The following is a 72,089-nucleotide window of genomic DNA, read 5'->3' as shown; positions in this document are numbered from 1 at the left end:
ACTCTCTCTCTTCGGAGCCAGGCGAAAGTGTAAACAAGACATCACCGTCTCCAAACTAGACGCTGTCTTGCTCTCTCTCCCTCGCACATATTGATCAAAATAAATCGACACGGTGGTAAAAGGTCGGAAGACCAAAGTTTCATGTGTGAATACAGTAACACACCATTGCGATACATCCATCCATATGAAGACGTTGTTCTGCAGGTTCGTCGTCTTCATTTTCATCTCGCTCCTGCTCCGACTCTGGCTCGAACATGTAAGGCTGGCTGGACAAGTCTTCCGTTGTTGACATTTTGTTAATAACGTGTGAATAAAAAGTTTCTGTGCCACTAGATAATCGTATCTCTGCTATCAAACTACAAAAATGGCCGAACGGGGTGGAGTTGAACCTCTGCAACCTGGAGAGGGGGCGGGGTATGAAGTGTCTCAGTTGTATTTAAAGAGACCGCACCAAAACGAGTTGCTCTAAGACGCACATCAGAAAAGGGGTAGAAAAGGGGCCTGTGGAGCTATAATAATGAGGAATTCAGACCCAAGCATTGCAGTTCCGTTTTATATAGACTACAAATGTATGATTTATGTGTAAAAAGGAACAATTTAAAAGCATGATATGTCTCCTTTAAGACGCAGTGCAGCTGCACAGCGAGCACATCATAGCTGGTTGAAGCGTGCTGATTGGCTGTGCTGCGGCAACTGCACGAACCTATGGCGAATCAGCAAAGGCACGCGATCCAATCAGAGCGCTTGCCGCCTTGCTAGCCTCAAGCGCACCAGAATGGTCGTGGCTGAAGGGTATAAATTCAGAGAAAATTCGCCATAGGACAGATTTAATCTCCTTCAGCTCAGAGACTCACCTCGTCGCTGACCTTCTCCGGAAAGAAAGCCTTTTTGTCGTCGAATCAGCCCCTTCAGCGGAACTGCTTCAGCGCCTGGCACATTCCTCGCCTCCAGCTGATCGCCGTTTCCCTGTGGCATCCGACGAGCATATCCTTTTCACGCTTCTTTTCAAAGAGAGCAGAGTGCGTTTTTGCAAATGCCGCTTCCCGTCTGTGAGACCTGCGGGATTCCCCTGCACGTGTCTGACAGACAAACTCAGTGTGCTGTCTGCCTCGGCCCTGAGCACGCCGAGGCAGCGCTCACTAAAGGCGGCTGTCGTTCCTGCGACAGAATGCCTGTCTCAGCACTCCGATCCAGGCTCGCTCTTGCTATGTCAGAGAACGAGCCCGCCCACCTTCAGTCTCCGGCGCCCACCGAGCCCCGAAAGAAGAAGCGGCGTGAGGAGATGATCCACAAGCGCGGTGATTTAAGTGCGTGCACACCGGGTCCGTCCCCGCGTGCCTCGCCCACACCAGGATCTGACACTTCTCCTGTGCTGTTCGTCAAGAGCGATCAACGCCCCTCTCTCGAAGCTCGTCTCTTTCGGCGGATCGGCAGAGGAGCTTGATGACGCAGTTTCTGTGTGTGGCGGCATCTGAGGGTGAGGATTGGTCGGGCTCGGCAGACCCCGCCCCTCCCTCTCAGTCTGACCGAGTCGACACCAGAGCGAATATTGAGGCCGAGCTTCTCCGTGTCATTACTCGCGCTGTCGACGAGCTGCGTCTTGACTGGCTTTCTCCAGAAGAGCCCGCTAGAAGCCGCCTAGACGAGTGGTTCCTGACGGGGCGCAAACTGGCCCCTCGCCAGTGTGCCGCTCCATTTTTCCCAGAGGTCCACGATGAGCTCATGAAATCCTGGTGCACCGCAGGCCGTGCATACGCCGCCGCTGGACAGGTCGCTTCTGCACTGCACACCATGGCGATCCTTCAAGTGTTCCAAGCGAAGCTCCTCCGTGCTATGGATGAGTCGGGACCCGATCCAGACGCCTTCAGAGACCTCCGCAGCGCCACGGACCTGGCACTGCAGGCCACTAAGACCACCGCTCAGGCTATTGGCCGTAACATGGCCAGCTTGGTGGTATTGGAGCGCCACTTGTGGCTTAACCTGACAGAGATCAGGGACGCGGACAGGACCACCTTCCTCGACTCGCCAGTCTCCACTACAGGTCTCTTTGGCCCCTCCATTAAAGAGTTTGCGGAACGTTTCACCGAAGCCCAGAAGGCATCCAGTGCTATGAAGCTTTTCCTTCCTAAGCGCTCCAGTTCTGCTTCACGGCGCCCCAAGAGCACGCCGCAGCCAGTGAAACCAGCGACCGGCCAACGCTTCAAGCCAGCGAAACGGAACCCGCTCCCCAAGCGCCAGGGCCCTCGGCCAAAGCTCACGCTGGATCACGAGCCTAAGAAGCCGTCCTAGCCGGCGGGAAGAGGGGGCCATGTCCTGCTGCGGCCGGACCACCCCCGAAGATCGCTCGAGTTCCTCTCACAGCCCCCTCTTCAGTTCAGGCGGCTGGAGATATGTTAAATGCAAAACATGGGCCTGTCATTAGTCACGCACCCCTGCACCCAAACGCTGTTTTAACAGCGACCCACACAGAGCACGAATCAAGCAAATTTCTTCACATAAACCTCTGTCAGGTCGGGCCCCCGAGTCTGGGCGCTCCGCCTTCAAATGTGATCCAGCCACTGGCTAATCGGACTCTGGCCTGGCAAGCCATCCCCGAAGTGTCAGATTGGGTGATGAATATCATAAAGCAGGGTTACCCCCCTTTATGCGTTCCCCCCGGTCTTGATGCTCCCTCAGATCATCAAACGGATCAGGAACACCAAGTGAGCAGTCCTCCTTGTAGCCCCCCTCTGGCGAACCCAGTCTACGACAGCTCCATGGCCGATCCCGCTGAGGAGCGATCTCCTCACGCAGGCGAACAGGACAATCTGGCACCCCTGTCCCGACTTGTGGGCCCTCCATGCATGTACTCCCTCCCAGAAGGAGTCCTAAATACCATAATGGAGGCTAGAGCTCCGTTCACTAGACGCCTCTACCACCTCAAATGGTCAGTGTTCTCCAGCTGGTGTTTAGCTCGGAACCTCGACCCATATAGCTGTGAAGTACCGATGGTACTTACATTTCTCCAAGAGCTGTTGGACGCGGGGCGCTCCCCCTCCACGCTCAAAGTGTATGTGGCAGCCATGGCGGCTTTCCACTTACCGGTGGCTGGCTCCTCTCTGGGTAAAAGCGACCTGATCGTTCGCTTCCTAAAAGGAGCCAGAAGGCTTAACCTGCCTCGGCCACCTTCGGTGCCGGCTTGGGACCTATCCTTGGTTCTGCGGGGTCTTAGGGGACCTCCCTTCGAGCCACTCCAGTCGGCTGATCTAAAGCCCCTCTCTCTTAAAACCGCTCTGCTGTTAGCACTAGCGTCAGTTAAAAGAGTTGGGGACTTACAAGCGCTCTCTACGAGCACTTCCTGTCTTGAGTTCGGGCCCAATGATTCCAAGGTCATCCTTAGACCAAGACACGGATATGTACCAAAGGTGCTCTCAACCCCAGTTCCCATTGAAGACATTTGTGCGGCCGGCTGGTCTGCTCCGTCCACATTTGCAAGATTCTATAACTTAGAGGTTCCCGCCTTACAGGCACGAGTCCTCTCCATCTAGGACCCTGGGTCTTCCGACCCAGATCTATATATGACCTGGGCTCCCACTTCACTATGTGCAATATATATCATTCTAAGGCCCAATATTCTGGTCTATGATGATTCAGACTACTCTGTTATAAGTCCCGGACACCTTCAGAGTAGTCACCGGCGAATAGCACGGTGTTTTAAAATGGGTTCCCATAGCGTTTGCAACGCAGTACGAGAGAACCGTTCTCGTAAGGGAACGTACTTGGTTACTTGCGTAACCTCGGTTCCCTTAGAGATAAGGGAACGAGTACTGCGTTGCCAGCTGTGCTATTTCGCTCATATCAGGTGCTTCGCTTCAGTCGATTTAACCTGTCCTATGGCGAATTTTCTCTGAATTTATACCCTTCAGCCACACCCATTTTGGCGTGCTCGAGGCTAGCAAGGTGGCAAGCGCTCTGATTGGATCGCGCGCCTTTGCTGATTCGCCATAGGTTCGTGCAGTTGCCGCAGCACAGCCAATCAGCACGTTTCAACCAGCTATGATGTGCTCGCTGTGCAGCTGCACTGCGTTTTAAAATAAAGGCTTCAACATTCTCGAGAAAAGGAGTTTTCCCATAGCGTTTGCAACACAGTACTCGTTCCCTTATCTCTAAGGGGACCGAGGTTACGTAAGTAACCAAGTACGATTTTATCACTGATACTTCTCAATACTCTTATTGACACTCTTCTATATAATGTGGAGCAAGAAAAATAAAGACATAAAAAAAAAAAGAAATAAAAAAATTCAGCAGTTTCTTTATTATTAATTTTATTAGCAGAGAATTCCATGCTTAATAAAACCTACAGAAGAAGGTGAAATGCAGAAAAGAGAAAGAAGAATATACAGAAAATAATTTCTTAGGATAACAGAATTTATGTTTTAGGTTTACATAATTCATTGAATATTGCTCATATAGCGTCACTTACATTTGAATGTCAAAGCCTTATTAAAATAAATTAAATGAATACAATTTTTACATTTGAGATAATAAAAAGAAGGAAAAAACAGATGTATGGTGATATAGGTAAAACATAATGTGGGGAAAAATGTATATGAAGTTTATTCATATTTAGTCATACGTTTAGTCATACGTTTATTTAACTAGTGCAAAATGCCTGTGCAAAATCAGTTTTTGTGTGTGTTTTTAGAAATTGTTGGTTTGGTGTTTTTGAGTGCTCATTGTTACAGTTACACAGCAAAAGTTCAGTGACATTTTTATTTGTGCATGGTAGAAAGCACACAGTGAACTCCGACAGAAAACAGTTTGTGAAAAGGCTACTACAAATAATAGCCGTGAAAGAGACTGTGAACGCATTGAATAGGATATGTTTAGTTGGTGAATAGCATAGGCTACTATTACACAGTAGCGATAAAGTTAAGCGCACCAGAATGAAATATAATATTCAGAAGTAAACAGCATAGCTGACTTACAGATTCAGTTAACATCCACCAATGAATAAGCGCGTCGATTCAGGGAGCAGTGCAAAGTGCCCGTGCAAAATCAGTTTTTGTGTGTGTTTTTAGTAATTGTTGGTTTGGTGTATTAGCAAAAGTTCAGTGACATTTTTATTTGTGCATGGTAGAAAGCAAATACTGATACTGACATAATGACAAACAATAAATGTGGAAAATTGAACTACATGATTCAGGGAGCGGGCTACACAGTGAACTCAGAGAAAACACTACTTAAGCTCCGCTGCTTTCTTCGACCCTCTCTGTCTATGGTCCTGGGCTGTGCTCACTCATACCCCTTTTCCACCAAGGCAGAGCTGGTGCTGGTTCGGAGCCAGAGCCTAGTTTCAAATCGGTTCTTTGTTTTTCCACCGCCAAAGCACCAGCTCCGAACCAGTAAAACTGGTTCTTAAGTAGCACCAAATCATTGCAGGGTCTAGAATGGAGCCAAGAAAGAACCGCTTGCGTCAGAGACTGGGGGCGGGGTTACCGTGGCCAACAAGACTGAAGAGAAACTTGTGACCGCCATTTTTAAATAGCAGCTAGTCGAGCTAATAGCAGCTCGATTATAATATCCGTCTATGTAAGTTACGGCGAGCTGCACGAACGCGTTGGATTCGCCGTGTTTGGATGCCGATTTATTTTCGCAAACCCATGAGCATCCATAGTAACGCAACGTCTATTATTGTTGATGCCTTGTTCGAGATGCATCGGAGCAGCGTGGACCGATTAGAGCTGCGGGAGTGTTTGGAGATCATACGACTCCTTGTGCTTTTTGATCGCTTTCGCAGTGCTTTGATTTCATGTGCTGATCGTTCTGCGAGAAGCCGATGCATCTCGAACAAGTCTGGTGTGTTTGTGTTTGGCGCTGCCGCACTAGCGTTGCTGGGCAACATGATACGTATGCAGTGACGTAAGATATAGCTCTGTTGTGGCTCTCTGGCCGGTGGAAACGTAAACCGGTTCTTAGTAAGCTCGTCAGTCGAACCAACTCCGAACTGGCAATAGCTCTAGCTCTGAACCAGCACCCGGTTCTTGTTGGTGGAAAAGGGGTATCAGTGTGTGTGTGAGAGGGGAAGGGGCCAGCTGTGCTCACTCAGTGTGCAGTGTGAGAGGGGAAGGGGCCAGCTGTGCTCACTCAGTGTGTGTGTGAGAGGGGGAGGGGCCAGCTGTGCTCACTCAGTGTGCAGTGTGAGAGGGGGACGGGCCAGCTGTGCTCACTCAGTGTGTGTGAGAGGGGGAGGGGCCAGCTGTGCTCACTCAGTGTGCAGTGTGAGAGGGGGAGGGGCCAGCTGTGCTCACTCAGTGTGTGTGTGAGAGGGGGAGGGGCCAGCTGTGCTCACTCAGTGTGCAGTGTGAGAGGGGGAGGGGCCAGCTGTGCTCAGTGTGTGTGAGAGGGGGAGGGGCCAGCTGTGCTCACTCAGTGTGCAGTGTGAGAGGGGGAGTGGCCAGCGGCTAGAGCGGCAAAAGCCAGTGTGTGCTTTTTTTACCGATATATATTTACCGATATCTTTTGCATTTCTAATCCAAACAACGTCAAACTTGGCACTGCACTTACTCGTGCCCATAGCAAGACACCTGTCAAGTTTGAAATCCATCGGACTAACGGTTCGAGAGATATGCGAATAACACACACACACACAGAAAGACGTTCCCGTAATTTATAGATAGATATAATATTCGTAAGTAAACAGAGTAGGTGACTTACAGATTCAGTTAACATCCACAAATGAATAAGCGCGACGATTCAGGGAGCCTACACAGTGAACTTGATGATTCAGGGAGCAGGCTACACAGTGAACTCCGAAAAAATGCTACGCTTGCTTGAGCAAACAGTTTATGAATAGGTTACTACAAATGATGGCCGTGAATAAAATATAATATTCAGAAGTAAACAGTGTAGCTGACAGAGTGTTTATGTCAGAATGTTTATTTTTAAACCACAACCTTCTTGGGGCTTCTTTTACCGATATTTATTTAACAATATATTTTGCATTTCTAATCCAAACAACGTGAAACTTGGCACTGCACTTACTCGTGCCCGTAGCAAGACACCTGTCAAGTTTGAAATCCATCGGACTAACGGTTCGAGAGATATGCGAATAACAGACATACAGACTGACTTACAGACAGACATTTCTGTAATTTACAGATAGATAAGCTTCCTCACTTCACCTGTGTTTCCTCTCTGGCAGCAGCTTTCTTCAGAAATGTTGAAATCGTGGAGCTTTCCCTCTGTTGTTAAGGGGTTATTTTGTCGCTGCTAAAATAACAGAACATTTATCAATATTTGTTTACCGTGAAAGATCAAAACACTTTTGAACTAGTTTCAGACATTTTTTGCGCTCTGTGTAAGTGACGTTATCGATTAACAGCACATACATTTATGTTAAATATCAGTTTGTTAAATAAATTAGCCAACTTCCAATCACCCATTCAACTGACAGCAAAACCTTTACAAAACTAACAAAAAAATCTCATCTACACATAAAGACTTGATTAAATAAAAGCCCAAACTTGTATAAATGTGACGGGTCACTCCATCCTACTGTTGCTGCTACACATCACCACGGACAACCACTTGGATCAGGTTTCTTTATTGCTGGAACACAGTATGACAGTGTGGAATCGTGGGATCAGCAAATAGATCTCGGGACAACAATCCATCATCTCTTTATCTCCAGTGTGTGTAAATGCTATACAAATACAGGAATGTATTTGTGCTAGTTACAAATGTATGTGATACTACTAATGTGGAATAAATCAAATTAGATATCAAGCATATTCACAACAAAAATGCATAACTTGTATGTCTATGAAACAAAATAAACTGTGTGTGATCGTATAGTGGTTTTAGAATATCTAGGCTGAATTATAATCTCTACATACAACATACAGTACATTTCAGCAGTACAATAATGAAACTACTTGATCCATTTTACATTATATTGAAATAACAAAATAAGGAACATTATCATTGCAAACGCATCACTCGAACATGTGTGGCTAATCTCAAGACTACCACGCTGGTCTGCAAGATAGCTAAACTCGATTTGCACACAACAAATAACATGACAATAAAACCATTTACACAAGATAAGATTATTACCTGGAACACAGTATGACAGTGTGGAATCGTGGGATCAGCAAATAGATCTCGGGACAACAATCTAAATAGCATGTAAAGCAAGTGACAATTAGCACGCTAGTTCACATGAAAATATGCTTGGTTGCAAATCTCTAAAACATGGCTTTACAAGACACATAAATCATCAACTAAACACAAAATAGTTAACTGAAATCATTATAAGTACATTGCGTGACAAAATACGAGACATATGTACTTAGAATTATAAGAAAACATCGATTGTCCCAGACCTCCCAAATTGCGTGACTTACCCATTATCTCTTTATCTCCAGTGTGGGTAAATGCAACGCAAATTCCACAGTCACACTGAATCAAACTGCCCCTAGATGGCGTAGTTGCATCACTTTTAATATAATTTAACTAGCAACTCTTTTTACTCTGTTACATAAACAAGAGTTTAGGTTAGCCTAACAGTTAACGTTACCTCTTCTGAAAACAGGTGAGATGCTACGGACTTTTTCGAAGACACTAAACTATTTCTGTTAAGTAAATTTTCAACAGATGTGTGTCAATAACACGTAAAAAAAAGTGTCAGGAACAGTTGTGTGTATTATTTGTGTGATTTCAGAGACTAAACTCACCTGAAAGCAGTGAAAACAACAGCAAGAGAGGGAGTTTGCTGCTTGTCAGTTGTGTTTGCTGCGCTGTTCCATTTGTTTAATTTCAAGATCTGAGGTGAATTATCCACTGTTGCTTTTACAGCTACAAAGCTGGAGCACTAAATGATATTCAGAGTCACATTTCACGCTTTTAACATTAAATAAAGCACATAAACAGTGCCTGAGATTATAATCGCCACACTTTGTGTTTGTTGGTCCAGCGCGACGTCGCAGAAAAATAGAAACCGTTTCTAAAATAGAATCGTCGCGTGTCGCCGTCGCGGCTGGTTAGGACACACTCTCTGATTAACATGGAAAAGATGTATTTTATCGCGTGTCGCAGCGTCGCGTCGCGTGTAGTTAGGACACGGTGTTAGGCTAAATTAATAAAAATCTCATGAATTTAAAACTCATTCAAGTTCTTTGACCCGCTCATATATGTGCAAAATGCCACTCCTCCACGTGAAGTGGCACTTTTATAATTCAATTTTTGTTTTGTTTTTATGAACACTCAACCTCCTTAATAATATATATATATAAACATTATATACACAGAATAGGCCTATATAATGTTATATATAAATTATATATATAATTTTATGATCTTGGCTAACGTTCCAGAAACGTTGTGGGCACGTCCTCAAAAGACGTCGCTAGTTTATCCCATGGAGAACGTTGTAGAGACGTGGTCCACTGGTCACCAGATAACTCAAAATCTTTGATGAATTGAGTAAATGTTCCATATAATATCCAAATGGCATATATCACTAGGGTAATACTTGTAATGCAATTTATCTGGTGACCAGTGGACCACGTCCTCACAACGTTCTCCATGGGATAAACTAGCGACGTCTTTTGAGGACGTGCCCACAACGTTTCTGGAACGTTATCCAAGATTATAAAAAATGGAACTTTACCACGGCGTCCTCACAACGTTGTCATAAAGTAATGTCACGCTGACCAAATGACGACTAACTGACGATGTCGTCACAACGTACTGTGTTAGCTGGGATGACATCAGTCAGACGGCGGCCGCGGGGCTGGAAGGGGGATCGAGCGGGATTCTTTATTGGTGTTGATTTTCAGTCTCTTTTTAATGATAGGCCTTACGCATCTGTCAATCATCCCCGCTTGCTATTTGGGGAATGAACCCAGCGCTATGATTGGTCGAACTCTTCTTCTTTTGCTGTAGCTTGATTTGAGGACAGCGCGTGCACAGAGGCATCACCAGGTTTTTGCATAGTTTACAGTGACAAATCGGACCAGCGTACTTTGAAGTCAAAATGCGTATCCGCTACGCAAAATGCGTACAGGTTGGCAAGTCTGCATTAGGGCTGTTCAATATTCACAAATATTTCAAAAAAATTTTTTACATTTATTTATAAAGCACAATTAAACACTACTACCGTTGACCAATGTGCTGTACAGAGTAGAAAACAATAACAGAATGAAAACAACAACAAAGACACGGATAACAACTACAGAACATAAAAAAACAGGAAAACTCCATCAACAGTCATATATTGTAAGACAAGTCAAATAAAAAAGTTTTTAACCTAGATTTGAAAATGGACAGAGTGGGCACAGTTCTAAGAATTATTATTATTGTCATGATTCTGCCATCTTGTTCTTGATTTTCTCTCGTCTTGAGGCAGAATCATGACAGACCCATGTTTTTATGTGCAGCACATGGCCATTTGTTTGGGCCATGTGCTTGCGTTGTCTCGTTTCTAACCCCGCCCCCTTGTTATCCTCGTTTTGTAATTATTACCATATTAGTTTCACCTGTTGTGTTCATTTTTAGCCTCCCTTTATAACCCCCTTGTGTTTCTCTGTCCTTTGTCGGTTCATTGTCAAACACTGTCTATCTTTATGATATACCTCTGTGAGTACTTTGTCTGGAATCCTGTTTAATGTGTGAGAATTGGTTTGCTGTTAGTTACTGGCCTGTCATTGTCATCGTCAAGGTCAAGTCGAGTCTTAGTCAAGGCTATTTGCCTCTTGTCTTGTTTTGCCCCCTCGTGGGTTTTGTTTTCTCTGTTTTGTCTACAATAAATTGTGTGTGAGCATTCAGTCTGCTTTTGGGTTCGTCAACCTTCATCCTCATGACAATTATATATTATTATTGTTCCAAAGTCTTGGAAAATCTCCTCTAGTCTTAAGCCTGGATCGAGGAGCCACTAAGAGCTTCAAATTGGCAGACCTAAGAGCTCTTGCAGGTCGGTGGACCGTCAGCCGATCAGAAAGGGAAGACAGTGCTAGCCCATTTAACGACTTAAAAACTAATAGAAGAACTTCAAATGTATCCTATAACGCACAGGTAGCCAGTGAAGTGACTGAAGGACAGGAGTTATATGTTCCCATTCACACACTCCTGTCAAAGCTCTGGCAGCAGTATTCTGGACTATCTGAAGGTGGTTTATGGGAGATTGACTGATCCCCAAATAAAGAGAATTGCAATAATCAAGCCTTGTGGTGATAAAACCATGTATTACTCAATTACTTAGGAAAGACTTCATTTTTACCAGGGTTTGCAACTGGTCAAAGCTTGACTTCACAACTTGGTTGACCTGTCTATCCAGCTTTAGGGCATTGTCCAAAAACCACGCCCAAGTTTTTGACATGTGGCTTAGCATATGTGCCAGAACACCAGGGGCTCGTTCTTCGTACGTTGCTTATTACATCCGAGATCAAATGACACATCCAAGATAATATCATCGTGCTAATCATGATCTGGCTAACTCGGTTCTTCGAACACACTTGCCGGATAGGATTAGTATAGCTGGATTGAGTTATCTGAGATAATTGCGCGTTCATGCGCTGGGTTAAAAGGGGACATGTATCGATAGTAGAAACATTGATCAGCAACGCTGCTATTGGCTGTTCAGCGTGGCCAAAGAGCGCGCTCAGTTTTTCTCCTCAGCAGAGCAAGAACTAATAGTCGAAGTTTATTCGGAATTTTAATGTTTTAATGCAAAACGCCAGGGAACACCTCAAAGTCTACAAAAGCCAGGAGAGAGGGCTGGCAAAAAGTAGCAGACAATTTAAATCCGTTAGATGTGGCCATGTTAGATGTTTTTTTATCACTTATTAGCCTATATTTTTGTATTTGAATAATTGCATAATTACTTTGTTCATTGTAATGTCAGAGTCACCACACTAGAACATGGGAACAAACAAAAGTGAAGTACAAAAATATTCTACATAATGGTAATTTTTTTGTTATATTATAGTCTCTTTTATAAAAGACACTGTTAAATAAATGGTTGGCTGTTTATAAAAGCAACCAAGAAAAAGGCTGAGCAAAAAAAAAAAAAAGAAGAAAAGATCTTAGTAGCCTACACTGTAAAATAATTTTTGCTGCATTAAATTAAGGCCGTATAGTCATTTCAACTGTTAAATCTTGAGTAATGATGAATTGCTTTGACTTGTGAAAGTGAAAACTAATAAACTTATATTAATGTAAAAATATTTTTCCAGAGTGTAGTTCATATAATGACATTGTGTTTTCCTCTTTTGTGCACTTTTACATAATACACCAACACTTGTATCTGTTCCCAAGAAAGTGGTGGCTGAAATATGTGCAGTAAGTGGACATTTTTTTAATAACTTTCCAAAGGAAAGAAAGTATAAGACTTTGTAATGTCCATTTGTTTCCATTTCACTGGACAGTGAATAAACCCTCTCAGATAACTGTCATATGGAGGAACTAGCCTACCTGCAAGTGCATAAAGAACTTTACTTCATTTATACTTGTATGCTTTATGGCTGCAATATAAGTGTCAGGATTCCACATCTACAGAAAGGCCTACAGAAGAGTCTGCACAGACAGAGGAGACATAGGCCTACAGGTGGGCAGTGGATAGACAACTTTTCCTTTTTATTTGTTGCATGAGGCATGTGTCTAATATCTCTTGTAGCAGGCACTTGACCACTGGCTTTTCTTTACAAAGAACAATTGAAATAAAACTCAAGGAACTAAGTATATTGGTCTTTTATTAAACTTTTCATTATATTATAATGAAAAGTTTTTTTTTTTTTGGGGGGGGGCAATGTTGTGTAATATGGCACATGCAGCAATGTCACAGGCAGGCCCTGTCAGGTGTGCAAACCTCAGACTTATCAGACACTGAATCTTCCCTTTAGCCAAAGTTCATTTCATTGTGTGCCCTTGTCCTGGCTAGAGCTGCATTGTAACTGGTTTGGGTCAGGGAATGGGGTCATAAACACCTGTCTGCTGGCAGGAACATGTCATAATCACCTATGAAGAAATGCAGTTCTGTTAGGATCAGCATAAGTGTATGTAATACAGTGAGCTTGATATTTAATTGTGGAACTTTCCTTACCACTTTCAAATAATGTGCATAAATATGAATCTCTGAAAATTCTTAAGTCATACACAGATCCTGGCCATTTTGCTTTCACATTTGTGATATGGAAGATTTTAGTCAACTGACTTTTTTTTATTTGATATAATATTATTAATCTGGGATATTAAGAATCCCTATAGTAACTGGGCTGCACATTTACATTGTGAACCCCCTTTCTGTTCACATAATCCCCTTCATTGAGGCCTTGATGGCAGTCTATGGTCTAGCCTATAGTCTATGGTATTGTGATGCTGCGGTGGAGACAAGGAGAAAGCGGGATCCAAATGCAGTGCAATTTATTAAATAGACTCTAGACTTTACAAACATAGATTCCGAGAACATGACTCAGGACAGGACAACCAGGAACAGCACTCAACAATGAAACAAGAACTCACAAAGACTGAACTCAAACACAAGGCTTAAATACAAGGACAAACAAGCTAAACAAGATAACAAGGGGGTGTGGTCAATCTGAAACACCTGGGGAGACTAATCAACATAATGGGGGACAGATGAACACGGGACATGACAGAGAAACACAGACCTGAATCATTACATAGCCCCCCCCTTAAGAGTGGCTACCAGACACTCCCAAGAAAAAAAAAAAAAGTCCAGGAGGGTGGTGAAGCGGAGGCGGTCCCGGGGGAGAGATGGAGGGCCAGACCCGCACAGGGAATGGGACCAAGACCTTGCAAAGGTGGGCCTGGACCATGAAACGGAATAGGGTCTGGAGACTGCAGCAATACGGGAGACCAGGCCAGAGCAGGCAAAGCAGGCGACCAGGGTAGAGCAGGCAATACAGGAGACCAGGGCGGAGCAGGCGACCAGGGCAGAGCAGACCCCTCAGGCGACCAGGGCGGAGCAGACGACCAAGGCGGAGCAGACCCCTCAGGTGACCAAGGCGGAGCGGACCCCTCAGGCGGCCAGGGAGGAGACGACCCTTCAGGCGGCCAGGGAGGAGACGACCCTTCAGGCGGCCAGGGAGGAGACGACCCTTCAGGCGGCCAGGGAGGAGACGACCCTTCAGGCGGCCAGGGAGGAGACGACCCTTCGGGCGGCCAGGGCGGTGAAGACCCTTCGGGCGGCCAGGGCGGTGAAGACCCTTCGGGCGGCCAGGGCGGTGAAGACCCTTCGGGTGGCCAGGGCGGTGAAGACCCTTCGGGTGGCCATGGCGGAGAGGACTTATTGCCCCCCCCCCAAAATTTTCTTGGGGAGGTTAACAGGCTTAGGCTCCGGGTAGGAGAAGTCCAGCGGTGAAGGCGTGTCAGGACTGGACGAAACCAGCGGCGAGGGCAGGTCAGGTCTGGACAGGACCAGCGGCGAAGACGGGTCCGGACTGGACAGGACCAGCGGCGAAGACGGGTCCGTACTGGACTGGACCAGCGGCGAAGGCGGCTCAGGACTGGACAGGACCAGCGGCGAAGGCGGCTCAGGGCTGGGCAGGACCAGCGGTGAAGGTGGCTCAGGGCTGGGCAGCACCAGCGGCGAAGAGGGCTCTGAGCTGGACGGAACCAGCGGCGAAGGCTCTGGCTCGGGGGCATGACGCTCACAGACTCTGGCTCGGCGGGCCTGACGCTCTCAGTCTCAGGCTCGGCGGGCATGACGCTCTCAGTCTCAGGCTCGGCGGGCATGACGCTCTCAGTCTCAGGCTCGGCGGGCATGACGCTCTCAGTCTCAGGCTCGGCGGGCATGACGCTCTCAGTCTCAGGCTCGGCGGGCATGACGCTCTCAGGCTCGGCGGGACTGGCGTGAAGTGCAGGCTCGGCTGGACTGGCGTGAAGTGCAGGCTAGGCTGGACTGACTGGACTGGCATGAACAGTCTCAGGCCTGGCTGGACTGGCATGAACAGTCTCTGGATCGGCAGACGTAACGTGAACAGTCTCTGGATCGGCAGACGTGACGTGAACAGTCTCTGGATCGGCAGACGTAACGTGAACAGTCTCTGGATCGGCAGACGTAACGTGAACAGTCTCTGGATCGGCAGACGTGCCGTGATGCGTAAGCTCGGCAGGACGAAACCCAGCAACGACGGCCCTCCTGGCAGCACGCGCAGACATAAGCGGGGGATCGGCCACGCTGGAAACCGGTCCTGTACGTCCATAGACCGATCCAGTGGCTGGCTCGATGGTTGGCAAAACGTGACGATTCCCAGGCCGGGCGGGCGAGACGTGAACTGACTCTGGTTGGGCAGACGGGACGTGGAGCTGTGAAGACTCTGGACTGGACGCGACCAGCAGTGAGGGCTCAGGGGGTACTGTGAGCTTGTGGGGTTCTTCAACTACCAAGCCCACAGTAAATGATGAACCGCCCAGGAGAAGAGCTAGGTTGATATTCCCCTCTAGGGTCCATCCGGTATTATCATCCGGCATCATCAGAGCGATCTCCTCATCTAGCCCACTCCAAAATATGTCTATGAGCTCAGAGTCCTCTAATGATGCTAAATGACAGCATGTCAAATAGTCCTTAGCATACCTCTCAATGGGCTGGCCATCCTGGAACAGAGAGGATAGCCAACTTCTTAGAGCACCATTGCTTACAACTGCTGGATCCATTTTGTGGTGAGTTCTTCTGTGATGCTGCGGTGGAGACAAGGAGAAAGCGGGATCCAAATGCAGTGCAATTTATTAAATAGACTCTAGACTTTACAAACATAGATTCCGAGAACATGACTCAGGACAGGACAACCAGGAACAGCACTCAACAATGAAACAAGAACTCACAAAGACTGAACTCAAACACAAGGCTTAAATACAAGGACAAACAAGCTAAACAAGATAACAAGGGGGTGTGGTCAATCTGAAACACCTGGGGAGACTAATCAACATAATGGGGGACAGATGAACACGGGACATGACAGAGAAACACAGACCTGAATCATTACAGGTATCACGTTAGTGAAGCCTGATTGACACATACTGTAATCGGCATGGTCATGATTGCATGATCTTCATAAAAAATGATAGCCAAAAAAAAAAAAAAAACTGCTTTAAAAAAACTGCTTTACAACATTGGGTCTTAAAAACCTAAAACTGTTTTTTAAACCTAAAAGCGCCAGGTAAACTCCGAATGACACGACAGACAGCACTTTCCATCAAGTTCTCCGCATCTCCAATAGTGTAAAGGAAAGAGCCACTCGCAAATAATCATAGGGCAATGCAAACAGTTTGTGCTGTAGTTAAAGCCCGACTCCGACAAGTCGAAAATAATGTGCGTTTCCAACAAATTAATAATGTAAACGACAATCTCACGAGTCACGAGAAAAAAATTTCAATCTCAGAAAGTGCACTATCGCGCTGCGCTGGACTTCCCGTATCAGCTCCGCTTATGAAGCCGCAGTCTAATCCTGTTTACATGAAATAAGCTCCCGAGCAGGTTTAAGCTTGCGCACCTGTTGCTATGACAGCAAGTCCAGGATGAGCGTCGAAGAACCAAACAATCCAAGATCATGCCAAATCGTCAACAATCAAATCCAGCTAACTGAGTTAGCGACGTACGAAGAACGAGCCCCAGGATTTACATTTGTTGTGTAATGTACGTCAGAAGGGGTATAACCTCAGTTTTACTCTCATTCAGACTTAGAAAATTCAGAGACATGCATGCTTTAAAGGGGTGGTTGATTATGATTTCACTTTTCTAACTGTAGTTAGTGTGTAATGTTGCTGTTTGAGCATAAACAACATCTGCAAAGTTACGATGCTCAAAGTTTAAAGCAAACGGAGATATTTTATTTAAAAGAAATTGCTTTTTAAGGACTACAACAAACGGCTGGTAGAGACTAAACAACATTCCTCCTGGGTTAGTGACATCACAAACCCTAGAATTTACATAAACCCCGCCCCTGGGACACGATTTATAGATTATCATGACAGAATATGCTAATCAATGACTAGAAGATAACTACACATCAGCTTCATAAATTCATCAATAACCATTCAGTCCTGTTGCTTCTACATGTTGTCACTTCTTCTCGAGTCTCTCCATCATTGTCTGACTCCGGTTTGAACATAAAAGGCTAAATGTTTTTGAAAATGTCAGCGCGTGTGTGTGAGTTAAAAGGACACAAGCTGTTGAAGCTCCGCCCCCTGTGCCGGGAGCAGCAGCTCATTTGCATTTAAAGGGACAGACACAAAAACAGTGCGTTTTTGCTCACCCTCAAAAAGTGACAACTTTAAAATGCTATATAAAAATATCTGTCAGGTATTTTGAGCTAAAACTTCACACACACACTCTGGGGACATCAGAGACTTATTTTACATCTTGTGAAAAGGGCATTATACCACCCCTTTAACATCCACAAGGCAGGCAGCCACCTGTTCTAGACCATTCTTATGTTTAAGAGGAAAATATATTTGTGTGTCGTCTGCATAACAGTGATAACTTAAGCCATATTTTCTAAAGACAGCACCAAGAGGGAGCATGTATAGATAAAATAACATAGGAGCTAGTGTGGAGCGTTGAGGAATTCCACACGTCAACAGTAAAGAAGAAGATCGATATTTACCAATATTAACAGAAAAACTCCTGTTTGTCAGATAAGACTGAAACCAATGTAAGGCTGAACCTCTGATGTCCACTATCTGTTCTAAACGGGACAGCAGAACATCATGGGCTACCGTGTCCAATGCAGCAATTCAGTCTAGGAGGACCAATGCTACCGAGTCTCCAGAGTCAGTGACGAAAAAGATGTCTAAGCACTTTTACAAGAGCCGTTTCAGTGGAGTGAAATTTTCTATAGCCTGATTGAAATATATCAGAAATGTTGTAATCGGCCAAGAAACTTTGAAGCTGATACAAAACTACTTTATCTAAGATTTTTGTTAAGAATGGAAGATTAGAAATGGGTCTAAGATTTGATAGATCAGAGGAATCTAAGTTAGGCCTCTTACGTCTGAGTTGCACCGAGGCAATGTTTCAGATACTCAGGAACGACTCCTAACTCAAGGCATTTGTTGATAAGAATAATGAGGAGATGTGTTGCTGAGTGTGTTTTTGTGCTGGTATTGTGGCTGGTTTTGGCCTGTTGTGGACCGCTGACTCACAAACACATTCATATTATTCATATTCCCTGCGGTGGTCAGTTCACAGAAGTGACAGAAATTAACTTTTTTATTAAGGGGCATTTTTACCCAAAACGTATTAGATGCATCACCTATTATGTCAAATTTAAGCACTTGCATAAAAAGGTATTGCGTTTTATTTAGCAAGTATGTAACCACTTAGATTATAGATGGGAAAGACCATTTACAGCCAATGCAGGCAATTTACCATAGGAAATATGTGTTTTAAAGCTTTTTATTGCATGCTTCTTTAGAATCATATTGCACATATGCACACCTAACTTTGTGAAGTTCTACGTAGAGAAGACCATTTTTCAGTCATTTAAATGTAATTTTTAATGGGAAATATATAGCATTTTTCACCTTTATAACAGTTAAAGCTCCAGCTGTGGCCCGATGTCCATTAAAGTTTGCAAGCTTCTTTAGAATCACGTGCCGCATTTGCTAATTTTTGAACTTAAAGTTCAAGTGAACAATTTTTCACTTGTCTGATTGACTTGCCGTTCCCGGATGTCAAATGTTTAATTTTCTGTAGAATTTGAAACACTGAGTTTATGGACGCGAATTTGTAAAGCGATTAAATGGCCTGAAAATTGCCTGTTGAATATTATAGGTTGTATTTTTAAACAGAATGAACATTTTGGAAGGGAAATCTGAAAGGTGAATATGGATTATTTAATTTTTAATAGTGAAAACGTGTGTGAAATATTTTGAATTGAAATATTCACAGCTGATATATACAACCATGTTGAATTTCAGCCCATAAAAATGCAAGCCCTAAAAATACACTGCATTAAAATGCAAGCAGGGTTAGGCTAATGCAGTGGTTCCCAAACTTTTAACAGGCATGTACCCCCTGAGACATTGTAGATCTTCCGGAGTACCCCCAACACCACCAATTGTTAACAACAAGTTTTTTTTTTTATTAATATTTATTTTGATCAATTTTGTCGAGAATAGTGAATAGAATCATAAACATATGATACAAATCTCATCAAAGTCAACATATGATACAAAATGTGCTGAATATAATGATTTTAAACAGATATGCACCCAATCTCACACACAATAGGCCTACAACACATATCCAACATCTCATTAAAGCTATTGTTAACTTTTCACATACTGATAAGTATTGCTTTTCACACATGATAACATTGTATATTTTCTTAACTTCTCTGCTGTAAAATAATAATAAAAAAGAGAACACATTAACAATAGTAAACTAAATAGTAAACAGTAAACTAAATTGTAGTAAACCACACAGAATAGGCCTACCACCTCTCCATCCACATCACCAGTTTAATCAATGTGAGGGATGTGCCTGGATGTTCTTATGGTGCGTTCAAGTCATCTCGTATAGATCGTATTTACGAGTTGAATGCACATGAACGCCACCACAATGTCGTAAATACCAGTGGGGAGCTCGGGATTTTCTTTAAGCCCCGATCTGTACGAGTTGGGGGCGTGTCAGTGAGAAGCATGGCGGAATCAATGAATGCAACGTCTGTAGTTGAGCAAAGTGATAGTAAAATATAGCCTATCACTTACAGGTTTAGCAGTGACATTGTAAGGCTTTTTCATTTATAACAAAGTAAGCTCTCTGCACAAAATATGATATAGCCTACTTGTAATATAACAATTAACTAATTATATAATGATACAGTTAATTTACATTGGCCTCATAAGTTAATTAAAAACATAAAAAGAAAAACACACCCGATGCGCATTCTTTGTTCTTCATTTTCTATAAGCAGAGTTAACAAAACTTGCTATATTTTCGTGTTATTCATTAAAAGAAGGTACACCACCATCTTGCTCCGACGAAACTGACTTGAACGCACCTCACGTCGTCAACACGACTTCCCACCTCGTACGTACGAAATTCCCAGGAGGACTTGAACGCACCATTACATAATGCAGCGATGTTAGGCCGAATTGGGGACAGTTTCAGTCTAAGATCATTTTCCACAAACAGTCTGTACCTATACTTGGTCTTAAGGCAGACCAAAGCTGAGAATCCAGTCTCACATAAATACGTTGTAGCAAATGGCATCAACGTCTTAATCGCTCGGTTTGGCAGGTCCGGATACTCTGCCCGCAAACTAATCCAGAAATCTGTCAGTGTCTTCTGACCGAACTCGATTCTGACCGACCCGTTCGTGGATATTTCAATGAGGCTCTCTCTCTCTCGAGCATAGGAAGCTGGCATGTGTCGTGGTCGTCTGTTTCGGGGAAGTATTTGCGTAATTGCGCTGCCAAGTCGCCAAGATGTTTCCGTATGTTTTAAATAATTATTAATCCGTAAAAATAATGTTTTTGTCAAATAGACGTAACTGGGATGATTTCTGACAGGATTTTTTTTTTCATTTGCGCGTGACAAATAATATATATCTGTCGTCATAGCAACGTTTATTATGACGCAGAGCTGTAATCAGCACTGCAGCAGGCTGCAAAGATCATCATAAAAGCTCTACTTTTACCCTCTCTGTCTCCACTCTCGAATATTTTGTTAATGCAGAGAAAATACATTTTTAATGTGCAGTGCAAATGCGGAAGTTAAGTTACCACCGTGGGACAGAGAAAACGTTTGAAAAGGCATATGACTTAGATCTTTTTTCGCGTACCCCCTGAAATCAGTCCACGTACCCCTGCACAGTGACAACCGTGGGTCTAATGCAATGCATATCTTCTTCAAGTAGTGCAATTCAACAAGCTTTTTTGTTTCAAAAACATTTGTCATTATTTACTTCCATAAATGTCTGTCATCGATCAGAAGGTGAGATGCGAGTCTTGAGATCTGTGTGAATTCTCTCTTCTCAGCTGTGGTCAGTTTGTCTGCAGGCGCTTTGCGTCAGTATCACTTTGTGAATCAGAACATGATCTGGACTGAAGCTCAGAAACACTGCAGAGAGAAATACACAGATCTGGCCACAATCACTGACACTGAAGATCAGGACGACACAGAGCGGGTTATAAGGAGTGTGAACTCTAATGCTGACCATGTCTGGATTGGGCTGAAGACCACAAAAAATTGGACATGGTCTCTGAATGACCCCACGTTCTACACAGCAAACGAGTCTCAGTACAGGAACTGGTCATCAGCAACACCAGCACAACCAGAAGAAAATGGAGACTGTGTTTTTATGAACGCTGATGGAAAATGGCATGATGAAAACTGTAAAACTGAAATGCAATTCATCTGCTATAATGGTGAGTTCAGCTGTAAGATCCCAACACACTGAAATGTGTTAAAAGACCATATTGAGCGTTTTCATGTACAATAATAATAAAACACTTTTAGTTTTGAATGATGAACCATAATTGCATTTAGTGAATTTGTCTTTTTGTCCTTATGTTCTTGTTTCTTTGTCCTTAAATATTTTCTTGTGTTTTATTTCTCTTACATTTCACAATATTAGACAAATGTCTTTCTCTTTTAAAGCCAGCAGTAAAACATTCATCCCTATAAATGTGACAAAGACTTGGACTGAAGCTCAGAGTTATTGTAGACACAGTCACACAGATCTGGCCAGTGTGAGGAATGAGAGTGAGAATGATAAGATTAAGAAAGTAATACACAACCTAACTTCACCTGATAGAGCCTGGATCGGTCTGAACAGACTCTGGGTTTGGTCAGATAACAGCACCTCCACATTCACACACTGGCTAGCTCGTGAACCCGACAGCACAGAGAAAAGAGATGATATCTGCACCGCGATTGGTGTCCCCCCAGGACAATGGGTTGATGACCCTTGTACAAAACCTTTTCCCTTTGTGTGTTATGACGGTAAGTAGACGCTCTCACACACACAGTCATCTGAACAAAGGCAACTCTACATGTGAAACAGAAACTCTAATCAGAGAATGAGTGCTCTACAGCTTTAACTCAACACTAATCACACATTTCTGACCAGCTTATTAATTATAGTGGATATTTCCAAACAAATCCATATGAATCGAGTGGAGTGTGAAGAGATACGATCACATTATATGACGAACAGAGTTAATTTAGGCTTTCATTCACATATAAACACACATACATTTCACATCTAGTAAATACAGAAGCTCCAACAAAAGCATCAGGGGTAACACTTTATAATAACGTTCAGTTGTAAGTCATTTATAAGTGGTTAGTTAATGATGAACTAATCATTTACGAAACATGACTATGCGTTTCATAAATGTTTAATAAATTGTTACTTTTTTTGTATGTTTTGCTCACATCAGGTGCACAGTGGTTAGACTCCATGTGTTTCAGAGAAGACAGCTGTCTATACCCTCACCAGTCAGCACTTACACTGCCTGTACACACTACACTACACTACACTACACTACACTACATCATTCGTAGATACGATTCGTTGATCTTGTGCCTTATTGATTCTTGAAGTGGTAATCTACGAATGATGTGTAACACATTACAAGTGATGAATAGTTTACACTTTAGATTAGGGGACGCAGAAAGTGTTGTAAATGATTTATTCATTAATTTACACATCGTGTTGAACACTGTTACTGACCTGTTACAAATGATCTGTACGTGTATAAAAGCCATTTACAACACTTTCTGCACACTCTAATTGCTGCATACATACACTCACCTAAAGGATTATTAGGAACACCTGTTCAATTTCTCATTAATGCAATTATCTAATCAACCAATCACATGGCAGTTGCTTCAATGCATTTAGGGGTGTGGTCCTGGTCAAGACAATCTCCTGAACTCCAAACTGAATGTCAGAATGGGAAAGAAAGGTGATTTAAGCAATTTTGAGCGTGGCATGGTTGTTGGTGCCAGACGGGCCGGTCTGAGTATTTCACAATCTGCTCAGTTACTGGGATTTTCACGCACAACCATTTCTAGGGTTTACAAAGAATGGTGTGAAAAGGGAAAAACATCCAGTATGCGGCAGTCCTGTGGGCGAAAATGCCTTGTTGATGCTAGAGGTCAGAGGAGAATGGGCCGACTGATTCAAGCTGATAGAAGAGCAACTTTGACTGAAATAACCACTCGTTACAACCGAGGTATGCAGCAAAGCATTTGTGAAGCCACAACACGCACAACCTTGAGGCGGATGGGCTACAACAGCAGAAGACCCCACCGGGTACCACTCATCTCCACTACAAATAGGAAAAAGAGGCTACAATTTGCACAAGCTCACCAAAATTGGACAGTTAAAGACTGGAAAAATGTTGCCTGGTCTGATGAGTCTCGATTTCTGTTGAGACATTCAGATGGTAGAGTCAGAATTTGGTGTAAACAGAATGAGAACATGGATCCATCATGCCTTGTTACCACTGTGCAGGCTGGTGGTGGGGGTGTAATGGTGTGGGGGATGTTTTCTTGGCACACTTTAGGCCCCTTAGTGCCAATTGGGCATCGTTTAAATGCCACGGCCTACCTGAGCATTGTTTCTGACCATGTCCATCCCTTTATGACCACCATGTACCCATCCTCTGATGGCTACTTCCAGCAGGATAATGCACCATGTCACAAAGCTCGAATCATTTCAAATTGGTTTCTTGAACATGACAATGAGTTCACTGTACTAAAATGGCCCCCACAGTCACCAGATCTCAACCCAATAGAGCATCTTTGGGATGTGGTGGAACGGGAGCTTCGTGCCCTGGATGTGCATCCCACAAATCTCCATCAACTGCAAGATGCTATCCTATCAATATGGGCCAACATTTCTAAAGAATGCTTTCAGCACCTTGTTGAATCAATGCCACCTAGAATTAAGGCAGTTCTGAAGGCGAAAGGGGGTCAAACACAGTATTAGTATGGTGTCCCTAATAATCCTTTAGGTGAGTGTACAAAAAAAAAAACAATTTATTAAACATTTATGAAATGCATATTCATGTTTTGTAAATGATTAGTTAATCATTAATCAATTGTAAATTACTTATAACTGAATCTACAAAACATACATACAATAATTAACATATCACTTATTAATCATTTATGAACGCATAGTCATGTTTCATAAATAATTAGTTAATCATGTACTAATCACTTGTAAATTACTTGTAATGGAATTTACAAAACATACATAAAATGTTAGTATATCACTTGCTAATCATTTATGAATGTTTTGTACATGATTAGTTCATCTTTAACTAACCACTTATAAATGACTTACAACTGAACGTTATTATAAAGTGTTACCGAATCGGGTTTGTTCTAGCGTGTGACGCACACAAGCGGCGTTAGTGTTTACTAAATGTGTTGTGCTTTATACGGGACAATCATTTTTAGATTTTATTAAAAGCCTAAACTGAATCTGGATTAAACCGCTCGATTCATATGGATTAGTTTTATGACGCTGTAATGACTAGTCTTACAAGTTAGACTTCAAATTTTTTTCTTTAAGACTGTTTTTAAAATCAGTTTCATAAAAACATAGATTGGCCTAATTTGATACCGAAAAGTCAGACTGACTGCCCCTGACGAACTGCTAGTGGGTCATACTAAAACTTAAGACACTGGGCTCTATTTTAACGATCTGAAACGCAAGTATCAAGCGCGAAACGCAAGTAACTTTGTGGGTGGATCATGGGCGCTGTTGCTATTATACCGGCGGGATAAATTAGTCTTGGGTGTAATTTTTTGGCCAAACCACTTTTTTATGCCTATATTTTCACATCTTCATGGACACAACAATGATTTCCCTCGTGTGTTAATATTTTTCCTTGTAATAATGTAGCCAATGATTTGCAAAAATGAAAACTGCTGCTTCTGTGTGTAGATGAGAGAATCAAAGTGTATGTGTGTTGTGCACAGGCTACATTATGGCCAGGCATGCGCTCTCAAAATAGCATATGAATAACATGCGCAACGCACCACTGACTTTAGACTAGGTTTCTCCTGGTCAGTGGTGGAATTGTTTTCTGAAACTGCAAAATATCACCAGGGAACGTTTGCTCCGGAACACGCCTCCTCTTTTCCCTGAACCGCCCCCGGGAGCGCAAGTTCATTCCCTAATTTACTGACGTGCGTCTGTGGAGGGAAAAGTCTGCTGTGCGTCGGGTGCAAAATAGGAATGATACATGCGTTGTGTACAAAGTCAATTGCGCTGGGTGCAAGATAGGGCCCACTGTCTTAACATAATGGCTATGTTTATGCAACCGCCGCCAGGTTTCATTAAAATATATAAATTTAAATTTTGAAGATGAACGAAAGTCTTAAGGTGATGATACACAGGGCAACTTTTTGAGCAATGTTGCTGGGCAATCTTGCCGAGCGATTGTTGCTTGGGTACTTTCCCACTGAAAATGGGCAATACATTTCTATCTGGATAATTTAGATCGGTCGTGGGCCCTGTGTCTCATCTGGTTGCCCGTTGACGGTAACATTGCCCACCAACATTGCTCAAAAAGTTGCCCTGTGTATCATCACCTTTATGGGTATGGAACGACACGAGTGCAAGTAAACGATGACAGAATTTACATTTCTGGGAGGATTGTTGTTTAACTAAAAATGTTTAATGTTTTTGTGGCAACACTTTAGTTTAGGGTCTAATTCTCACTATAAACTAGCAGCTTATGATCATGCATATTACTAGCATATTCACTGTTTATTAGCACATATTAATGCCTTATTCTGCATGACCATATTCTACATCCCTTGATCCACCCAATTCCTAAACTTAACAACTACCTTTCTAACCATTAATAAGCATTAAATATGAGTATATATAAGTAAAAGTCGCAGTGAATAGTGACCGTTTTTGTTTCTTGATCTGTTTGTGTTCCAGATAAACTGGTTCTGATCAGACAGAATCTGACGTGGACAGGAGCTCTGAGATACTGCAGAGATAAAGACATGGACCTGGTGTCGGTGGACTCTGAGGAGATCCAGCTTCGGATGAAGAACGTGACCTCGATGGCCTCAACCGCTCACGTGTGGCTGGGTCTCCGTCACTCCTGCGTGCTCGGCCTCTGGTTCTGGGTCAGCGGTCACACCCTGTGCTATGAGCAGTGGGCTCCGGGTAACGGCACCGGGGAGGAGGACTGCATTACGACAGTGAGATCCGGAGCCATTCACACCAGCAGCCAGCGCTGGATCAGCCTTCCTGAAACTGAGACAAACAACTTCATCTGCACCAAGTGAGAGATTCAAGTAATGGTTTATGAAGATTCAATCAAGCCAAATTAACTTCATTTAAAGTCTATATAACCTTCACTTTTCTGAGATCAATTCATGTGGTGATGGATTCAAACATTTACTGATTTCTTTCATTTTGCTTTATTGTTTTTTTATTTAGTGCATATTATCTAGTACTTACCATCAAATTGCATGTGATTTTCCCTTATTTGATAGTCGTTTTGGATAAAATCATCTGCTAAATGAATAAATGTAAATAGATAAATGTAATGATCTCATATTGATTAAAATATATTATGGAATATTTGTACTTTTAAAGCACAAGCATTTAAATAAACTGGTGAAGGTTAAAATGTGTTTACTTAAAAGCGTGATCTACAAATGTATACAGTGGCATCACAAAGTATTTGGACACTTAAGAAATAATTTGTAGATATTTTCAAGTGTCTTAACACCTTTTGAGGCTGCTGTACTTCCCTTCTCCGTATCCATTAATTTGGGGTATATAATTACCCAAATAACTGTCTGTATTAGGGCTGGGTTGAAAATATGAATTTCTTGATTTTAATCAATTCTCAATTTGATGAACCAATATCGATTCTTAAACCAGTTGATGCGTGAACAAAACTTTACTGAAAAATTATTTGTAGCGCCTCACATCCAATAATCACAATATGCTTTGTTACTTTTAATGTAAAACAAAGTCTCAACTTTCAAAGTTTGTCATCTTAATCATGAAATAATAAAAAAATAAATGTTATTTTGGCACTCTTTAATGTGTGTGACAGATCGCTGTAGAACCGATCATCTCTTCCTCTTTACTACTAGTTACAGCAACAAATACACATGAGTGAACATCAGAAGGAATGTTGAAAGATTCAGAACAACTTACTGAAATCAATCATGACTCATGTAATCCATCAATCAGCGTTTCAACCTTGGAAAGACGCCAATAAAGCAGCTTCAACGTCACGCTTACCTCAGAAAAACCATTCAATGACCATAAACTCGATAGATAGATAGAAAAATAACTCTTAAAAAATAAAGTTCCATTATTCATTATCTCTGCGCAAACCTCAAAATCGCAAACCCGCGAAAATGCAGACGTCGCGTACATGAGCATTATGTGTTCGGTCCAAAGGTATGCGCCTTTATATTTGAATATATATGTGCGCAGGCGTGTAAATCAACCCTCAATAAACTACTTGTCTGGCCTTAAAAATTTATAATACAGAATTTTTTTGTCGCGTCTGCATAGCCACGCGACCCGGAATTATCCCGACAACATTTTATCTGTACAGAGGTAAAGGGAAGGAACTTCAGGACTGCGTTGTCATCGTGTCCAGGCGCAAGTCCTTCATTAGGTCTGGATTCGGCCTGGATCCGGCAGGCTGCGGTAAACCTCGGATAAACAGAGAGACTAATATTAGCGTAGACGCCATTCTTCTTATGATGTAACGAGTACATCAGGATTTATGGGAAGTGTTCCCGGTTCCGGCTGACCTAATCTATGCAGCCTAACATTGAATTATAGAAGTCTATAATGTGTTATGTGTATGCTAGGTCAAAAGATGTGTCTTTAACCCCCTGAGGTCGGCTGTATCGCCGGCGATACCAGCTCGCTTTTTTTTTTATCAGTGTAAAAGAAACTCATAAATACTCTGTTGACTTTGATTTTCCATAGGAGTTTCATACATCATTTTTGCCAAATAAAGAAAAATAAACACGAAGCGAGTTCTGCCTTCTCTCTGCCAGTGAAGTCCATTCTGAAACGCGTCCGAAAATGAACAATAACTGAGCGAATACTCAGTCAAACAGGCATACAGACACACAGGCATGAAGCTTGAATTCTCTTCTTTTAAATGAAGTAATTTATATAAAAAACAAATATTCTCATCTTGTGAAATCTGTATTAAAAGAGAGCGATTCCAGTCGAGCTCATCTCATCTCATTACGTTATAATCGGCCACGCCCACGGAGAGCGCGCGCTATTCAAACGCAAATGACTGAGACGATCCCATACAAACTGTGAACGCCCACATATCAGCTCGAGAAAACACAAGTTTATTCAGATAAGTGTAGTTGTCTACCCTGTCTCGCAGCGCTGTGAGGAATAATAATAATGGAAAACTTACCTCAGAAGTGCTGGTATTTCGAGGAGCAATGGATGGAATACTGTAGTAAGTTTTTTTTCATTCTCAAGTAAATCGCGTTTCTGTGTGAATGAATGAACGGCAGAAATGCGCTGTTTACCACAACTCGCAAAAACTTGCGTTTCTGTGTGTGAATGAATGATCTGCTTTTAGCAAACTATTTTGCTATACTGAGTAAAAATCGACTGAAATGTGTTGAAATAAAATTTATTTGTATAAGCAACGTATTAAACTGCAAATTAACATTTATATTCCTTATAATAAAAACGAAAGACCTATGTTACAGACAAATGAAAGACAACATTTCGTTGATTAGTTTTGGATAGATTACAAAAAAAATAGATTTTTACTGTAAAATATCTGCCACCTCAAATAAGCTTTTGTTTGCCAATTTTGTCAATGTAGGCTATATTCGAAGTAATGAATCCTTAACTTTGAAATATGTATGATAAAATGTATACTTTAGTTTTTACAAAGAAAGATTACACTTCAATTGTTGTTGTAATTGTAACCTTTTTAATAAAATATATATATTTACAAGGTAGATGTAAACAAATTTTAAAAGGTAAATATAAGCCTTTTCTTTAAATAATTTTTATTGTGTTTTATTATTGACAAATTTGGGGAGAGGATACATATTCCAAAACTGAAAATACAGTATGAGAATTAACTGCACAATTAATAGACATGCTTTCCTTGGATATTATACAATTTGCAAGCAAAATTAGTGAAAAAAAAAAAAAAAAAAAAAATTGACATGCTTCCAACTGTGAACCAATTTGGTAGAATATATATATATATATATATATATATATATATATATATATATATATATATATATATATATATATATACTGTATATTGCTCTTGCATTCTTTCTTGTGGCTATAGGTGACACACCTGAATGAATGGCTCATTAAGTATGCGGGCCCCATTGTCTCCTAAGGTGTGAACCACTACATATGCATGATGCTGTTGAATGGTTGACGCCCCTTGCGCATATTGTCTTTACAAACAAAAAGTGTTTTACAAGATTTAAATCAATGTATTGTGTTATGTGAATGATAGGGCAGGATGATTTTCACATCATTTTGAAGAAAAAACTCTAGGCAAAGACATCAATTAGTCAAAAGTCTTATTGACACATATTTAGTATGTGTTTTGTGGCCTTATTTCAGAAACTTTAGTTTTTAGTTTTTTCAATAACCATGCATAAACATTATTCTCTCAAAAATACAAACATGTACATGCATGTTGCTCACATGCATGTTGCTCACATTACTCACCAACAAACACGGTGAGTAATGTCTTGTCCTGTTATTATCATGCGTCGCGTCTGAATGCGTTGTTGTTTTTGGAGCTCTATCGATTTGATTTATAATTCTTGATTTTTCTCGCTGCCTGCTGTGAGTGTGTTTGCTTCGGAGCTGTAAGCTCCGTCTTAGCCTCGTATTTCCTTGTTTTGAACCATCATTTACTACAATTTCTAGTTGTTTATATTACTACTAAATACAGCTTACCCAACCCTAACGCATAACACGCTAGTAATTCGCTAGCCTGTTAACGCGCCACCCTTGCGCTCAGCTATTTTTATTTATTTATTTTCTCTCGCGCCTTTGAGTTCATAAAAGCTCAGGTGAATAAGAAACACTCAACAAACACGGTGAATAATGTCTTGTCCTGTCATTATCATGCGTTGCGTCTGAATGCGTTGTTGTTTTTGGAGCTCTATCGATTTGATTTATAATTCTTGATTTTTCTCTTTAAACCCGCTTACAACGAACATTTTCTACTCTTCCTCACTGAGAAGCACTACTGCTCAAACCTCATTGTTACAACGCGGACTGTTGAGCAGACGCGTCTCAAGCCTATTAGTGATCCAACGCTGCATACTCTTAAAGGTTACGTCCGTGGATCACGGCTGAACGCGTCTTCTCCACACTCACTTATAAACAAACACTTTTTTTTCGCCTATCGTGCGTCTACTCTACACCCCTACCACTAAAAAACCTCATAGTTACAACGCGGACTGTTGAGCAGACGCGTCTCAAGCCTATTAGTGATCCAACGCTGCATACTCTTAAAGGTTACGTCCGTGGATCACGGCTGAACGCGTCTTCTCCACACTCATTTACAAACAAACTTATAATATAAATTAGTATTAATATTGATAGCATCACTGGTAGCTTCGTTGCTAACTCACTGTCCATCTGTTAAAATGGCGAATATATCAGATGTAAGTAGTCTACCGCTTGGTGCAGGTGAGGACACATTTGAGCTTCACGCACTGCAGTCTGAGCTGGAAGCTGTTGAGAAACAGATCCACAACCTTTTATTGAGACAGGCCGAGCTGAGAGACCGGTGTTTGGCTCTTGAAACATCACGCGCCGACGCACACAAATCAGTGTTTAACGTTACTAACCCGCTGACTCCGACCGCGTCTACTCCGTGCGTTCCTCAGCATCGGTCGCAATCAGCCATGGTCTCGTTCACTCCGGCTCCAACACGCCACCACGAAGCCTGGGTGGTTCCGCAGCGGAAGACGCGAGTCAGGTTTAGACCAAGACTTTCTCCGACCCTCCCGGTTTTCGAATTATCGACACAAAACCGCTTCTCCCCTCTACGCGAAACAGAACGCGATGCTGTGATCATCGGCGATTCCATCGTTCGGCACGTACACGCTACGTTAGGTACAAGTAAGGTGCAAAGTCACTGCTTCCCTGGTGCTCGTGTTTCTGAAATCGCTGCTCGCGTTCCCGAGATCCTGAACGATGACGAGCGCGTCGGAACTGTGGTCCTGCACGCGGGAGTGAACGACATCAGGCTGCGCCAGACGGAGATTCTGAAGAAAGACTTCAGGAATCTAATCGATACGGTACGCAGCACATCGCCTGAAACAACGATCATTGTGTCAGGACCGCTTCCCACGTACCGACTAGGGCATGAAAAGTTCAGCAGATTATTTGCGCTAAATGAATGGTTAATGTCATGGTGCAATGAGCAGAAACTGCTCTTTGTAAATAATTGGAATCTGTTTTGGGAGCGTCCTAGGCTTTTCCGTGCTGATGGCTTACACCCAAGCAGATTCGGAGCGGCTCTTCTGTCAGATAACATCTCCAAAATGTTAAATACCCTTTGACTAGTAACCAAAAGTCCAAATCATAGTCTCTGCTGCACCAATTCAACTGATATAAATACTAGTGTAGAACATTGCATAGAAACCGTGTCTATTCCTCGTTTAGTGAGATCAAATAATAAATCTAATGCAGGATCTAGGAAAAATCTAATTGTTATTAAAACAGAAAATGTTGCTATTAGTAAACAAAAACTATTTCTAAAGCTAGGTCTTCTAAACATTAGATCACTCACACCTAAGGCAGTTATTGTAAATGAAATAGTCACAGATAATAGCTTCGATGTACTTTGCCTTACTGAAACCTGGCTTAAACCAAATGATTATTTCGGTATTAATGAGTCTACTCCTCCTGGATACTGTTATAAGCATGAGCCCCGTCTGATTGGCCGTGGCGGAGGTGTTGCAACCATTTATAAAGATATTCTAAATGTTACTCAGAAAACGGGTTATAAGTTTATTTCATTTGAAGTACTTGTACTAAATGTTACGCTCTTAGATGTTAGAAAAACATCCCTATTATCTCTAGCCTTGGCTACCGTATATAGACCGCCAGGGCCTTACGCTGATTTCCTAAAAGAGTTTGCAGATTTTCTCTCAGACCTATTAGTCAATGTCGATAAAGCATTAATTGTTGGAGATTTTAACATACACGTAGATAATCCAAATGATGCGTTAGGAGCTGCGTTTACAGATTTATTAAATTCATTTGGGGTCAAGCAAAACGTCACCGGACCAACTCATCGTCTTAATCATACACTCGATTTAATTATATCACACGGAACCGATCCAACCGATATAGATATCATTCCACAAAGTGATGAAGTCACTGATCACTACATGGTAACTTGCATATTACGTACTGCTGTAATATGTCATGCGGCGTCGCGTTATCAACCAGGCAGAACAATCCTCCCATCCACCATAGATAATTTCTCAAATTGCTTATCTAATCTGTCTCAGCTGCTGCCTGAACCCAAACAAACAGATGAACTAGAAGAACTAACTAGCACTATGAGCACCATTCTCTCTAGAACATTGGATGTGGTTGCACCTATTAAATTAAAAAAGGTCAGAGAGAAAAATAAAGCACCATGGTATAACAATACTACGCATGTTTTAAAGAGAGAAACCCGTATTTTAGAGCGTAAATGGAAACAAACTAATTTAGAGGTCTTTAGAATCGCGTGGAAAGACAGTATGTCACGTTATAAAAAGGCCCTAAAAGCTGCCAGGGCTGAGCACCTCCGCAAACTAATAGAAAACAACCAAAACAATCCAAGGTTTCTATTTAACACCGTGGCTAGACTAACAAATAAACAGACGTCACCCGAACAAAATATCCCGTTACAGTTCAGTAGTAATGATTTCATGAACTTCTTCACTGAGAAAATAGAAAGCATCAGAACCACAATTATAAACGTTCAATCTTCAATCGCGCCTTACAATTCAGCTTCAATTATCACCCCGAAAGAACAATTACAGTGCTTTACAACTATAGAACAAAAAGAGTTAAATAAACTTATCACTTCATCTAAAACAACAACATGTTTATTAGATCCTATACCAACTAAACTACTGAAAGAAGTGTTATCTGTAGTGGAAGAGCCTCTCCTCAATATTATTAACTCGTCTTTATCTTTAGGTCATGTTCCAAGAACATTTAAACTGGCAGTTATAAAACCTCTCATTAAGAAACCACAATTAGATCATAATAATCTAGCAAATTATAGACCCATTTCAAATCTTCCATTTATGTCTAAAATATTAGAAAAAGTGGTGTCCGCTCAACTGGGCTCTTTCTTGCAACAAAATGATATCTATGAAAAGTTTCAGTCTGGATTCAGACCGCATCATAGCACTGAAACTGCGCTCGTTAAAATCACAAATGATTTACTTTTAGCTTCTGACCAAGGCTGTATCTCAATACTAGTTTTACTTGATCTTAGTGCTGCGTTCGATACTATAGATCACACAATACTCTTAGATCGACTACAAAATTATACTGGTGTTCAAGGACAAGCACTAAGCTGGTTCAAATCATACCTATCTGACCGCTACCATTTTGTCTATTTAAATGGAGAAAAATCGATCATAACTCCAGTAAACTATGGAGTGCCGCAGGGATCTGTATTAGGCCCTCTGTTATTTTCAATATATATGATGCCACTTGGAAATATTATAAGGAAACATGGAATTAGTTTCCATTGTTATGCTGATGACACTCAAATATATATTTCATCACGGCCGGATGAAAACGCTACATTTTCCAAATTGACAGAGTGTGTTAAAGATATAAAAGATTGGATGACGCGTAATTTTCTTTTATTAAATCCAGACAAGACAGAGGTAATACTTATCGGTTCAAAAAACCGCCCACAAAACCTCGCACAATACAACTTTAACATCATAGGATGTCCTGTTACTTTATCCTCTACAGTAAAAGACCTGGGTGTTATACTCGATTGCAACCTGTCTTTTGAAAATCATATTTCTTATGTTACAAAAACAGCCTTTTTCCACCTTAGAAACATTGCTAAGCTACGTAATATGCTATCAGTTTCTGATGCAGAAAAGTTAGTTCATGCATTCATGACCTCGAGACTGGATTACTGTAATGCTTTATTAGCTGGTTGTCCTGCATCCTCAATAAACAAGCTACAGTTAGTCCAAAATGCCGCCGCTAGAGTTCTTACGAGATCAAGAAAATATGATCATATAACACCGATTTTATCATCACTGCATTGGTTACCTATAAAGTTCCGTATTAATTACAAGGTATTGCTACTGACTTATAAAGCCCTAAACGGCTTAGCTCCAGTCTATTTAACGGATCTTCTATCGCCCTATAATCCATCGCGCTCTTTGAGATCACTAAATTCAAGGCTTTTGGTCATACCTAGGATATCCAGAACCACCAAAGGAGGGAGAGCATTTTCACATTTGGCTCCAAAACTCTGGAATAGTCTTCCTGATACTGTTCGTTGCTCAGACTCGCTCTCCCAGTTTAAAACTAGATTAAAGTCGCATCTCTTCAGCCAGGCATTCATATAATCCTACAGTTCAAACTACAATCCGGCCTCTATCCAATGCCAGAGGAGAACTGGCCCCCGACTGAGCCTGGGTTCTCCCAAGGTTTTTTTTTTCTCCATTAAGGCACCTGATGGAGTTTTAGGACACCATTAGGTCACTTGATGGAGTTTTTCGGTTCCTTGCCACTGTTGCCTTTGGCTTGCTCAGTTGGGGATATTTTGGGGATATTTAATTTAATTTTATCAATCAATAAATTCCTCTTGAAACAAACTTTGTTGTATTATTTTAATTTAATACTGTGAAGCTGCTTTGATGCAATCTGTATTGTGAAAAGCGCTATACAAATAAACTTGACTTGACTTGACTTGACATATTATGATAGCCCTGTTTGTGCTATATAGAGTGTAATTATACCTTTGCCATTAATATGTTTATAAGCAACTGAAAAAAGCACAACCCAGCAAACATTGGTCCGACGGCAACGTCGTGTCCCTGGCCAAAAATAGTCGCGGTAGGACGGCATAAATCGGTAAAAATATGTAACACAGAACATTTCCTAAAAATGCATTCAGATACATTTGTACATGTCTACAGTTATCTGGGGTTGCATGTATAGTTGTTATTTTGACTTTTAGCTACGTGCAGTTCAATATCTACCCTAGTTGTGTATCGGTTGTGAGAGGACGTCACCTGGCGACGTCTTTTACACGTGCGTTTATAGTCCATCATGACCCTCTATGAAATCCGTGTTGAAATATGCAAAAAAATATATGCTTAATCCTTGCATGATTAATACTGCATTGCACACATTGGTCCGACTGCACGTACGTCGTGTCCCTGGCCAAAAACAGTCGCAAGTGGACGTCCACTAGGTGACGTCCTTTACACGTGCATTTATAGTCCATCATGACCCTCTATGAAATCCGATGAAATATGCTAAAGCAATTATGCATACACCTTGGTCAACACTACAATAATTAATTTAAGTGCCCCAAGTAGTTTTTAAGAGGTTCTGAAAAGACGTACACTGACGTCAAAACTGCTGCCGAGATGTTGTAACAAATCTCGCGATATTGCAAAATCCTGCGATAGGATGTAGTGTATTATCTCGCGATTTGGGGCGTTTTCTTTTTGAACAACCACCGTACCACGAGGCGAGCAGGACTTGAGGGCGCAACGTGTGTTGCAGAATTACAGAAAGTCGACGAATTACAAAAAATCTGCTTTTGGGTAAGTACATTTTGTGTTATTTTATAAATGTGATTGAGTTTTACTTGTTTTACTCGAAGGAACCAAAATAAATGATTCACACATTGTCAACTGAGATGTAGTTTGAGTTTGGATAAAATTAGCTAGTAGGCTAAAAGTTAATCGGGTTAAAGGCAGGGTTCTATACATTTTGCGACTATTTTTCCTGCTGGTGTGACCAAATTTTGTTATATGTCGCGCTGGCGCGACCGCAACGTTGCCCAGCAACGAATGGTAAACAAAATGAAAGCGGAACGAAACTACGCTACTCGTTTGTGCTTCACGGACAGTTTATTGGTTCGGACCAATAATAGTCCACAAATCATTTAAACTTGTAGGAAAACATATATATATATATATATATATATATATATATATATATATATATATATATATATATATATATATATATATATAGTACCAGTCAAAAGTTTGGAAACATTACTATTTTTAATGTTTTTGAAAGAAGTCTCTTATGCTCATCAAGCCTGCAGTTAAAAAAAAAAACAGTAATATTATGAAATATTATTACAATTTAAAATAATGGTTCTCTATTTTAATATATTTTAAAATGTAATTTATTTTTGTGATGCAAAGCTGAATTTTCATCAGCAAGTACTCCAGTCTTTGGTGTCTTATGATCCTTCAGAAATCATTCTAATATGATGATTTGATACTCAGTTATTATCAATGATGGAAACAGTTGTGCTGTTTAATATATTTTTTTGGAATACTTTTTTCAGGATTCATTGAGTAAAACGTTAACAGCATTTATTCATAAAAACAGCATTTATTCCAAATAAAAACATTTCTAACAAATATAAATCGTTACCATCACCTTTTATCAATTTAATGCATCCTTGTTGAATTAAAGTACTAATTTCTTTAAAAAAAAAATAGTTATTGTTCCCAAACTTTTGAACGGTAGTGTATATTGTTACAAAAGATTTCTATTCTAAATAAATACAGTTCTTTTTAACTTTTTATTCATCAAATAATCCTGAAAAAAGTATCACAGGTTATAACAAAAATATTAAGCAGCACAACTGTTTCCAACATTGATCATAAATCATCATATTAGAATGATTTCTGAAGGATCATAAGACACCAAAGACTGGAGTACTTGCTGATGAAAATTCAGCTTTGCATCACAAAAATAAATTACATTTTAAAGTATATTAAAAAAGAGAACCATTATTTTAAATTGTAATAATATTTCATAATATTACTGTTTTTTTTTGTTGTTTTTTTGTTTTTTTAACTGCAGGCTTGATGAGCATAAGAGACTTCTTTCAAAAACATTAAAAATAGTAATGTTTCCAAACTTTTGACTGGTACTGTATATATATATGCTCTTTTTAAAATATATTAACTTACATTATTTTGTTATTCTGTTTTTACCTTTAATTGTTTGAGTGTATTGCTGCATACTATTTATGGTGAAAAATGTGTGTGTGAATCATGTAAAATGCCTTAATAGCAAATTTCAATATGAGGGGTTGTGGTCAAAAGAAGCCATTCAAAGCTACACCTTTGTATGATGTAATTTTGGCCTTATGACATTCAAAAAAAATCTTTGTATAATATTAATGTAATTTTTATTAACTTGTATCTATTCAGGGGACATTCTTTAAAAGACCACCGGTCTTTATCAGAAATGTCCTTTTCACATTTACACAGTTGCATACCTAGTTAAGGGTCTCTCTTAAGGGCACCACAGTATTGAAGAGGGCTTTTTTTTTTTAAGTTCATGTCATTTACCTCAAAATTAACCTTTTTGTTTGTTTGTTGTTTAACCATATTCTCTTCCCTCAGATGCTGTGAAGATGAGGAGCCCAAATGCTAGACTCAGACATTGATGCAGCAATGGCAGAACACCTGAAGCACACTCCAAGAAGAGTTGGGGGTGGTGGATATAAAAAATGAGCCATAAACAAAACCATAAAGCCATAAACCAATTTCATAGACTCTAAAAACTTTTATTTATGGCTGTTTAACAGTAATGCAAGACTGCTAGTAACTGGAAGTTAATACTGCCAAGGCTCTGACACAGTGATGGAATATTATAGAAAGACTGTAATGTATAATGTGTTGACTGTTCCTGTACTTTTGTTATATTCTAGTTTGATTGCATGGCTGCTTAACCTTAATGTAAAACTGTTAGAGAAATGCCATTGCCACAGAATTTACCACATTGAACTATTTTTAGTATCTTTCTTTTAATCCTGGCTGTTTAACAACTGGGAGACAATTTCAAGTGTAATATTCACAATAAAATGTTGTGCTACATTACGACATTCTTTTTGTTTGCTTTAGTCCACAAATAATGTGTTGATGTACACGTGTTAAAACCGTTCTATAGACGTCCAGGTCTGACCGGACCGATTTTGGACCTTTTTAGAACCTTTGTCAAGTTCAGATGTGTAAAACCAGTATAGGTGCGATTTATTTTATTTGTAGGCTTATATATACACCTACATTTGGCAGCAACGCACCTTATAAACATCCAGAAGAAGACTAATTCTGACGTCCAGGGACGCGCTGAAGAGACGTGGAATTCACGGCCAGATGACGTCAAAGACGTCGGTTCAACTTTCATTTTGGAACTATTTTTCAACCATGACGGGACGTGTCGAACGGACGTCTTTTCAACGGTCATTACACGTCCAAATGTTTGCTGGGAAATGTCAGAACATCTCAAGGACCCCAAAAACCACTCAGACCCCAGAGGGTTAATCTGGCTTTGAACTGACAGAGTGTGTCTGCTTCCCGGACAATAGCCGCTTTCCGACCGGAGGAACCTTTTCACAGTTCCTAGAACTATTGGCTAAAGTACCCGGATGTCGGCGTGTTCGCACCGCAGGAACTAGGAACGATTTTAGTTCTAGGAACTCCATTTGGAGGAACTAAAGCCGCTTTTCCACCGACATTACCCGGAACAATTTGTCCCAGGAACTTTTTTCCCAGGAACTTTTTTTGCCCCAGACCGGTTGCTTTCTGCGTTTACTCCGCAGTCTAAAGCAGTGGTTCCCAATCCTGGTCCTGGGGACCCACAGCTCTGCACAGTTTGTATGTCTCCTTTATCTGACACACCCAGTTCAGTTCAGAGCTCTTTCCTAACGAGATGATGATCTGAATCAGGTGTGTTAAATGAGGGAGACATGCAAACTGTGCAGAGCTGTGGGTCCCCAGGACCAGGATTGGGAACCACTGGTCTAAAGTACCGGGAAGGTAAACTGCGCGCAACTGCTCCTCCCAGTCTGCGACGGACAGAAATCAGTTTTGAGCGCCACATTTAAGTATGGAGGAGATTCAAACTGTGCTGCAGTTATGTATTGGTTTACTAACGAGGTAATTAACAAAACAAAATAGACGAGCACTGATACTAAAGCGTGTTCAGAAAGCTCGTATGCGTATAAAATTAGACAACGTATGTTATCAGTTATTGTGAGATGCCTGGGACGAACGCGCAAACATTTCCTCTTTCGCAAATACGCTTAAAAAAAAGCCTGAACCCCGTCTATCAATCATAAATAGTGACAGTCTTGTAAATAGTTGTTTGTTACTAACCTCAAAGCGCTATTTCAATCCTGTTATAGTAAATTTGTAACATGGTTTGGAGTGCCTTGCAATAGATGACAATGTGTAAACATAATGACTTAATAATAAAAGCTGTGGCAGAAAAGAGACGAGCACTGATAAAGTGTGTTCAGTAAGCTCGTAATGCTAACGTTAGATATAACATTTGTATGTTATCAGCTATTGCAGACATTGACCGTGAGATGGCTGGGACGAACGCGCAGAAAGTTTCCTCTTCCACAAATACCCTTAATAAAGCCTGAAACTCGTCGCCAGTCCACCAGTTTTGTTTATTAAATTCCATATTTGCAGACAGACAACTCTTACTGCATGAAGCCACGACACGAACCGCAATAGATTTTTTAAAAAGGGAGGTTAAAAATAAATAAAATGCTGCGTGGAATCATCCAACCAAAATGCGGCGTGAACACAACCAATCAGCTTGTGCAGCGCACAAGTCCCACCCCTGAAAGTTCCTGAACTTTGAAAAAGTACTACCTCGTGAGCAGGGACTATCGGAAGGGGAAATATTTACCCGGAACTTCATTTAGACCCTGGTTCCTGCGGTGTAAACACATCGAGTACCAGCCCAAAGTTCCTAGTTCCTGGGGAAAGTTCCTGCGGTGGAAACGCGGCTCAATTTAGGTCCTACTTCAGAGTAGGGTCTTACCAGCACTATTCGGTTGTTAAGTCGTGACGTAACCAATACTCTTTCCGGGTCCAAAGTCCAGGTCCTCTCTACCTACCTACCGCTTTCGCTGGTGTTTTGGTTATTATTGAGTGTTTTTACAATGCCGCAGTGCTGTGTCTCGTGTCCCGAGCTAACTCACTTCAACCTCGTAAATCTTCTTTTTCATTGAGGACTCTACCCTTAATTATGCCACCTGAGTGATGAGCTACACTAACCACTCTGTTGGTGTTAAAGGAATTTAAACCCTTTTTGACCGCCAAGGGTGCCTCACTAAGAAGGACGTGATCGTAAATAAATTTACAGGTTCCACCGTTGTTATTTCTGGACCGCTTGGGACCCAAAACGTCACGCGTGACGTCAGACTTAACAATCGGATAGGAACTACCCGTGATGTTAGTGTTCGCTGATTGGCCGAACGCACGCGGAACACCAGCACCCGCCATTTTTAAAACAGCTAGAATGTAAACACACAGATTATAGCCTATATATTTACTCCATAAACGAACTATACAAACATGGAAAACAGTGATAGATGGGTCTCTAAACCTTTATGCTGAAGAGAAAATCCAACGCAACTTTGAGGGGACCAAGCCAAACATGATTATGTTTATCTGTCCAGCTAGCAACACTGGACATCAACCACACGGCATAGGCTAATAACCTTTTTTTCATATACTGTCTACTTTCTATACCAGTTCTATCTAATAACATGTTAAACAGTACTGTTAGACAGATCGCTAACTAATAAACACAGAGAATGCGAGCATTGTTTGCTCTGGCGTTCTCAGCGCCGCCAAAATAAAGGTCCGTCGTGCCGTCAAAATAAAAGTCGCCGTGCTTGCGTTACTCCCTTACCCCTCCTACCAGTTCCTATGGCCACTTGGCCAGTGCGAACGTAAACAGCAAAACCGAGTTTGGGGGAGAGTAGTTCTTAGAACTGTTTAGAAGTGGACAGTTCCTAGAACTAAGTTCCTGTAACTACTTGGTCGGAAAGCGGCTATAGTTAGGAAGACTGTTCCAAAGTTTTGGTGCTAAATAGAAGGATCTACCGCCAGCAGTCGATTTAGATATTCTAGGTATTATCAACTGGCCGGAATTTTGAGATTGCAATAGCCTCCTGAGACCCTGCGACCTCATATGAGGACATTACATTTTTGCCTCTTGACACAATGATAGTCAAATTTGTAAATCTTAGACATGTTGGCCACATTTAGGGACACTGCCCACACCATCTTGTGGTGATATCACAACATTACACCAATGTCAGTGAGAAGAAAATGGCTGGAATATCAGCAAAACACTTCTACACCAGTTCCCGAAAGAAAAATGACCCAGGTAAAAAATCTATTCAAATTATATGAATGAAACAAATGTATTTATGTACAATACTGTCTCTATCATCATACAGGGATTAAAATTTGACATATTTTAGTAATAGTAGCACTCTAGGACATCAGTAAATGTGAAGTACTCGTTTGAGGACATTGGGACTATATTACGTTATTTATTCTAACATATGGTTAGCTGGTGGGACGTTTGCCCATATATATTTAGAACAATAATACCTTAGTAAAAACCTAAAGTAATATTGACAAACTATATATCATTTGAAAGCTTACAATCTCTAGTTTTCATATTTGGTGGCTGTTTTAAAAAAAAATAAAATCAATTTGCAACAAGAATATTTCATATTCATTAGGCGTGTTTAGGCCTTTATTTTGAAATAGAAATAAACATGAAAAATCATGAAAGATTGGTAGAAACCTCAGTTTGTTTTCATGCCAAGAGTTCAAAAGATAACACTAATTAAATGTTATGAGAAAAAAAGGTCTGAAAATGTTTAGAATATAAAGAAAAATATTATGGATTCGCGATTTGTGATGCGGCAGCGAGCTATAACGCACATATGTGCTCTTTTTATGTTTATTAGAGGTTGAAATCAAATCAAATACTGCCAAAACACCCATACTATTTCTGAATAGGATGTATACTTCATAAATTGTATGAAATTATGGAAAGACATGGTTCAGATCACTCAAAACATATGAAAATGGAGACGCCCTTATATGGTCAGTAAGGAAGCTGGCTGTCCATCTAGTGAAAAAGTCTGGTACTGCGCCCAAATAAAATCTCACTGAAAGCTCATTTTTTGAGATATCAACCTAAAATTTGGAACACAACTTGTTTAGATTTTTGGCTTTAATTTTCTAGCAGTTTTAGAGTAAAATATATTTTATAATATATATATTTTATATAAAATATAAATAATTATATTTTTACATTCTATATTTTCATAAACTCAAACTTATATAACTTTTTTTCTGTTTCACTTTCATAATTTATTTCACTTCTACAATAATCTGGCAAATGTCTTCTTAAAAACAATACCAACCATATGTCTATATTCCAAAGCATTCTTGAATTACAACCATTTAAGTTTGTTTTTTGATTGCTAGTACTATGTCCTCACATGAGGACATCATATGGTAAATCATAGACCCACTGTCCTCACATGAGGACATCATTTTCTGCAAAAACAAATTTTAGTTATTATACTTATTAGGTCCTACTTATCCCAAATAGCAAGAACAATTATAAAATGCACACCAGGCAAACTCTCGGGTCTCAGGAGGATAGACGTGAAGGACTATAATGCGTTAAGAGCTCGCTCAAGTACTGCGGAGCTAAACCATTTAGTGCTTTGTAAGTAGTCAGCAATATTTAAAAATGTATGCGATGTTTAATAGGGAGCCAGTGCAGTGTTGACAGAACCGGCTAATATGGTCATACTTGGTCATATGGGCATCTGAGGAGCTAGATGTAGTTGGTGTAGAAAATGAAGAAATTACTGTGTCCACTCCTTCTGTCAGCCCTGCATACGGGGAGCTGCTTGATGCAATGGCCCACGCCACAGCCAGGATAAATTGGACTTAAAATAAACGGAAAGTCGCTGGCGGTCGACTGGACGAGCGATTCCTGGCGGGTCGTGATCACCCCTTCCCTGTGAGCCTTCAGTTTCTTCCGGACCTTCACACTGAGGTGGTGAGGTCCTGGAAGAACCCATTTTTGAAGCGCACTCTTCCCTTTCAGCATTAAAATTATTTGATTGTGGAGGGATTATGTGCGCAGAAGTAGGTGAAGATGCCCCTGTAAAAGAGACGCTGGATAGATATCTCTCACAGAGCAAGTGTCTTCATTGAGGGCTCGGGTCTTGCTGTCAAAGCTATGCCAGACCACCTCGCGTGGCAATAGGCGGCAGCGTGGCCATAGGCGGCAGCAGGTCAGGCTGGTGTTGATACCAAGCTGACCTGCTCAAAGTCTAGGACCAGAGGCAGGGATTGTCTCCTGAGGCGGTCGCTGAACTTCGCCGCACTACAGATTAGGCTCTCTGGACCACCAAGCAGACAAACACTGCCATCGCTCATTCCATAGTGGTCATGGAGAGAATCCTGCGGCAAAATCTGTCTGGGATCAAGGAGAAAGAGAAAACTCTCCTCTTTGATGCTCAGGGAGCGTATTACAGAAAGATCCTAACTTTAGAATCCTATCTGTTTGGTAACCATGGCAATTTCAGTTAGGACCTCATTTAGGACAAAAGCTATTACAGAATGTCATTTCTTAAGCGCATTACCTTATCTTAACTACGGATATGAAAAGGGTATTACAGGAGCATCCTAACTCCACAAAAATATTCTAAAAACTGTCTTAACGTTAGGACAACCCCACTGGTGTCATAACTTCTGAAGTATTTAAAAGCCAACTGTAAAAAACACATAATAATAGCCCTGTCTGAGAACGGCCTCACATTTATTAATGATACAAGATGAAGAATAGCGATGTTTGATGGTGGAAAGACTTGAACACCCAAATGATGTGCTGCACTTTGACGACAAAACTTCAGACTCCTATGAAATAATGAAGGATTGGTCTTTGCCTTGTTTACCAAGCTTATCAAAACTGCACTTAATGAAAAGCACCACTTATTTTGTTTCTCCATTTTAATCTCTAGAGTTTTTCCATTTTACTTCACAGCAGCTGTTTGCGCGTCGTTGCGGGATTTGATTACCGAAGATTTCCTAACTACAGATTAGATAGGATAAGAATCCTAATTAAACTTAAGATTTGCTTCTGTAATACGAATTTGTGAAAAATCCTAAATTAACTTGTCAGATCTTTACTTTAGACTTAAGATAGAAAGTTTCTGTAATACGCCCTGTGGACTCTTCGTTACCTCTGTTGAGGCGGTGCTGAGGAGGTCCAGAGAGGCAAGGGTTCAGAAGCGGTGCTGAGGAGGTCCAGAGAGGCAAGGGTTCAGAAGCGTTGCTGAGGAGGTCCAGAGAGGCAAGGGTTCAGAAGCGGTGCTGAGGAGGTCCAGAGAGGCAAGGGTTCAGAAGCGGTGCTGAGGAGGTCCAGAGAGGCAAGGGTTCAGAAGCGGTGCTGAGGAGGTCCAGAGAGGCAGGGGTTCAGAAGCGGTGCTGAGGAGGTCCAGAGAGGCAAGGGTTCAGAAGCGGTGCTGAGGAGGTCCAGAGAGGCAAGGGTTCAGAAGCGGTGCTGAGGAGGTCCAGAGAGGCAAGGGTTCAGAAGCGGTGCTGAGGAGGTCCAGAGAGGCAAGGGTTCAGAAGCGGTGCTGAGGAGGTCCAGAGAGGCAAGGGTTCAGAAGCGGTGCTGAGGAGGTCCAGAGAGGCAGGGGTTCAGAAGCGGTGCTGAGGAGGTCCAGAGAGGCAAGGGTTCAGAAGCGGTGCTGAGGAGGTCCAGAGAGGCAAGGGTTCAGAAGCACATCCTGCGAAGGTTCGAGTCGCCTCCTGAACCGCTGAGGGCGTTCCCCAAAGCATCAACCAGACGCAGCGTCTCATTCCCCTTCTCTGGGAACCGGGTTGCATTCACAACCTAAGACGTTTTTATGACAGACACCGTTAAAATGATTGCATTTCAAAAATATTAAAAAGTTATTATAACTTTATTATCATAAAAACTACTTCCGTGCAAATTTAAATGTTTGCATACAAATTACTTAATGTTTATTAAAGGTATAGTTTAAAGAAGAGAATTGTTTCCCCTTGATAAAAAGATACCGAACCTGATATATTTAAATTTATCGACATTTAAATTGGAATTGAAGCTAAGAAATTGAAGTGCACACCCAGCCCTAGTCTGTATTTACATAGATTTTGAATGTCAGTGATTTTCTTCTTTGCTGGATTTCTGTAGTGGATTTGTGTCGGTTTGTGATTCATACTCATTTCTTACTGAGAAAATAAAGCTTTGGAAGAAATTTCATTTGTCATTGATTGTCATCTTGTGTGAATCTGATCTATTTTGTCGCATGCTTAACATGTATTCTGACATACAAAACTGAGTGTTCTTTAAGATCTTTGAGTTTAGTAGCACAGATGCATGATTTCAGAGATAAACACATGATGCACAGGTCCCTGAGGGAGGAGAATGAATCAGGATGACCCATAAAGACTAGATGCGGCTGGAATGAGCTCACAATGAAGGTGAAAGTGACTGAAAGTGAAATTAAACAACTACATTACACTGAGTTTAATATAATTACAATCAGGGGCGGACTGGGACTTAATATGTGCAGAGCAATTTTTAACACCACTTACTAATATAAAAAGACAACACAATACAGAAATATACATTCTAATTAAAAATTTTGTTTTTAAAGACTATTAAATGTTTAAAAAGATGGTTTTCAATTATTGTGTAACATTGAATGGCTATAATTATCCATTTCATCTCTAGAATACTTTTTATACTGTACAAACTGTATATTGCGTCACCTTACATTAACCAGACCCCTAAACCTACCCAACACACACACACACACACACACTAACCCGACCCCTAAACCTACCCAACACACACACACACACACACACTAACCCGACCCCTAAACCTACCCAACACACACACACACACACACACACACACACACACACACACACACACTAACCCGACCCCTAAACCTACCCAACACACACACACACACACACACACACACACACTAACCCGACCCCTAAACCTACCCAACACACACACACACACACACACACACACACACACACACACACACACACACACACACACACACACACACTAACCCCACCCCTAAACCTACCCAACACACACACACACACACACACACACACACACTAACCCGGCCCCTAAACCTACCCAACACACACACTAACCCGACCCCTAAACCTACCCAACACACACACACACACACACACACACACACTAACCCGGCCCCTAAACCTACCCAACACACACACTAACCCGACCCCTAAACCTACCCAACACACACACACACACACACACACACACACACACTAACCCGACCCCTAAACCTACCCAACACACACACACACACACACACACACACACACTAACCCCACCCCTAAACCTACCCAACACACACACACACACACACACACACACACTAACCCGGCCCCTAAACCTACCCAACACACACACTAACCCGACCCCTAAACCTACCCAACACACACACACACACACACACACACACACACACACACACACACTAACCCGACCCCTAAACCTACCCAACACACACACACACACACACACACACACACACACACACACACACACACACACACACACACACACACACACACACACACACTAACCTGACCCCTAAACCTACCCAACACACACAACTTTCTGCATATTTACATTTTTAAAAAACCTTTAATTACTTTAATTTTGTACCAGATTTACAAATAAGTACATCTCTAAAGAGAGGTTTTTGGAAATTTTGTCAGGTTTTGGTCACTTCTGGGTACAAATTTATCCCCAAAACATAGTTAAGTAGGTACACACACACAAACTCTCTCTCTCTCTCTCTCTCTCTCTCTCTCACACACACACAAACTCTCTCTCTCTCTCTCTCTCACACACACACAAACTCTCTCTCTCTCTCTCTCTCTCTCTCTCTCTCTCACACACACACAAACTCTCTCTCTCTCTCTCTCACACACACTATAGTTAATGGAATATACACATTTACATACACTAAATCGCCTTTGGGCAAGAAAGGAGGAAACAAATAAACCACAGAAGGGAGTTTTTCCCTCCAGGAAAACCAGAGCTGGGAGGAGCAGAAGGAGAGATGATCATGATATCAGTCTGTCCTGACAGAGAAACACACACACACACACACACACACACACACACACACAGAAATCACAACATCGACAGGTAAGAGAGTTTAAGACAGTTACTGTTGTTTTAACTTTACACTGATTACAATAGGATTGATTTAGCTGTGTTTTGTATGAAATTATGCTCGGTTGTATTATTTACTCGAAACTAAAGCTTCTTTATTGACATTGATGGTTCCATGAAGAATCTTTAACATCCATATAATCTTTTCCATTGCACAAAAAGCTTCTTTATAGCGGAAAAAAGTTCTTTAGATTCTTAAAATGTTTTACACACTAAGAAAACATGGTTCTTTGAAGAACTGATGAATGAAAGGCTCTTTGAGGAACCAAAAAAGGTTCTTCTGTAGGATCACTGCAAAAAAAAAAAAAAAAAAAAAAAAAATAAGAGCATCAAATAAAATTTCAATAAAAATAGCGTTTACAGTAATACACAGTAGAACAGCACTGCACTTCCAGATCTCAAAGTCTATGAGTTTAATTCTGAAGGGTTTAAAGTGGAAACGTGCAGCATTAAACTGTACTGTAAGACTGAACTGACATCAGCTTTAGGAGCTTCATGTGTGTTTATAATTGATGCGGAAGCTAATCAGCAATGATCAAGTAGGAATGACATGCTCTGAAGTTCTGGATCCTGTACGAACTTCAGCTGTTGCACTTCAGAGCAAATGAAGCTGGTTTATTGAGACTGTTTTCTGTCTTTCCCTCAGGAATGGAGAGAATCACACTGACGTCTCTTCTGCTCTCCGGTGAGTGAGTGTTTCATGCAGTGCTTCACTAGTTCTAGTGCGCTAGTGTTGTGTGAGACGGACACTTCAATGAACTTTGTGTTTTGGTGAAACAGGTCAAACTGCTGTTATTTCTGTGCCGGTAAATTAAATGAGAATATTAGGCCTACATTTGGATTGTCAGAAGCGGGGCAGAAATGAAGAGGAGTTTGGGGCAAAAACACCAAAATAATAAAAATGCCACCAAACTTCGAGATATGGGCACAGAAATGCCCCTGATTGAGTTCTTGTTTGTAATATTTATAGTGAGCAACATCACACGAGCAAAACAGAATATCAGAACGATTGCAAATGTGATGTTGATTTTATTCAATAGTTCAATAAATAGTTCATATAAAGGGATTTTATATCCTTTTTATATTCTTCTTTTTTTTTTGCTAATAAAAATAGTTTGAAATAAAGCCGCCTTTGTGCCTCCACGGCTGCTACACATTTTTTGTTTTTTAAAAGTCAAACTTTAAAATATTAAACTTAAGATATTTAAGACTTTTTAAGACCTGAAGAAATAAAAAATAATACTGTACATTAGGGGTGTGCAATATTCACACATATATAATTATTGTTGATTAGAATAATGAGATGATGTGTTGCTGAGTGTTTTTGTGCTGGTATTGTGGCTGGTTTTGGCCTGTTGTGCACAGCTGACTCACAAACACATTCATATTATTCATATTCCCTGCGGTGGTCAGTTCACAGAAGTGACAGAAATTAACTTTTTTATATAAAGGGCATTTTTTCCCCTAAATGTATTAGATGTATGCATCACCTATTATGTCAAATTCTGACATTCAAATTAAATTCAATTAGAAATATAGCTGTGAGCAGCAAATATTTAAGGCCTATAAGCACTTGCATAAAAAGGTATTGTGTTTCATTTATCAAGCATGTAACCACTTAGATTATAGATGGAAAAGACCATTTACAGCAAATACAGGCAATTTACCATAGGAATTATGTTTTTTAAAGTTTTTAACAGTTATAGTGCCACCTACTGTCTGATCTCCATAAAAGTTTGCATGCTTCTTTAGAATCATATTGCACATATGCACACCTAATTTTGTGAAGTTCTACGTAGAGCAGACCATTTTTCAGTCATTTAAATGTAATTTTTCATAGGAAATATCATAGACTGTAAAAAAATATGGACGTAGTGTCCGTGACGTCACCCGTAGGTTTCTGAAGAGCATTTTTGAAGCCTAAAGTAGGTGGAGCCGGCCGTCGCCATCTTGGCCTTGCGTCACTCCCGGATAACAGAAAATAGGCAAAGAGGCGGGGCGTGAGTGGAGCTGAGGAGCCTTGCTATGATTCTGTACTATTCTGCTAGTTGAAATGTAACTTAATATTACTCAGAGAGAGTGTGTGTGACAGTGATTTATGTGCTTAACGTTACATGTCAGTCACTCTCTTTTTATAGTCTATGGTCCGTCAGCGCGGCATCGCTCAAGTTCGTAGAGAGCTTATTCAGTTCATTTTAAATTCTGATTTTGGCCGCCTCTCAAATGGGTTAAACCATAGATATATTGCCTATGAAGTTCAAGTAAATGCGCTAGAAAATCCGTGCTCATGTAAGGATGTGCATTTATTGCACGGACGGAGAAAGCGCCGACGCCTGCAGGATTTCATCTGACGGTACATAAGCATATCATAATCTATCTGTTCCGTGAGAGCAGAACGAACGAGCCTTTATTGACGTTTGTAATTCTGAAAACTCCAAAAAGCAACGAAATTGTCAGACATCCATTAGTGCATGTTCACAGAGGAAAACAACTGAAATACAGTGCTGGTTGTTCTCTCGAACGATACTCGACGACAACGACAGAATCCTAAGCCGTGGGCGAAGTAATGGGTGTATTAAATTGTGTGAAATAATCCTGGAAAAAAGCACAAACACTGCAGAGATGGCAAGTTCAGCAGCTAACATATGCTGAGGTGAAGTGACGGCTAGTAACAGCAGACAAACAGCTAGCAATGACATCAGCGGGAATCCATCTGTCACTCAAGTGGCCACACCCTTAATTATGCAGAACTTTAAATATTAATCAACTAAACGGATGAGTTATAAAAAAATTCACCCCCCTCACAGTTGTTATGAAGGGCAAAATTAGCTGTATAGACCAAAGCCACATAGAGATCCAGGCTGTAAACATGTTTTTTTCTGCTGTAAAGTTGGTCATTTTAACATGGGGGAGATACAGATCTGACTCACTTCTGCAGCCAGCCTCAAGCGGCCAGTCAATGAATTGCAGTTTAACTCACTTCCGTGTTGGTTTCAAGAGAGAGACGGGGAGGTTGTCGCTTGGGAAATATATAGCATTTTTCACCTTTATAACAGTTAAAGCTCCAGCTGTGGCCCGATGTCCATTAAAGTTTACAAGCTTCTTTAGAATCACGTGCCGCATGTGCTCACCTAAGCCCCTTTCACACCGCACGTTGATCCCGGGAAACTGCTGTAAAATTGCTAGAGTGCCTTCTGTGTGAACGCAAACACATCCTGGGACTGATGCCAATGATGATTGGTGATTGAGTCAAACAGGCCCAAACATCAAATATCGCTGGGCTTCCGTTAACCTTGTCTGATAGCTGCTCGAACTTCATTAGCCGCCGGCGGCCGTGTTTTTCGAGATACGTGAATGTCCTCGAAGGCAGCCTTGGACAAAGACACTGCATGCCAATTTTCAAGTCAATAAGACTTAGGGTTGCGCAGTTATAGCCATTATTATGTTTTTTATTCATGTTATAGCGCCACCAAGTGGCCAGTCGCCGCGTGAACCCGCAGAATGAGCTCTTACATATGTGAAAATATCTCATTCTGATCATGAGTTATAGCCATCTTAGTAAAAGTGGCTCCTCCTACTTCAAAAGTTTTGGTGGCCCTTAGAGACCGTGAACTGAAATTTCAACTTTTTCTTTTTGATAATTATTGATAATCAGACTCCAGAGGATCTTGCTGCACTGGTTTGGTTCCGATCGGGCCAAAAACCTATAGGACTAGTTCGCAAAATTAGTTTTTTCAAAAAATCCCAAATACCCCAAATACCCAGGGCAACAATTGAATGCATTTTGTCTGTCTTGAGTCAAGTATTCTAACGATATAAGACACTTGAGCCTACGCCTAATGGTTTAGTGAGCGATATTGCACTTTTGTCCGCTGTAGCGCCCCCAATCACCCCGATCGGGGCGAGTCTTGGTGACGCTGTAGACGGTGTGAGAACTACCAACCCTCAAAGTTTCAAGTCTCTATGACTCACGGTTTGGTCTGCCTGATGAGTTTTAAGGGAGAATGCTGATCCTTGTGAAATGTCACATTTACAGTAGGGTTTCAGGGCCACAGTCGCTTGCTTTGCTCCTGAATCACTCACTCACTCTTTAAGACTTGCTGCCACCTACTGGCGGCTTTAGTTTCATATTTAAAAGTATCATTTCATCTTTCACATCATTTCATATTTCTATATTTAAAATGTTATATTTAAAACATCTCATAACATTATTTATGCGATTGTAATTGCAGTGTAAATCTCTGTTGCATTAAAGTCTGTGAATTAATCTAAAGGCCACTTCAGGTGCAGCTTCTGCAGTGCCAAGATCTGGATTTTATTTTATTGATTCAATTTAACTTATTATTTAAATATTTTTTTAAACAAATTCATAAATTTAAATTCAAGAATTTGACAAGAAAGATGACGCATACATTTAATAAGCTTAGAAAAAACTGCACTTACAAAGGTAAAAAGTTTCCCAGGAATCAATTATAGGTGGCAAATATTTCCCAGTAATGAGAAAGATAATGTCTATGGAAGTAAAATAATGACAAATGTTTTTGAAACAAAAAAGCTTGTTGAATTGCATTGAATATAAAAAATTAAAAATAAAGTATATATATGCATTGCATTAGCCCAAACCTGTTTTCATTTTTATGGGCTGAAATTCAACACGGTTGTATATTTCAGCTGTGAATATTTCAATTCAAAATATTTCACACACGTTTTCACTATTAAAAATTCAATAATCCATATTCACCTTTCAGATTTCCCTTCCAAAATGTTCCAAACCTATAATATTCAACCGGCAATTTTCAGTCCATTTTATTTCGCTTTACAAATTCGCTTCCATAAATTCAGTGGTTCAAATTCGACAGAAAATTCAACATTTGACATCCGGGAACGGCAGGAATATCAGTAGATTGGCGATTGATAATCTTCATAGCTGTTAGTCGCCTCACCAGCAGGGGGCGCAAGCGGCTGTTGACGAAGAAAACTATCAAGCAACGGGTGAGACTCATTCATTCATAAAAACAGATTAACAGAAATGGAGCAAGCCGTCAGTATTTGTGATGATGATCAGGGCCAGTATTTAAGTCTTCAGAGTTAGTTCTGCACATTGTAAGCAGCTTCCTCTACCGTGAACGAGATTATAATGTTATTCCCCGATGCTGACGTACAGAACAAACGTTAAATCTGAGGTAGTAGATATATATTTCTCTCGGTTGTTTAGTTTTCTTAACTTTATATGGCGGCGCTGCTGCAGAACTCAGGACACTTAACATCGCTTAATGGACTAATACAGTGATATAAAAGACCAAACCCAAACCTTATGGGGATGTAGGCTACAGGCGTACAGATGGACCAGAATATGAACGTAATGCGCAAAGTTTGACGCTAAGTGATTCCCGGTGAAGTACTGGCATAAGTTGGCTTGACACTGCATGTTCGCACATTTAGGGACTGTCTCTAAAGTTACATACGAAATTGGTACACTTTGGCAATCTACTGATATTCCTGTCGTTCCCGGATGTCAAATGTTGAATTTTCTGTCGAATTTGAACCACTGAATTTATGGAAGCGAATTTGTAAAGTGAAATAAAATGGACTGATGCCTGTTGAATATTATAGGTTGTATTTTTATACAGAATGAACATTTTGGAAGGGAAATCTGAAAGGTGAATATGGATTATTGAATTTTTAATAGTGAAAACGTGTGTGAAATATTCACAGCTTATATATACAACGTGTTGAATTTCAGCCCACAAAAATGCAAGCCCTAAAAATAACAATTCATTCAAATGCAAGCAGGGTTAGGCTAATGCAATGCATATCTTCTTCAAGTAGTGCAATTCAACACGCTTTGTTTCAAAAACATTTGTCATTATTTTATTTCCTTTAATGTCTGTCATCGATCAGAAGGTGAGATGTGAGATGTGAGATCTGTGTGAATTCTCTCTTCTCAGCCGTGGTCAGTTTGTCTGCAGGCGCTTTGCGTCAGTATCACTTTGTGAATCAGAACATGATCTGGACGGAGGCTCAGGAACACTGCAGAGAGAAATACACAGATCTGGCCACAATCACCGACACACAAGATCAGGACGACACAGAGCGAGTCATAAGGAGTGTGAACTCTAATGCTGACCATGTCTGGATTGGGCTGAGGAGCACAAACACATGGATATGGTCTCTGAATGACCCCACGTTCTACACAGCAAACGAGTCTCAGTACAGGAACTGGGCACCAGCAACACCAGCACAACCAGAAGGAGATGGAGACTGTGCTTTTATGATGAAGGCTGATGGACAATGGCATGATGTAAACTGTAATACTAAAATGCAATTCATCTGCTATAATGGTGAGTTCAGCTGTAAGATCACAACACACTGAAATGTGTTAAAAGACCAAATTGAGTATTTTCATGTACAATAATAATAAAAACACTTTTAGTTTTGAATGATGAACCATAATTGCATTTAGTGAATTTGTCTTTTTGTCCTTATGTTCTTGTTTCTTTGTCTTGTGTTTTATGTATTTAATTTCTCTTACATTTCACAATATTAGACAAATCTCCTTCTCTTTTAAAGCCAGCAGTAAAGGATTAATCGGTGTACAGGAGCAGAAGAATTGGACTGAAGCTCAGAGTTATTGTAGACAGTATCACAGAGATCTGGCCAGTGTGAGGAATCATAGTGAGAATAATGAGATTAAGAACATCAACCCAACTTCAACTGATCAATCGGCCTGGATCGGTCTGAACAGACTCTGGGTTTGGTCAGATAACAGCACCTCCACATTCACACACTGGGTAGCTGGTGAACCCGACACCAACTCTGGAAAAGATAATATCTGCACCTCGATTGACATCAAACACTACCAAGGACGATGGGTGGATGATCCTTGTACAGGATCTTATCCCTTTGTGTGTTATGACGGTAAGTAGACGCTCTCACACACACAATCATCTGAACAAAGGCAACTCTACATGTGAAACAGAAACTCTAATCAGAGAATGAGTGCACTACAGCTTTAACCCAACACTAATCACACATTTCTGACCAGCTTATTAATTATAGTGGATAGTTTCAAACAAATCCATATGAATCGAGTGGAGTATGAAGAGATATGATCACATTATATGATGATCACACTATCATTTATGCTTTCATTCACATATAAACAGAAGCTCCAACGTGCATCACATGATGCAAAAGAACCAATCAGGTTTGTTCTAGCGTGTGACGCACACAAGCATTAGTATTTACTAAATGTGTTGTGCTCTATTTGGGACAATCATTTTTAAATTTTAATAAGAGCCTAAACTGAATCTGGATTAAACCGCTCGACTCGTATGGATTAGTGTTATGACGCTGTAATGACCGTTCTGGATCATGTAAGGTTTTGTTGCCTGAATTTCCAGTGGAGGGACAGAAACATCTCAGGGACTGGCTGCGTAAACCACTGAGGCTAGTCTTACAAGTTAGACATCACATATTTTTCTTCAGTTTCATAAAAACATAGATTGGCCTAATTTGAAACCGAAAAGTCAGACTGGCTGCCCCTGCCGAACTGCTAGTGGGTCACACTAAAACTTAAGACACTGTCTTAACATAATGGCTGTTTATGCAACCGGCGCCAGGTTTCATTCAAGTATATTAATTTGCATTTTGAAGATGAACGAAAGTCTTATGGGTATGGAACGACACGAGTGCAAGTAAACGATGACAGAATTTACATTTCTGGGAGGATGGTTGTTTAACTAAAAATATTTAATGTTTTTGTGGCAACACTTTAGTTTAGGGTCTAATTCTCACTATAAACTAGCAGCTTATGATCATGCATATTACTAGCATATTCACTGTTTATTAGCACATATTAATGCCTTATTCTGCATGACCATATTCTACATCCCTTGACTACACGGTTTTCTCCAGAGTGGCTATATATATATATAAATTAACTAAATGAATAATAAAAAATAAAATTCTTTTTTTTTCTTGTTTTACAACAAAAATGAATCATCACTGAGCTTACTTAAGCTGGACTGTAACGCTATTTTCTTCTGGAGTTAAACTTTGTTGCATAATTTTCCTGTTATCACCGTAAAGCTGATTTGAAACAGTCTGTGTTGTAAAAAGCGCTTTATAAATAAAGATGACTTGACTTGACATCCCCTGATCCACCCAATTCCTAAACTTAACAACTACCTTTCTAACTAGTAATAAGCATTAAATATGAGTATATATAAGCAAAAGTCGCAGTGAATAGTGACCGTTTTTGTTTCTTGATCTGTTTGTGTTGCAGATAAACTGGTTCTGATCAGACAGAATCTGACGTGGACAGGAGCTCTGAGATACTGCAGAGATGAAGACATGGACCTGGTGTCGGTGGACTCTGAGGAGATCCAGCTTCGGCTGAAGAACGTGACCTCGATGGCCTCCACCGCTCACGTGTGGCTGGGTCTCCGTCACTCCTGCGTGCTCGGCCTCTGGTTCTGGGTCAGCGGTCAGACCCTGTGCTATGAGCAGTGGGCTCCGGGTAACGGCACCGGGGAGGAGGACTGCATTACGACAGTGAAATCCGGAGCCATTCACACCAGCAGCCAGCGCTGGATCAGCCTTCCTGAAACTGAGACAAACAACTTCATCTGCACCAAGTGAGAGATTCGAGTAATGGTTTATGAAGATTCAATCAAGCCAAATTAACTTCATTTTAAAGTCTATATAACCTTCACTTTTCTGAGATCAATTCATGTGGTGGTGGATTCAAACATTTACGGTGTTTTCTTTCATTTTGCTTTATTGTTTTTTAAAATTGGATGTGATTTGTTTAGTCGCTTTGAATGAACTGAATCTGCTAATGTAAATAGATAAATGTAATGACCTCATATGGATTAAAATATATCATGGAATATTTGGACTTCTAAAGAACTTTAGTTAAATAAACTGGTGAAGGTTAAAATGTGTTTACTTAAAAGTGTGATCTACAAATGTTTACAGTGGCATCAAAAAGTATTTGGACACTTAAGAAATAATAAAAAATTACATGAGAAAAGCATCATTTGTGCACAGATGACAATTGATTTGATATTGTATTTCATCTAAAGCTTGAATGAGCTCACAATGAAGGTGAAAGTGACTGAAAGTGTTTATGTACATTCTTGTTTATGTAATATGTAATAATTGGTCTTTTCATGGTGTTCAAAGCAAATCAAATTTTGTTGAATGTTTACTCTGCTCCTTTCCATATGGGACAGTTTAGTATCAGTAAGTTGAGCTATAGCCTACCATAAAATCAGCCCACAATGCTCTTAGACAAGTGAAATTACTGAAGGAAAGCACAATATACAAACGTTCACTCTTATCTTATGTCTGATATGCTGAAAACTGCTATGTTAATGCTCATCACACACAATCAGGAATTACACTGTGACAAAAAAACGCAAATGACATTAAAATCTGAGAAATTCAAGGTCAGTAGTATTTTGCATCCCTGGATAAATAATGTCTGTTGTTTAACATTTTTTATCATGAACATTTGGCAAAATTTGTATATAATAAACAAATACTTTATTGTTGGGGAATTAACAACAGTTTGGTGCAGTTTTTATGTACAGTGCTTTATAAATAAATTATTGATTTTATGATGATTTTAGATCTTCACTTCACTCTCCATCCAGTAGGTGGCAGAAATGCAACATTAAATGGTTTGCCAAGCCCTATTTAACAAACATGAGGTTTCACTAGTAGCTGCTATTATACTGTAAAATGACTTTCATACACTGCTTTTCCACATGATGTATAGGTCTAGAATAATAGATGTATATTAGTGAACAGGTCTCAGCACCACGATGGGATGCCCCTTTCGTAGGTCTGCGTCAAACGGTGCGGTACGAGTTAGATGACAGTTTCCTGGCACACTGAAGTAAAACAATTGAAAGTAGTGGTGGTGGTGGGGGGGTGTTCCACATTATGAAATAAATGCTTTTCTCCAAAACATCACAATGAGTAAAACCAAAGAATATAGTTCTGATGTGCAGAAAAAGATTGTTGAGCTTCACAAAATAGTGAGTGGCTGTAAGAAAACAGCTGAAGCATTGAAAATCCCCATTTCCATCATCAGGGCAAAAATTAAGAAGTTCTAATCAACTAAAGATCTTACGAATCTGCCAGGAAGAGGACGTGTGTCTATATCGTCTTAATGCAAGAGTTTGAGTTGCCAAAGACTGTCCAATGATCACAGAGATTAGTGAGTCTTGGGGTCAGAAAGCCTTAAAATGATCAGACAGCCCCTACATCACCACGTTGTTTGGCAGGGTCTCAAGAAAAAGTCTCCCACTCATCAAAAAACAAGCTCCAGCATATTCAGTTGTGAGACACGACTTGAATTTCAAAAGGGATTCAGTGGTCAGATGAAACTAAAAAAATAGCTTTTTTTGGCAGCAAACCCACCAGAGGGCTTTGGTGCAAACAGGGCTGAAAAGGTACCCCATGCCCACAGTTAAATATACCACTGGATCTTGTGGGACTGTTTTTTTGCTGGAGGTCCTGGACATCTTGTTCAGATACATCAAATTCTAGCAAACACCGACAGATAAAATTTTTTAAACCTGACGGCCTCTGCTAGAAATCTTATAATGGGCCGTGGTAGGATCTTCCATCAGAACAACGATCCAAAACATACATCAAAATCAACACAAAAATGTGTTCATGAGCACAAAACCAAGCATCTACCATGACCATCCCAGTCCCTGACCTGAACCCTATAGGAGATGAGTGGGCTGAACTGAAGAGAAGAAGCACCAACATGGATCTGGGAATATGAAGGATATGGAGATTCTGTATGGAGGAATGGTCTCTGATCTCTCGTCAGGTGTTCTCCAAACTCATCAGGCATTACAGGAGAAAACTCAGAGCTGTTATCTTGGCAAAAGAAGTTTAGAATAAGAAGAATAAAACGGTACCAATAATTCTGGCCAATGTGTTTTGGACAAAATGTTAATGTGATTAAAAATTATAATGTGATTTATCCCGTACTTTCAATTCTTTTCCTTAAAAATGAAAGGTTAGATTTTTGTGTTTTTGAATGAAAGATCAAAAGGATGAACAATGCAGATTTATTTTTATTTTATTTTTACCAGGGGTGCCAATAATTCTGACCACAACTGTATTTATTTTCTTTTTTATTTGAAAATATTTTCCTTATCATCATTTTCCATCTCTTGCTATTCTTTATTTTTATTTTTATAATAAACACAAATATTTTGCATTATTTCTATCCGCATTTTGTCTCTTGCCATCCACACACAAACAATTGATGTAGATTGATTAGATGTAGCAACATCTGGAGTCGTAACAGAGGCCATCTAATGATTACATTTTATCATAATGAACGAAGAACAAACAGTTGTGAAGTAATAATACAATCACATTTCTATTACAGGTGTCACAATTATGCTCTGTCATGTCTGCACCTGTTCTCGTTACTCCCTGATTTGTCATCTTCCTCCACCTGTGCCTAGTTAATTCCCTCATTTCATCCTGTGTATTTATACTCCCTGTTTTGTTCAGTCCCTTGTCGGTTCTAAATACTAGTTTTACTTGATCTTAGTGCTGCGTTCGATACTATAGATCACACAATACTCTTAGATCGACTACAAAATTATACTGGTGTTCAAGGACAAGCACTAAGCTGGTTCAAATCATACCTATCTGACCGCTACCATTTTGTCTATTTAAATGGTGAAAAATCGATCATAACTCCAGTAAACTATGGAGTGCCGCAGGGATCTGTATTAGGCCCTCTGTTATTTTCCATATATATGATGCCACTTGGAAATATTATAAGGAAACATGGAATTAGTTTCCATTGTTATGCTGATGACACTCAAATATATATTTCATCACGGCCGGATGAAAACGCTAAATTTTCCAAATTGACAGAGTGTGTTAAAGATATAAAAGATTGGATGACGCGTAATTGTCTTTTATTAAATCCAGACAAGACAGAGGTAATACTTATCGGTTCAAAAAACCGCCCACAAAACCTCGCACAATACAACTTTAACATCATAGGATGTCCTGTTACTTTATCCTCTACAGTAAAAGACCTGGGTGTTATACTCGATTGCAACCTGTCTTTTGAAAATCATATTTCATATGTTACAAAAACAGCCTTTTTCCACCTTAGAAACATTGCTAAGCTACGTAATATGCTATCAGTTTCTGATGCAGAAAAGTTAGTTCATGCATTCATGACCTCGAGACTGGATTACTGTAATGCTTTATTAGCTGGTTGTCCTGCATCCTCAATAAACAAGCTACAGTTAGTCCAAAATGCCGCCGCTAGAGTTCTTACGAGATCAAGAAAATATGATCATATAACACCGATTTTATCATCACTGCATTGGTTACCTATAAAGTTCCGTATTAATTACAAGGTATTGCTACTGACTTATAAAGCCCTAAACGGCTTAGCTCCAGTCTATTTAACGGATCTTCTATCGCCCTATAATCCATCGCGCTCTTTAAGATCACTAAATTCAAGGCTTTTGGTCATACCTAGACCACCATTCATCACATTTGGCTCCAAAACTCTGGAATAGTCTTCCTGATACTGTTCATTGCTCAGACTCGCTCTCCCAGTTTAAAACTAGATTAAAGTCGCATCTCTTCAGCCAGGCATTCATATAATCCTACAGTTCAAACTACAATCCGGCCTCTAGCTCATAAATGCCAGAGGAGAACTGGCCCCCGACTGAGCCTGGGTTCTTCCAAGGTTTTTTTCTCCATTAGGTCACCTGATGGAGTTTTAGGACACCATTAGGTCACTTGATGGAGTTTTTCGGTTCCTTGCCACTGTTGCCTTTGGCTTGCTCAGTTGGGGATATTTTGGGGATATTTAATTTAATTTGATCAATCAATAAATTCCTCTTGAAACAAACTTTGTTGTATTATTTTAATTTAATACTGTGAAGCTGCTTTGATACAATCTGTATTGTGAAAAGCGCTATACAAATAAACTTGACTTGACTTGACTTGTTGATGTTTAACGTGCTTGTTTCTGTTCTACCTGAGTTCTGTAAGTAAAGACAGTGTGCTTTCCACAACCACCACACCGTTACAGAAGAACTGACCTCTCAAAAACGAGAAAGAAGCTGGACTCACCAGCGATGCGTCTCCTCCTCCTCCCGGAGAACAGGAAGTATCTGGGATACTGGGCCTGGTTACTCCGGAATGGCAGCCTCTCCTTCACAGCCAGCGAGCCCAAGGTACCCACCGAGGTGCAGGATGACATCAAAGCCCCGGAGACTATGCGCGCTGACCAGTCCGTCCCAGAGCCAGGAGCAGACCTAGACCTGATAGACCTGTGGTCCATGGATCCAGTTCCCACCCAAGTCCCCACCTTCGAATCCTCGTCTTCTTTTCTCTCTCTCACTCACTCGTCTTCTTTTCCGATCCCGTCCCGATATTTGGATGCTCCGGTCCCGTCTGGAGATCTTCTTCTGCCTGTGTCCCTGCCTGACTTCCAAGTCCCGTCTCCATCGCTGGTCGCGGCTAGTCCCCTTGGAACCGTCGGCACCACTGGTGAGGACCAGCTCTTTGGCTCTGCCCCTGCCGCTCACTCCATGTGACTCCCTGCCTCGGGCTTCCCCTCCACCAGCTTGGCATGAGGCAGAGTCCTCGGCTGCACCTCGGGCCTCCAGGCCCATGTCTCCACCTCAGCCTGTCAAGACATCGCCTCGGCTCACCGCTCCATCATCACCTCCGCTGCCCTCTGTCAGGATTCCGCCCTGGTTCCTCCCACCTTCTGCTCCACCATGGTCGGCAACTCCACTGACTCCTCATCACCATCCGTCACCAGCTCCAAGCCCTCCACCAAAGCCTCCGCCTCATTACTACCTACTGAACTTTGTTATCATCGCGGTTCGAAGTCAAGCCTTTCCGAGGGGGGCATAATGTCACAATAATACAAAAATGAAGCAAGTTTTTGGTTAAAACAAGCAATATTATCTGCCAATGGGATAAGAAAAATAATCTTGTTTCTGTTTGAATTCATTTTGTTTAATTCCCCCGGAAAAAAGGACATCATTTAAGCATTTTTAGATATTTGGTCTGGAAACAAGACAAAAATACTAAGAAAAGCATTTTTTTTGCAGTGTAGCTACTGGAGTGCCTCAGGGCTCAGTGCTGGGACCGCTACTCTTCTCCATCTACATGTCAACACTAGGATCTGTCATTCAGAAACATGGATGTTCCTATCACTGCTATGCTGATGACACACAGCCTCTCATTCCAGCCGGATGATCCAACGGTAGCTTCTCGCATCTCAGCCTGCCTGAGACATTTCTTACAGGATGAAGGACCACCACCCTCAACTAAACCTCCCAAAGACAGAACTGCTTTTGTTTACGGCCAACCAATCACTTCAGCACAACTTCTTCATTCAGCTGGGTTCATCATCCATAACTCCATCCAGGACAGCCAGGAACCCTTGAGTTGAGATTGATGATCAGTTGAACTTCACAGACCACATTGCTAGAACTGCCCAGCCCTTCAGATTTGCCTAAAACAACATTAGGAGGATCAGGCCCTTCCTATCGGAGCTACACAACTCCTTCTCCAAGCTCTTGTTCTCTCCAGGCTGGACTATTGTAATGCTCTCTCCTTCCAGCATTAGTCAAACCTCTGCAACTGATCCAGATGCTGCAGCAAGAGTGTCTTTATCGAGTCGAAGAGACACACGTCACTCCTCTCCTCAAAAACTTGCAATGGTTTCCAACAGCCGCTCACATCAGATTCAAGGCCCTGATGTTTTCCTGCAGATCAACCACTGGCTCTGCTCTCCTATACCTAAACTTACTACTTCAGACCGATGTGTCTCCAGAAGCTTGTGTTCTGCAGGTGAACAGCGTATTGTGGTGCATCATCCCAAATAAACACAGAATCACTTTCACAGACCTTCATCTGGACTGTTCCCTGCCCGAGGAATGACCTGCCAAATTTATTTAAGTCACTTTGGAGCGTCTGCTAAATGATTAAATGTAAAATGTAATGTAAATGTCAAGTCTTTTTAATGAAAAATACTTATCAAAATTAAGCTTGATAATAATCAGGCAGAAAATTTATCTTGTTTTCCCTTCGATTTTTATGACCCCATTGGCAGATATTTGTTCTTGTTTTAAGCATAAACTCACTTCATTTTGATCAAAAAGACTTGACATCTTAAATCATTTTGCGTCTCAAGTAAATGCATATTTACTGTACTTTTGACATAATTTTACTGGAAGAAATTTTTCATGTATATCACTGGAATATAATCTGACTATAAATGATGTGCTGCTGTCTCATATTTGCATGTTTGTCAAGCTGCACAAAGACACACTTCAATACAACTGAATGCTGCTGTGACATCATAGCAACAGTAATGCAAATAAAGCAGTTGTTTATTATACCCTTCGTTCTCCAGTCTCCAATATTCTCCATCATCAACCCAAAGACTTTCAGTTTACACTATTACTCTTCAGTTTAAGACTCAACGCCACCACTTCATGCTCACCACTTCCCTGCACATGTACTGTACCTGTTCTCCTCAGTGCTGCCGTTCCATCAACATCAGTATTGTTCAATAAGCTGTTCTGGGTTCAGTTCTATCATCCTGTCTGAGTCTCTGTAACAGATATCGCATTGCTGCTTTATAGCTGAATTGAACTCGTTTCATAATTTGTCAGTAATAGAGAGACAACACTCACAATAACATGATTTTGCAAAGTACCTGAAAACCGCTCCTGATTTCCTGGATAGATGATTTTTTCCGCATTACTTATTTTAATCTAAACCGCATGTGAACTTTCATCCCTGAGGGACAACGAGACACTCATGACGATTATCTGCATCAAACAAGTAAAGAACATATACAAACAAAAAGTTAATGTGCGAATAAAAAATTCAAATGACACCGACTCAGCTGAATGATGACACTGTTTCCTTTTAGAGATGTTTGCATCAGTGCATAATTTTCCTGTTATCACTGTCACACTACTTTGACATAATCTGTATTTTATAAAGCGCTTTATAAATAAAGGTGATTTGAATAAAAATATACTTGTGCTCTTTTCCCCACTAGACTGAAAGAACACTTTATGAAAATCCAAATAGCCCAAAATCTCAAAATGAACCAGTACAGAGTAGATACACACACACACACACACACACACACACACACACACACACACACTCTCTCTCTCCCTCTCTCTTACACACACGCTCACACAACATTAAACAGACAACACACACTTACGGGTCAGTAAATCGCCTTTGGTCAAGAAAGGAGGAGATGATCCATGATATCAGTCTGTCCTGATAGAGAAACAAACACACAATCACACAGAAATCACAACATCGACAGGTAAGAGGCTGAGTTTAAGACAGTTACTGTTGTTTTAACTTTACACTGATTACAATAGGATTGATTTAGCTGTGTTTTGTATGAAATTATGCTCGGTTGTATTATTTACTCAAAACTAAAGCTTCTTTATGGCGGAAAAAAGTTCTTTAGATTCTTAAAATGTTTTACACACTAAGAAAACATGGTTCTTTGAAGAACTGATGAATGAAAGGCTCTTTGAGGAACCAAAAACGGTTCTTCTGTAGGATCACAAAAAAAAAAAGAAAAAAAAAGAGCATAAAATAAAAATTAAATAAAAAATAGCGTTTACAGTAATACACAGTAGAACAGCACTGTAATTCCAGATCTCAAAGTCTATGAGTTTAATTCTGAAGGGTTTAAAGTGGAAACGTGCAGCATTAAACTGTACTGTAAGACTGAACTGACATCAGCTTTAGGAGCTTCATGTGTGTTTATAATTGATGCGGAAGCTAATCAGCAATGATCAAGTAGGAATGACATGCTCTGAAGTTCTGGATCCTGTACGAACTTCAGCTGTTGCACTTCAGAGCAAATGAAGCTGGTTTATTGAGACTGTTTTCTGTCTTTCCCTCAGGAATGGAGAGAATCACACTGACGTCTCTTCTGCTCTCCGGTGAGTGAGTGTTTCATGCAGTGCTTCACTAGTTCTAGTGCGCTAGTGTTGTGTGAGACGGACACTTCAATGAACTTTGTGTTTTGGTGAAACAGGTCAAACTGCTGTTATTTCTATGCCGGTAAATTAAATGACAATATTAGGCCTACATTTGGATTGTCAGAAGCGGAGCAGAAATGAAGAGGATTTTGGGGCAAAAACACAGAAATAATAAAAATGCCACCAAACTTCGAGATATGGGCACAGAAATGCCCCTGATTGAGTTCTTGTTAATATTTATAGTGAGCAACATCACACGAGCAAAACAGAATATCAGAACGATTGCAAATGTGATGTTGATTTTATTAATTCAATAAATAGTTAATATAAAGGGATTTTAACTGTATCTTTTTTTGGTCTATTTTGCAAATGAAAACAGTTTGAAATAAAGCCCCCTCTGTGCCTCCACGGCTGCTACACATTTTTTAAAGTCAAACTTAAGGGTATTTAAGACTTTTTAAGACCTGAAGAAATAAAAAATAACACTGCACATTAGGGGTGAGCAATATTCACACACACACACACACACACACACACACACACACACACACACACACACACAAAAAAAAAGTATATATATTTTGTTGATAAGAATAATGAGATGATGTGTTGCTGGGTGTGGTTTTGGCCTGTTGTGGACCGCTGACTCACAAACACATTCATATTATTCATATTCCCTGCTAGCCTAGAAATCTAGACGCACCCTAGCGGCAGCAGCCAGGGTAGTCTAGCAACTCTCCGGTGACTTTCGTGCTGTAAAAACCTAAATTGGGTCAGACCAATCACATCGTGTATAGAGTAGGCGGGGCGGGCTTAACATAATGACGACAGAGTTGCGACGGTTCCCTGCTACTTGAAAACAAAGAAGAGCTGCTGTTGGAGAACAGTCTTTCCAATCGGCTTTGGCCGCGACTCTGGAGGACTTGGAGTTCAGTTTTTCTTTGAGAAAAGAGCAAAGAACGGCACTTAAGTCATTCTTAAAAAGGAAGATGTGTTCGTACTTTTGCCGGCCAGATTCAAAAGTTGAATCTATCAACTAATGTTAGTTCCGCTGTTGGGGAAACGCTCTGGTTGGTTGAAGCGCTGTCCTATTGCGTGCAGAGGGAATTTGAAAGACAGCCGTTTATCCCGCCCCTCGGATTGAGCCGTGTCTATGGAGAGTTGCCAGACCTTACATCTTGATGAAGGTCTGGCTTGCCAGGCTAATTCCCTGCGGTGGTCAGTTCACAGAAGAGACAGAAATTAACTTTTTTATTAAGGGGCATTTTTACCTGTATAAAGGGCATTTTTCCCCAAAACGCAAATGTTAAGTGGATGTCAAATGTATAATTTTCTGTAGAATTTGAACCACTGAATTTATGGAAGCGAATTTGTAAAGCGAAATAAAATGGACTGAAAATTGCCCGTTGAATATTATAGGTTGTATTTTTATACAGAATTAATATTTTGGAAGTGAAATCTGAAAGGTGAATATGGATTATTGAATTTTTAATAGTGAAAACGTGCGTGAAATATTTTGAATTGAAATATTCACAGCCTAAATATACAACCGTGTTGAATTTCAGCCCATTAAAATGCAAGCAGGGTTAGGCTAATGCAATGCATATCTTCTTCAAGTAGTGCAGTTCAACACGCTTTTTTGTTTAAAAAACATTTGTCATTATTTTACTTCCTTTAATGTCTGTCATCGATCAGAAGGTGAGATGCGAGTCTTGAGATCTGTGTGAATTCTCTCTTCTCAGCCGTGGTCAGTTTGTCTGCAGGCGCTTTGCGTCAGTATCACTTTGTGAATGAGAGAAAGAGTTGGACTGAAGCTCAGAAACACTGCAGAGAGAAATACACAGATCTGGCCACAATCACTGACACACAAGATCAGAACGACACAGAGCGAGTCATAAGGAGTGTGAACCCTAATGCTAACCTTGTCTGGATTGGGCTGAGGAGCACAAACACATGGATATGGTCTCTGAATGACCCCACGTTCTACACAGCAAACGAGTCTCAGTACACGAACTGGGCACCAGGACAACCACAAGGAGAGGAAGACTGTGCTTTTATGATGAAGGCTGATGGAAAATGGCATGATGAAAAATGTAGTTCAACGATGCGATTCATCTGCTATAATGGTGAGTTCAGCTGTAAGATCACAACACACTGAAATGTGTTAAAGGGATAGTTCACTTTGAAATTAAATTTTGGTATGTTTTAGCTTACCTCAAGGGCATCCAAGATGTAGGTGTCTTTTTTTCCGCAGTAGTTTCAATTTTGATATTTTTAGAGCGCGGGCGGGTATAGATATATACACTAGATGTCGCCTTGGCGACTGCAGTTCATTGGAACGAAACCGTAGCCAAGGCGACATCTAGTGTATATATCTATACCCGCCCGCGCTCTCAGATCACTTGGACGCAGCTGTGTACAAGAGGTAACAACGATATAAATACTGTTCGTTTTCTCACACAAACCGCTCGTTTCGTGTCTTAGGCCATCAATGTGTACTTACGATGGGGAATTGTTTAATTTGGACGATGGGGAATTGTTTAATTTGGACTCTGTGCATGCTCTTTGAGGTGGTGACCATAGACCTGCATTATATGACTGACAGACAAGAACGGTTTGACCTAAAAATATCAAAATTGAAACTACTGCGGAAAAAAAGACACCTACATCTTGGATGCCCTTGAGGTAAGCTAAAACATACCAAAATTTAATTTCAAAGTGAACTATCCCTTTAAAAGACCACATTGAGCGTTTTCATGTACAATAATCATAAAACACTTTTAGTTTTGAATGATAAACCATAATTGCATTTAGTGAATTTGTCTTTTTGTCCTTATGTTCTTGTTTCTTTGTCCTTAAATATTTTCTTGTGTTTTATTTCTCTTACATTTCACAATATTAGACAAACGTCTTTCTCTTTTAAAGCCAGCAGTAAAACATTCATCCCTATAAATGTGAATAAGACTTGGACTGAAGCTCAGAGTTATTGTAGACACAATCACACAGATCTGGCCAGTGTGAGGAATGAGAGTGAGAATGATGAGATTAAGGACATCATAGAACACAACCTAACTCCACTTGATAAAGCCTGGATCGGTCTGAACAGACTCTGGGTTTGGTCAGATAACAGCACCTCCACATTCACACACTGGGTAGCTGGTCAACCCGACAGTCTATCTGGAAGTGATGATGTCTGCACCGTGATTCATATCATAAACCACCAAGGACGATGGGAGGATGATCGTTGTAAAGGACCTTATCCCTTTGTTTGTTATGACGGTAAGTAGACGCTCTCACACACACAATCATCTGAACAAAGGCAACTCTACATGTGAAACAGAAACTCTAATCAGAGAATGAGTGCACTACAGCTTTAACCCAACACTAATCACACATTTCTGACCAGCTTATTAATTATAGTTAGAGTGTGAAGAGATATGATCACATTATATGACGATCACACTATCATTTATGCTTTCATTCACATATAAACAGAAGCTCCAACGTGCATCACATGATGCAAAAGAACCAATCAGGTTTGTTCTAGCGTGTGCTAGACTTAAAAAAACTTAAGACACTGTCTTAACATAATGGCTGTTTATGCAACCGGCGCCAGGTTTCATTAAAATATACTAATTTGCATTTCGGAGATTAACGAAAGTCTTATGGGTTTGGAACGACACGAGTGCAAGTAAACGATGACAGAATTTACATTTCTGGGAGGATTGTTGTTTAACTAAAAAATGTTTAATGTTTTTGTGGCAACACTTTAGTTTAGGGTCTAATTCTCACTATAAACTAGCAGCTTATGATCATGCATATTACTAGCATATTCACTGTTTATTAGCACATATTAATGCCTTATTCTGCATGACCATATTCTACATCCCTTGATCCACCCAATTCCTAAACTTAACAACTACCTTTCTAACTATTGATAAGCAGTAAATATGAGTATATATAAGCAAAAGTCGCAGTGAATAGTGACCGTTTTTGTTCCTTGATCTGTTTGTGTTGTAGATAAACTGGTTCTGATCAGACAGAATCTGACGTGGACAGGAGCTCTGAGATACTGCAAAGATGAAGACATGGACCTGGTGTCGGTGGACTCTGAGGAGATCCAGCTTCAGGTGAAGAGCGTGACCTCGATGGCCTCCACCGCTCACGTGTGGCTGGGTCTCCGTCACTCCTGCGTGCTCGGCCTCTGGTTCTGGGTCAGCGGTCAGACCCTGTGCTATGAGCAGTGGGCTCCGGGTAACGGCACCGGGGAGGAGGACTGCATTACGACAGTGAGATCCGGAGCCATTCACACCAGCAGCCAGCGCTGGATCAGCCTTCCTGAAACTGAGACAAACAACTTCATCTGCACCAAGTGAGAGATTCGAGTAATGGTTTATGAAGATTCAATCAAGCCAAATTAACTTCATTTAAAGTCTATATAACCTTCACTTTTCTGAGATGAATATATATATATATATATATATCATTTAGAACATATTATTTCGTAATTAACACATACATTTACTTTTGTGGCAAGTTTTATCATTATAATAATATATGGTACATGCACACTGAGTTTACTTACAATCCAACTTTCTTCATCATTATGGATTATTTCCAACAGATCTGAAAAATGCACAGGTGACAATGTGACAAAGTGCAAAAATCATATTTATCATAATTTTCCCTCGTTCCGAAATCATATTTTGCATAAAGAAAACATTTAAACAGTTACAATTAAGCACATTTAAAAATATAATTTTATAATGTCAAGTTATGGGGTCCACCTCCTTCAAGTCCCAAAGTAATCCATCCGGCTCCAGGGGGATAAACGAAGGCCTTCTGACTCCTCACTTTATAAATGAAAATAACTGGCTTCCGGCAACGGTCGACGCGCGTTCACGGGAGATGGATGCCGGCGTATGACGTAGGACGTAGCATAGTGTTCGTTCTACGTCACGACGGTTCCTACGCTACGTCCTACGTCATACACCGGCATCCATCTCCCGTGAACGCGCGTCGACCGTTGCCGGAAGCCAGTTATTTTCATTTATAAAGTGAGGAGTCAGAAGGCCTTCGTTTATCCCCCTGGAGCCGGATGGATTACTTTGGGACTTGAAGGAGGTGGACCCCATAACTTGACATTATAACCACTGAAAGATCTAAGACATTTTCTAAAATAACTGAAAATGTGTTCGTCTGAAAAATGATTGACATATGCATCTCGAACGGCTTGAGGGTGAGTAAATCATGGGTTTAATATCATTTTTGGCCGAACTATCCCTTTAATGGTGATTTTCTTTTTTCTTGTGGGCTTGATATACAGTGCTGCAAACTCCATTTAACATTATTGCAAAAATAATCATATATTATACATGCAACTCATTGGAAATAAATTCTGTATTTCAGCCTCTGCTTTAGTTTGTTTACTATGTTGACAGAAAAAGTGATGGAATTTTAAACAAGATCAATGTGATGATCTTATATTGATTGAAAGAGATCATGGAATATTTATACTTCTAAAGAACATCAGCATAAGCATTTAAATCAACTGGGGAAGGTTAAAATGTTATTAAAATATTGTCAAATTAAAGGAGTCATGACATGAGAAATCAAATTTGCCTCGATCTTGTGACGTTAAAAACCCTGGATGACAAAAGGGTTACTTAATGCATGTAAAAAGAAAAACACACTATATAGGGTATTTTTAAGACAAAGAACGGAAAAATCTGAGATGAAATATAAGGTATATAAAAATAAACTAACGAAAATACTTAGGTTAAGGAAGGAGACATATTACAGCAATTGTTTAGAGGCAAATAGAGAAAATATGAAAGGAATGTGGAAAGTCATAAATGGTTTAACAAGAAATAAATCTAAAGAAGCTGCATATCCTAAATTTATAATAAAAGATAATATGTGCATAGACAAGAAACAAGATGTGGCCGAAGAATTTAATGATTTTTTTGTTAATGTGGGACCAAATCTCGAAAGGGATATTGTTGAACCAAAAGAGAAAAATGGATTGGATGAATTCATTGAAAACAATCTGCAAAGTTTGTATCTAAGTGAGGTTAGTGAATCTGAAGTGAGGGGAATGGTTTTAAACTATAAAAGTAAGAGATCACAAGATTGCAATAACATAGATATGTCCTTAGTGAAAGAAACCATAGAAGAAATTATTAAACCATTGACACACATATGTAATGTCTCATTTAGGACGAGAATACCTTTGTTTAAAGCAGGTAATAAAAATGATTTATCAAATTATAGACCTATATCACTCCTTCCACAGTTTTCTAAAATATTGGAAAAACTTTTTGTTAAAAGGTTGGATAGTTGTATTAATAAATATAATATTTTGAATGTGCAGCAGTATGGATTTCAGGCCAAGCAGTCGACCGGACTTGCAATAATGAAACTAGTGGATGAGTTAAGTAAGGCCATTGATGATAAGAGAGTGAGTCTGGGTGTCTTCATTGACCTGAAAAAGGCATTTGACACTATTAATCACGATATTCTTTTGAAGAAGCTGCTTAAGTATGGGGTCAGAGGGGTTGCATATTCTTGGATTTGTTCATTTATAAATAACAGAACACAATTTGTTTCAGTTGATGGAATTATGTCAAGTCCCCTGAAAATTCTTTGTGGGGTTCCACAGGGCTCGGTCCTGGGACCAAAATTGTTTATTTTATATTTAAATTATCTCTGTAGGGTCTCAAGTGTTCTTCAAGCCTATTCTTTTTGCGGATGATACACATTTTTTTTACTCTGGGAAAGAGTTAAAAGACATTGTGAGAAATGTGGAAAGGGAGATGGAATGGGTTAAGAAATGGTTTGATATTAATAAGCTGTCACTGAATATGAGTAAAACAAAGTTTATGATTTGGGGTAAAAATAGTGTGACAGACGTGAAAGTAAGAATAGGGGTGGAGGAAATAGAAAGAGTTAATGAAATAAAATTTGTGGGTGTTATATTAGATTCTAAACTGGGGTGGAAAAAGCACATTGATTATGTTGCAGTGTGTGAAAAGCACAGTTGCGATATTAAATAGGATTGGGAATTTGTTAAATAAGAAGGCATTATTTATGTTATATTCATCGTTATTTGTTCCATATTTAACTTATTGTCTGGAGATTTGGGGTAATATGTATCAGACATACACCCAACCACTTTTTATTTTACAAAAGAGAGCTTTACGTATCATCACAAGATCACAATATAGGGATCATACAAACGATTTATTTATAAAATTACATTGACAATGTATAAAGCATATTATAAAATGCTGCCTGATAAAATTTTGAGTATGTTTGAGAAACGTTATTGTAAGTATGAGTTAAAAGGAACATGTTTGTTTAAAAAATTGAAGGTACGAACAAATGTTAGATGCAGAACAAATTTCTGTAAGAGGAGTGAATTTATGGAATTGTTTGCATATAGACCTTAAATTGACACAAACAATAAGTGGATTTAAAAGGCTCCTAAGAAACAAGATGATACTTTCATACAGAAAAGTTTTGGGTAATTAATTTCTATGACTTTGTTGTTTCAAGTGCTTGTAAGAAGAGAATTGAGCACTGTTTGACTGTTTGTGAAAATTGAGAGGGATAGGCGTTAATAAGCCTTGAGCTTCAGCCTATACCCAGGGGTGCC

The 72,089-nt window shown here is 40.4% G+C and overlaps 2 protein-coding genes and 3 long non-coding RNA genes across 6 annotated transcripts; 4 read left to right on the top strand and 1 right to left on the bottom strand.

Moving 5' to 3' along the window:
- The first annotated feature begins 3,701 nt into the window (after positions 1-3,701).
- On the top strand, positions 3,702-4,247 carry LOC309481182. The gene is made up of 2 exons (XR_014199940.1): positions 3,702-3,744; positions 3,792-4,247. It is a non-coding gene; the product is annotated as an uncharacterized lncRNA (long non-coding RNA).
- Positions 4,248-20,846: 16,599 nt separating this feature from the next.
- LOC309481125 (C-type mannose receptor 2-like) lies at positions 20,847-56,409 on the top strand. 2 transcript variants are annotated; one of them, XM_082145953.1, is made up of 5 exons: positions 47,123-47,342; positions 48,016-48,054; positions 53,318-53,710; positions 53,940-54,287; positions 55,657-56,409. In XM_082145953.1, the coding sequence occupies exons 2-5, from the start codon at positions 48,018-48,020 to the stop codon at positions 56,010-56,012; spliced, it is 1,134 nt and encodes a 377-aa protein (XP_082002079.1). In that variant the 5' UTR covers positions 47,123-47,342; positions 48,016-48,017; the 3' UTR covers positions 56,013-56,409. The 2 variants fall into 2 exon arrangements, with proteins under 2 accessions (XP_082002080.1, XP_082002079.1); XM_082145954.1 differs by lacking the exons at positions 47,123-47,342; positions 48,016-48,054; positions 53,318-53,710 and adding exons at positions 20,847-21,375; positions 21,608-21,735 and having other exon boundaries at positions 54,059-54,287.
- LOC309481158 lies at positions 35,416-38,134 on the top strand. Its single transcript, XR_014199916.1, has 2 exons — positions 35,416-35,821; positions 37,655-38,134. It is a non-coding gene; the product is annotated as an uncharacterized lncRNA (long non-coding RNA).
- Positions 45,936-46,582, bottom strand: LOC309481178. Its single transcript, XR_014199936.1, has 3 exons — positions 46,544-46,582; positions 46,340-46,376; positions 45,936-46,288 (listed from the first exon to the last, which is right to left on the bottom strand). It is a non-coding gene; the product is annotated as an uncharacterized lncRNA (long non-coding RNA).
- Positions 56,410-63,618: 7,209 nt separating the features above from the next.
- LOC309481126 (C-type mannose receptor 2-like) lies at positions 63,619-69,163 on the top strand. The gene is made up of 5 exons (XM_082145955.1): positions 63,619-63,759; positions 64,355-64,393; positions 66,175-66,558; positions 67,358-67,711; positions 68,453-69,163. The coding sequence occupies exons 2-5, from the start codon at positions 64,357-64,359 to the stop codon at positions 68,806-68,808; spliced, it is 1,131 nt and encodes a 376-aa protein (XP_082002081.1). The 5' UTR covers positions 63,619-63,759; positions 64,355-64,356; the 3' UTR covers positions 68,809-69,163.
- Positions 69,164-72,089: the final 2,926 nt, after the last annotated feature.

The sequence above is a fragment of the Leuciscus leuciscus genome (genome assembly GCF_965113295.1).
Source record: "Leuciscus leuciscus genome assembly, chromosome: 18".
Classification (NCBI taxonomy): domain Eukaryota; kingdom Metazoa; phylum Chordata; class Actinopteri; order Cypriniformes; family Leuciscidae; genus Leuciscus; species Leuciscus leuciscus.
The sequence above is the reverse complement of the archived record's forward strand: the minus strand, read 5'-3'. Positions and strand labels throughout refer to the sequence as shown.

What these genes read in the sequence shown, in the direction of transcription:
- LOC309481125 (XM_082145953.1), top strand. Translation starts at nt 48,018, where the DNA reads ATGGAGAGAATCACACTGACGTCTCTTCTGCTCTCCG. An exon ending in GCAATTCATCTGCTATAATG is followed by an intron (nt 53,711 to 53,939) that starts GTGAGTTCAGCT and finishes TCTCTTTTAAAG; the next exon opens with CCAGCAGTAAAGGATTAATC. An exon ending in TCCCTTTGTGTGTTATGACG is followed by an intron (nt 54,288 to 55,656) that starts GTAAGTAGACGC and finishes TTTGTGTTGCAG; the next exon opens with ATAAACTGGTTCTGATCAGA.
- LOC309481126 (XM_082145955.1), top strand. Translation starts at nt 64,357, where the DNA reads ATGGAGAGAATCACACTGACGTCTCTTCTGCTCTCCG. An exon ending in GCGATTCATCTGCTATAATG is followed by an intron (nt 66,559 to 67,357) that starts GTGAGTTCAGCT and finishes TCTCTTTTAAAG; the next exon opens with CCAGCAGTAAAACATTCATC. An exon ending in TCCCTTTGTTTGTTATGACG is followed by an intron (nt 67,712 to 68,452) that starts GTAAGTAGACGC and finishes TTTGTGTTGTAG; the next exon opens with ATAAACTGGTTCTGATCAGA.